Source organism: Salvelinus fontinalis, unplaced genomic scaffold (assembly GCF_029448725.1).
Source record: "Salvelinus fontinalis isolate EN_2023a unplaced genomic scaffold, ASM2944872v1 scaffold_0859, whole genome shotgun sequence".
In the NCBI taxonomy this organism is placed as follows: Eukaryota; Metazoa; Chordata; class Actinopteri; order Salmoniformes; family Salmonidae; genus Salvelinus; species Salvelinus fontinalis.
This window is the reverse complement of record NW_026601068.1, coordinates 7844-79400: the sequence shown is the minus strand read 5'-3', so window position 1 is coordinate 79400 and position 71557 is coordinate 7844. Positions and strand designations below refer to the sequence as shown.

Sequence of the window (71557 nt, the reverse complement as noted above, 5' to 3'; positions counted from 1 at the left end):
TATTTGATTTAACTAAGGCAAGTCAGTTAAAGAACAAATTCTTATTTACAATAACAGCCTAGGAACTGTCTTGTTCAGGGGCAGAATGACAGATATTTACCTTGTCAGCTCGGGGATTCGATCCAGCAACCTTTCGGTAACTGGCCCAACCCTCTAACCACTAAGCTACCTGCCACCCCTAACTCAAACAGACCTTGCAAAAAAAAAATGCCTTGCAAGAATGAAGTCTATTGACAAGTACAGATTGGTGAAGTAGCATTTGGTGCTCTTGGGATCTTGGATTTACAACCAGGATTCACATGTCTTAAAATGCTGTTGAAGGAGGATCTGGACTGTAGGTCAACAAGGGCTGACAATGCGCTCTAGAAGGACCCCTGCTGGTAGCACACAGTATCACCATTTCTGGATGGATAGCTCTTTGAGGATCACAAATGCAGAATAAGAGAAAGGTTGTATGTTAGCCTGGTTTTAACGTACATGGACCAGTGTTCAGGGTCTAAAATAAACATTTTGTTCTGATAGTGCCCTCTGCTGTCAAGTAGATATCTTTAAGAAAAGATTTTCTACCATACAGAGAGGGGGAACTCAGACATCTTTTGTACGATAGACGTTTCTTTCAACCATCCATGAGGGTTGCTGAACAACCAAGGACAAGTCACAACTAAAGGCGAGTCTTGATTCTTCTTTGTCCAATGACTGTTCAATTCCAATAATGAGCTTGTTGGACTCTAGAGTGTTGGATGAAATGACACGTCTGTTGCTGTGTGCTCTCTACATGGGCTGTACATGGGCTGTACATGGGCTCTACATGGGCTGTACATGCTCTCTACATGGGCTGCCTGTAAGGTGTGAACCTCCATCTCACTCTGGTTCTCAACTAGCAAAATGGAGGTGGAAAGAGTACTCCAATTATCATACTTGAGTAAAAGTAAAGGTACCTTGATTTGAAAATGACTCAAGTCAAGGTGTCACCCAGTAAAATACTACTTGAGTAAAAGTCTAAAGTATTTGGGTTTTAAATATAAATTAAAGCTATAATGTTACTTATATTAAGTATCAAAAGTAAATGTAATTGCTAAAATCTATTTAAAGCTACAATATGTAACTTTTTTGGGCGACCCACCAAATTCACATAGAAATGTGATTTCTAGATGTGTCATTCACAATTGAAAGGAAGTCTAAGAAGCGGTAGATCTGTTCTATGTGTGCTATTTCTATGCTTCCTGTTCTTACGTTACGTTTCTGTATATTTTACTTTCGGTTTTGTACTTCAAACAGTTGAAAATACAATATTAATATTTTTTGTTTATGGAATGTATATTTCAAAGCGGTTTTAGATTGTACATTGATTCTCTACACTATACTTGTTTGTTTTGTCACATAAACTGAAATTAGGCAAACTATTAGAATATTAGCAACCAGGAAATGGTGGTGTGATTTCTACATAGTACACCTTTAAGTATCAAAAGTAAAAGTATAAATCATTTAAAATTACTTATATTAAGCAATCCAGACAGCACAATTATTATATTTAAAAAAAAATGTGGATAGCCAGGGGCACACTCCACACTCGGACATAATTTACAAACAAATCATTTTTCTTTCGTGAGTCTGCCAGATCGAGGCAGAATGGATGATCAGGGATGTTCTCTTGATAAATGTGTGAATTTCAAAACATAATTCTGCCCTGCTAAGCATTTAAAATGTAATGACTACTTTTGGGTGTCAGGGGAAATGTATGGAGTAAAAAGTACAGTGCCTTCGGAAAGTATTCAGACCCCTTGACTTTTTCCACATTTCGTTACGTTACAGCCTCATTCTAAAAATGGATTACATCGTTTTTTCCCCTCAATCTACACACAATGCCCCATTATGACGTCACAATACCCCATAATGACGTCACAATACCCCTTAATGACGTCACAATACCCCATAATGACAAAGCAAAACAGGTTTAGATATTTTTGCTACTTTATCCCCCCAAAAAACTGAAATATCACATTTACATAAGTATTCAGACCCTTTACTCAGTACTTTGTTGAAGCACCTTTGGCAGCGATTACAGCCTTGAGTCTTCTTGGGTATGACGCGACAAGCTTGGCACACCTGTATTTGGGGAGTTTCTCCCATTCTTTTCTGCAGATCTTCTCAAGCTCTGTCAGGTTGGATGGGGAGTGTTGTTGCACAGCTATTTTCAGGTCTCTCCAGAGAACCTTGTTTCTCATGGTCTGGGAGTCTTTAGGTGCCTTTTGGCAAACTCCAAGTGGGCTGTCGTACCTTTTACTGAGGAGTGGCTTCCGTCTGGCCACTCTACCATAAGGGCCTGATTGGTGGAGTGCTGCAGAGACTGTTGTCCTTCTGGAAGGTTCTCCCATTTCCACAGAGGAACTATAGCTCTGTCAGAGTGACCATCGGGTTCTTGGCCACCTCCTTGACCAACGCCCTTCTCCCCCGATTTCTCAGTTTGGCTGGGTGGCCAGCTATAGGAAGAGTCTTGGTGGTTCCAAACTTCTTCCATTTAAGAATGATGGAGGCCACTGTGTTCTTGGGAACCTTCAATGCTGCAGACATTTTTTGGTACCCTTCCCCAGATCTGTGCTTTCGCCACAATCCTGCCTTCAACCTCATGGTTTTTGCTGTGACATACACTGTTAGTTGGGGGACCTTATATAGACAGGTGTGTACCTTTCCAAATCATGTCAATTGACCACAGGTGGACTCTAATCAAGTTGATGAAACATCTCATGGATGATCAATGGAAACAGGATGCCCCTGAGCTCAATTTCAAGTCTCATAGCAAAGTGTCTGAATACTTATGTAAATAAGGTATTTCAGTTTTTTGAATACATTATTATCTCTCTCTCTCTCTTTCTCTCTCGCTCGCTCGCTAGCTAGCTAACCGGCCACCAGGACACCTGTTCACACCCAGGCTCCTCTCTCTCTCCTGGATACAGGCCTAGCCGCGGTCTGCCAGCACCATAGAGACATGATTGAAAAGGCCTCTGTGTCAAAAGCCCATAATGTCCCTAGTCACAATGCCTGAGGGGGCACACATTCATGGAACGAGTGTCCCGCCAATGGCCTGTTGATTGATTCTGTTAAAGAGGCTTATAAATGTTTGATGTTGAGAGAGCGAGAGAGAGAGCGAGAGAGAGAGCGAGAGAGAGAGCGAGAGAGAGAGAATAGAAGAGGACAGGCCATACCACATACCACAGATATCCTATTAAATGATATATGTAATTCTATGGGACACACAATCTAACTTGCTACTTCCATTCAGGAAGTCACTGTCTGTCAAATGGGGCTTTCTGCAGGCACTCATTCCTGCTTGGATTGATTGTGCTCTAAAGACATTCTACTGTAAATGTGATCTCCTTTTGTTTATCATGTATTTAATAGGATTGATAATGGCAGAATAGCTATGTAGTTTAATGGAATCACAACGTATTGTGGATATGGCAATGGCACCCTTTTTATTTCTCTGTCCCGCTATTTATTTGTGTGGTGTAGATGTTGCCACGGTAACCAACCCAGGAAACGTACAGGAGTACCATGTTAGACGGTAGCAGGTAGCAGGCAGGAGTAGTGTTTACAGTAGTACCACGTTACAGAAGGTAGCAGGCAGGAGTAGTGTTTACAGTAGTACCACGTTACAGAAGGTAGCAGACAGGAGTAGTGTTTACAGTAGTACCACGTTACAGAAGGTAGCAGGCAGGAGTAGTGTTTACAGTAGTACCACGTTACAGAAGGTAGCAGGCAGGAGTAGTGTTTACAGTAGTACCACGTTACAGAAGGTAGCAGGCAGGAGTAGTGTTTACAGTAGTACCACGTTACAGAAGGTAGCAGGCAGGAGTAGTGTTTACAGTAGTACCACGTTACAGAAGGTAGCAGGCAGGAGTAGTGTTTACAGTAGTACCACGTTACAGAAGGTAGCAGGCAGGAGTAGTGTTTACAGTAGTACCACGTTACAGAAGGTAGCAGACAGGAGTAGTGTTTACAGTAGTACCACGTTACAGAAGGTAGCAGGCAGGAGTAGTGTTTACAGTAGTACCACGTTACAGAAGGTAGCAGGCAGGAGTAGTGTTTACAGTAGTACCACGTTACAGAAGGTAGCAGGCAGGAGTAGTGTTTACAGTAGTACCACGTTACAGAAGGTAGCAGGCAGGAGTAGTGTTTACAGTAGTACCACGTTACAGAAGGTAGCAGGCAGGAGTAGTGTTTACAGTAGTACCACGTTACAGAAGGTAGCAGGCAGGAGTAGTGTTTACAGTAGTACCACGTTACAGAAGGTAGCAGGCAGGAGTAGTGTTTACAGTAGTACCACGTTACAGAAGGTAGCAGGTGGCAGACAGGAGAGTTGTTGTAATTTAAAAGGTGTGAAGGAAATTAACAGAATATTGCTATATACAATGCAACCCACATCATTACAATTTCTTGGTTAAACCACAGCACATGAATTTTTAGTTTTGGAGTCATTTATTAGTGAAAAGGGAATCAAACAAAGCCATTGTATTAGCTGTGAATTACTAGAGATGTCCATCTACTACACTAGGCAAATTAAAATCTGCATCTCAAAGACATTTCCATTGTGATTTTCATTCTTCCCCCTCTAATCAAGGTCTGATTTAGTCCTGGGACATCGGGTCAGTGCGATGAATTATCAGGTGGAACAGAACACCAGCAGTACTCTGGACCTCCAGGCTGGGATTTGAATAGCCCCTTTGTACTACACCATGAAATAATATCGTTGTCAGCTAAAGATTTTCCCAGAGTTTTTTTTTGAACGTTTGTGAACACTGACTGGACAATATAGTAATCTTCTTCTTCTTGTTCTCCTAGATGCTACACAACAAGCATATGATGGTGCGTGTGGGAGGAGGCTGGGAGACCTTTGAGAGCTACCTGTTGAAACACGACCCATGTCGGATGCTCCAGATCTCCAGAGTGGAGGGGAAGACCTTTCCCATGTCCCCCAAGTCACCCAACACCAAGGACCTCACCCCAGACAGCTACTTGGTGGTGGCCGCACACTACCGCAGCAAGAAGTAAAGATGGCCGCCTACTAACACAACAAGAAGTAAAGATGGCCGCCTACTACCGCAGCAAGAAGTAAAGATGGCCGCCTACTACCACAACAAGAAGTAAAGATGGCCGCCAACTACCACAACAAGAAGTAAAGATGGCCGCACACTACCGCAGCACGAAGTAAAGATGGCCGCCTACTACCACAACAAGAAGTAAAGATGGCCGCCTACTACCGCAGCAAGAAGTAAAGATGGCCGCCTACTACCGCAGCAAGAAGTAAAGATGGCCGCCTACTACCACAACAAGAAGTAAAGATGGCCGCACACTACCACAGCACGAAGTAAAGAAGGCCGCCTACTACCACAACAAGAAGTAAAGATGGCCGCCTACTACCGCAGCAAGAAGTAAAGATGGTCGCCTACTACCACAACAAGAAGTAAAGATGGCTACCTACTACCGCAGCAAGAAGTCAACTGGCGCTTCAACCAAGGGGATCAGTTTGAGCAAGGCGAGGATGGTGATGGCCTACTACCACAACAAGAAGTAAAGATGGCCGCCTACTACCGCAACAAGAAGTAAAGATGGCCGCCTACTACCACAACAAGAAGTAAAGATGGCCACCTACTACCACAACAAGAAGTAAAGATGGCCGCCTACTACCACAACAAGAAGTAAAGATGGCCGCCTACTACCGCAACAAGAAGTAAAGACATTCATGAGGACCTGAGGAAATGACCTCTTGCCTTTCCCAACTAGCAAAACTGATTGAAATGACAGTGACACAGGGCAAAGCCAGTTGACACTGTCATTCCAACCAGATTCCAACCAGTTGCTTGTACAGTATGTCTTCTAGTTGATGTAAGCCACAGCCGGCCCACCTGAGCTACAGAATAGACAGTGGCCAGCAGGTATATATCTCCTGTCCTAGCGGTCACGGCAAACTAGCGTCACGGTGACGGTTTGATTTGGATTTCTAGCCTTTGAGAATAATCTATGCAATCATTTTGACAATCATTTTTAGTCGGGGATTGAGGCTGGTATATTTGGTTCTAAAAGCATGTTTTCTAATGTTACCTTGTGTGTATTTTGTTTGACTTTTGTCATTCATTCATTTAATAGTGTGAAAGTATAGTATGACTTCTGTAATAATTGATATATTCTGAATAGTGATTGGATACTGGTAAATCTGAATCTGGACATGTTCCACCAATCATGTTCCTCCTACGGTTCCACCAATCATGTTCTTCCTACGGTTCCACTAATCATGTTCCTCCTACGGTTCCACCAATCATGTTCCTCCTACGGTTCCACCAATCATGGCGTTTTTCCTTTCCTTGTTTTCTAAATATGCAGCTACACCACACAAGGGAAGATAATCATGGCTAAAACAATATATTTTTAAATGTATTCATGTAATCACACAATCAGTCACAGTACAGGCTTACTGGTTACCATGCCCAGGGACTTGTCTCTGGCTTGAGCTTTTGGCTTTAAAGACCAAAGGGTTCCACCATTCAATCTAATGGAAGTCAACATTTAAAATATGTTTGAAATAGTGCTACTTTATTATGTTAAAAGTCCTGACTAATATGAACAGCTGTAGGATGTGTTTATTATGGTGCTGATTATGGATTTCTCTGTAATGTCTGTTAAGAGTGATTCTCTTTTTTTTCACGAGCTAGTTCTGCTCTCCTGTTTTGAAGTTAAAAGCTTTTGATCATTTGTTAAGGAACGCTATTAACATCATTATTGTGAGAAGATTATTTCCGAGGATTAAAGAGACAATCAAATGTAGAATATTTCTTTTTGATTCTTGTGAATGGCAATAGGACTGATCCAGATAACATGTATTGTATGGTCTGTCTACGATAACGTAGATTTGTGTCCATTCAACCTCATCCCCTGGCAAATTGCAAGAGAGCTGGCTGGTGGACAAGACTCGTGTTGATTGCTACTTTACTGACACCTACTGGTATGTTACAGTACTGAAAATGGCCATCCACAACTACAACGTGATGGCTGGCACTGGCTTGTTCCAAGAAGCCTTGCGAAACCACACTAACAGACATGTTATAACATGACATTCAACCAACCGTCAGAGCAACCTCCAATCAAATCTAATCCTCTTTTATTCGCATTTACAAAATAACCTGTTTTACAACAGCATAGAAATTGGAGTCGTTATCCTTCATCAATGTTATTCAGTCACAGAACAAATCGTATATTTTACACACTCTAGCCTATAGTGCTGTGCACTACTTTTGACCAGGACCCATAGGGTTGTGTTCAAAAGTACACATGATGACAGGGAATAGGCTGTCATTTGGTAGAGCCTGGAGCACCGACAGATCACTGCTGGGTTACATTACAGATTAGAACTATGAACCAACCAGGAACTACTAGAATTCAATGACATCACTTTATTCACACAAACTACTAGAAAACATAAACAATCACAAAGACAACACATCCGTTTTATAATACAATTTATTGAATTTATTTTAAAAGAGGACGGAACATAAGATTAGAATCATTCAAACAGAATAGGGCCCGGTTTCCCAAAAGCATGTTAAGGATAAATGAATCGTTAGAACCTTCGTAGGAACATCGTACAATTTCCCGAGCGGTTTCACAAAACCATTGTTATTAACGTTGCACTGGAAAACGCTCGTAAATCTAATACACTACCTCAGACCACTCGGAGAACAGCTAAATGCGTCCGTACATGTTTAAAAAAATATTTTTAATAAACAATCTCCGGTAAAACATGAACCTAGAATCACGTGTTTTTCCGTCTGTGACCGCCGATAACATCTGAACAAAGTTGACTACAAATAATACAAAGTTGCCAATGCCTTTGCAATTTATACAAACAAGCGACGAATACAAATATGCTTCTAATGCAAAACGATGACTGTTTTAAAATATAAACAGTAGGCTCTAGGACCATTTTAATCATATTGAAATACATTTAATGTTCAATCAACTGAATTATATTTTGTTACTTGAAGGCTACTGTCTGAAACTAAACCAATTCACCTTGGTGGTGTGCAGACTGGTTTTATATTATTCTTAACGATTTCACACAAAGCAGAAAAAAATGCAACAATTTGTCTGTGAAACTATATATACACTGCTCAAAAAAATAAAGGGAACACTTAAACAACACAATGTAACTCCAAGTCAATCACACTTCTGTGAAATCAAACTGTCCACTTAGGAAGCAACACTGATTGACAATAAATTTTACATGCTGTTGTGCAAATGGGATAGACAAAAGGTGGAAATTATAGGCAATTAGTAAGACACCCCCAAAAAAGGAATGGTTCTGCAGGTGGTGACCACAGACCACTTCTCAGTTCCTATGCTTCCTGGCTGATGTTTTGGTCACTTTTGAATGCTGGCGGTGCTTTCACACTAGTGGTAGCATGAGACGGAGTCTACAACCCACACAAGTGGCTCAGGTAGTGCAGTTCATCCAGGACGGCACATCAATGCGAGCTGTGGCAAAAAGGTTTGTTGTGTCTGTCAGCGTAGTGTCCAGAGCATGGAGGCGCTACCAGGAGACAGGCCAGTACATCAGGAGACGTGGAGGCGGCCGTAGGAGGGCAACAACCCAGCAGCAGGACCGCTACCTCTGCCTTTGTGCAAGGAGGTGCACTGCCAGAGCCCTGCAAAATGACCTCCAGCATGCCACAAATGTGCATGTGTCAACATATGGTCTCACAAGGGGTCTGAGGATCTCATCTCGGTACCTAATGGCAGTCAGGCTACCTCTGGCGAGCACATGGAGGGCTGTGCAGCCCCACAAAGAAATGCCACCCCACACCATGACTGACCCACCGCCAAACCGGTCATGCTGGAGGATGTTGCAGGCAGCAGAACGTTCTCCACGGCGTCTCCAGACTCTGTCACGTCTGTCACGTGCTCATGTGCTCAGTGTGAACCTGCTTTCATCTGTGAAGAGCACAGGGCGCCAGTGGCGAATTTGCCAATCTTGGTGTTCTCTGGCAAATGCCAAACGTCCTGCACGGTGTTGGGCTGTAAGCACAACCACCACCTGTGGACGTCGGGCCCTCACACCACCCTCATGGAGTCTGTTTCTGAACGTTTGAGCAAACACATGCACATTTGTGGCCTGCTGGAGATGGTACTCTCCTCAGACAGTCTGCTACACCTGCAACGTGGTACTCTCCTCTGACAGTCTGCTACACCTGCAAAGTGGTACTCTCCTCTGAGACAGTCTGCTACACCTGCAAAGTGGTACTCTCCTCAGACAGTCTGCTACACCTGCAAAGTGGTACTCTCCTCAGACAGTCTGCTACACCTGCAAAGTGGTACTCTCCTCAGACAGTCTGTTATACCTGCAAAGTGGTACTCTCCTCAGACAGTCTGCTACACCTGCAAAGTGGTACTCTCCTCAGACAGTCTGTTATACCTGCAAAGTGGTACTCTCCTCAGACAGTCTGCTACACCTGCAAAGTGGTACTCTCCTCAGACAGTCTGTTATACCTGCAAAGTGGTACTCTCCTCAGACAGTCTGTTACACCTGCAAAGTGGTACTCTCCTCAGACAGTCTGTTACACCTGCAAAGTGGTACTCTCTGAGACAATCTGCTGCACCTGCAAAATGGTACTCTCCTCTGAGACAGTCTGCTACACCTGCAAAGTGGTACTCTCCTCTGAGACAGTCTGCTACACCTGCAAAGTGGTACTCTCCTCTCAGGCAGTCTGCTACACCTGCAAAGTGGTAATCCTCTGAGACAGTCTGCTACACCTGCAAAGTGGTACTCTCCTCTGAGACAGCCTGCTACACCTGCAAAGTGGTACTCTCCTCAGACAGTCTGCTACACCTGCAAAGTGGTAATCCTCTGAGACAGTCTGTTACACCTGCAAAGTGGTACTCTCCTCTGACAGTCTGCTACACCTGCAAAGTGGTACTCTCCTTTGAGACAGTCTGCTACACCTGCAAAGTGGTAATCCTCTGAGACAGTCTGTTACACCTGCAAAGTGGTACTCTCCTCAGACAGTCTGCTACACCTGCAAAGTGGTACTCTCCTTTGAGACAGTCTGCTACACCTGGCGGTTCCTGAATAACAGTCTTTATGAACCCATCATAACAGAACCAGTAGAAAGGGAGAATACAGCCTGGTCCAACAATGGGCTGGTTGTTCTCTGAACGTCCTTCTGTAAAAAAAATTGTGAAGAAATAGTTCTTCAAGAAAGATTTTTTTACATTCACAAGCACTTGTGGTAATCTTAGTACAGTAAAACAATGGTTGTCTTCATTGAGTAGCCAAGCTATCGGTCAATCCACAGACATCTTGGATATCTCAGTTACAATCACATGCTTCTGAAACTTCACAAGAGATAAAACTAAGGTGATGAAAATCAAGAGGATTTAGGCTGCTTCTCCATTCAATTAGAATTCTAAAAGTTATTAGTAAGACAAGAGAGATTCAATATCTCCCAGATAAAAGCACAGATTTGCAGGACACAGCCTGTCTGAAAGCATAATATCTCTTATCCACCTTTATGTTTGGATGTTCAGGGAATACAAGATAAATGATACTTAAAGGTTGATTTAAATTGGTAGATAAGTGATTTGGCATTGTTGGGCTCCCGAGCGGCACAGCGGTCTAAGGCACTGCATCTCAGTGCTAGAGGCGTCACTACAGACACCCTGGATTGATTCCAGTCTGTATCACAACCGGCCGTGATTGGGAGTCCCGTAGTGCGGTGCACAATTGGCTCAGTGTCGTCCGGGTTTGGCCCGGTCGGTAGGCTGTCGTTGTAAATAAGAATTTGTTCTTAACTGACTTGCCTAGTTAAATAAATGAGTTGAGAGGAGGAAACAAAAGAAGATGAGGAAGAGGAGAAAGTTGGAGGAAGAGGAGGAGGTGTGGTGAGCTTTAGTGTTAATACTGGAGAAAGGCCTGTCCCAGTCTCCGCTGTCTATGTACCACCAATGTCAATATAAATATCAAAACAGATACCAAACATTAAGAAACTATAAGGAAGAGAAGAGTAACTGCAGTGAAATAAGCCAGGGACCTGTGGAAAGAAGCCCCCTGATCTCCCCGTGTCCGCCAGCAGGGGAGGACACAACACCTCAGCTCGTGCTGTATGGGGTGGACCGAAGGCCGATTCCACCAAGCTCTGGCTCACCCTCAGGTGTCTGAAGGACAAACTGTGGTCCTCTGACAACTTGTTGGTAGGGAAACGGGTGGAGACCCCCCACCAGGTAGTGGCCTTGAGAGCCACGGAAGCCCTGAGGTGGTATGGACAAAATAGTCTCGACCCCAGACAAAGTATCACCCACAACATCTAAGGTCCCGGCCGCCACGGCCTGACAGTGCTGCGGCGCCTAGGGGAGGGATCTCTTCTGGGCCCTGAAGGATGGTGTTAAGGCTGCGAAGGTTCAACTGAGATAGGAACAATAGCACACCTGAACTTGGTTAAAATAATTGTTTAATTCAAAAGTTAATAAATGGCAAATGCAATTTCCGTATATACGGGGTCACTGTGTCATCACGCAGGACAAGACAGAGAACTGATTTGTTCCTGACAAAGATATTATAATATACTCATGACAGAGATAATTCCCGTTTCCGAGCCGGCCTGTCAGAGTAGAGACTGGGCGTGGTTTAGACTCACCCAGCCTATCGTTGGTGTTGGCGCTTAAGCTAGTCACAGCCCCTTAGCGCTCTCTGGTGTCCCGTCGCTGTTGCTGTGTAGATTACGCTCCCTCACCCCAGAGACTGAGGTCAGACAGCTCTGCAACATTGTCTGAGCTATTTGCACCTGTATACAAAGCCCACTGTTCTCGCTCAAGGCTAACCACAGCTTCCCAGCACACTTATCTGAGGCTAACTGTTACTTCCAGCACACACACACAGACACCCAGGCTCCCAGGCCAACAGTTGCTAATATTCAATCACATGTGTTATAGTATTGGGTTATAGTGCATAACTCAGAACCTCACAGATGTTCTTCGTGTGTATAGTTGATCTGTTATTGTCTATTGTACACCACAGTCAGCAGTCTCCTGATTCACCCCCCTCCCTCTACACCCCTCCTGTGCCTCTCTAAGATTAGCACAGTTTCGGACACACAGAACAGAGCCCTTCTTGCCACACACACACACACACACATTATTGTTCATATATTAGGCCTTGTACATTGTTGCATACACACATATTTCAGGCTGTGGCCTCATGGTTAGGCTATGAGAACTGTTACTCCTGAGAACAAAGACAAATGTCAGGCCTACATGAGTCTTTAGCTTAAACTTTAATTAATGCAAAATCCTTCTAGTTTATAGTTATTTTAGCACGCTAAGCTTAGCAAAACCCCACAATGGGGGCGGAGTTGATTCGGAAGAGCAGGAGGAGGCAAATTTGATAAGGACTCACCCCATTCCTCCACAAAGGAGAGAAGACCGCTTTTTTAATAATGGGATTTTTAAACCGTTTTACATGTCTTTAAAAAGGTATACAGTACTCTTGTTTGAATTATATGTGCACATTTGAAATGGCTTTTACAGATTGGATATTTTTAAAATTAATTATTTCTTAGGTTATTTTATTGTTTTAATAACAACATGTACTTTTAACATATTGTAGCGACCCGCACAGACAGCTGTGTGTTATGTGTTAGGCTAGTAGGTGGTTGTGTTGTACTGACCAGTACACAGTGTTCGCGGGTCCGACATGTCAATCAACCTGCTATCTGCCAATCACGGGAATGCCTGGAATGTTCTGATGCCGGGCATCGTGGTGATTGGCGGAGTGGCGTGGAGGGGGGTTGGGCAGGGGGGTGGAGCATCGGAAGTTAAGACCAGGTTCACCCTTTGTTCTCCCTCTTTCGTCTGGGCTTCACAAGAGAAGGTCACGGTTGGCTTGTGGGCTACGGCCAAACAGTAGCCTGTGTAAAGTTAGGTTAATAAACCGTCAATTCGTAAACTCAAACCTCTGTCTGGATAATTGTTCCTTTATGATCTAGTCAGGTCATTACATTGGTGTCAGAAGTAAAAACGTCGATAAAAGTTAGCCAGCTAGCTAGCTAGCTGACTTCTGTGACTAGCTACCGTAGGTGAGAACGGGGTTGAAAATGCTTCGAGGGAATCCGAAAGTGAAGGTGGAGGTAGGGGACGATTATGGCCAATGAGGTACGTGTGAATGGACGTCGCTGGGTCTGGCTGAGGAGATCGCCAGGGCGTCGGAGCCCAGAGGCCGCTTGAGGGAGGACATTAGAGTGATGGCGGCTGAAGCGGGCATGAGCGCTTTGTCGACTGCTTCGCGCCGATTCTGGTGGGCGGACCGAAGGTGTGACGTCGACGAGGAATCTGGGGCTCAGGATGTAAACAAACATGGCGGCGCCCAGTTCCCAGCTGCGTCCCTAGCTGTTAAGACCCCGAAGTATTCCGGTAAGGCGGATTGGGAAGCTTTTCATGCTCAGTTTGAACTGTTAGCTCATTTTAGTAGCTACTGGCAGGTGCCCCTCTCCCCAGAGGCCAGAGCCAAAACTGTGTTCTCCACTAACAGGGGACACTGGCAGTTCAAGGTCCTGTGTTTTGGCCTGTGCAACGCTCCAGCTACTTTTGAGCGTTTGATGGACAGGGTGCTGGATGGCATCCCCGACAGCAGTGTCTGGTATACCATATATAAAGGCCTCCTCACAATGGCCTTATCATACAAGGCTCTACAGACAGATTAAAAAATACATAGGCTATTTTTGCGTTGATGATGTATGTATTGCTATTTTTGCGTTGATGATGTATGTATTGAAGTCAAGTGGTTCAACATTCAAGTGTATTTTATTGACAACATAGAACTGCTTGTACAAGGCGACGGTCGGTGGAAGTCTGGCGCCACCAAGTGGACAATTTGTTTTGTTCCCTTGTGGCATCAACGCTTCCTGAGATATTTTATAAAAGATAAAATGTTATGTCAATATTATTATCTGCAAATTGTTTCTCCCACCCGTATTTGATAGATTATTCCAATTTAGCTGTAAATCTGGTTTTAACTCAATAAGGATTTGTCTAGTTTCCGATTGGAGGGCGGATGAACGCGTGACTTTGTATCCTACCAATGTGTTACATTGTATCAGTGAAAAGTGTCTTTTCCCGACGTTGATCAAATCCCGATCTATGCCACCATTTTTTAACAGCATCATAATCTTTGATATTTGATGTAAAGTTTACAGAGCTCATTTTGCTGTAAGCGTTTCCGGATTTGACGTGTCTGAGAACGGCACCTTCCTCCCGAAAGCATTGCGGTATCGCTTCTCGGCCTTTTGGCTAAGATCAAGTGTAGTATCTGTTCTTATCAGTTTAATATCTGATACGTCCCCTATCTGGGGACCATATATTAAATTGATTTTTGGAATAGGGAGATGGAATAGGGGCTTGCTCCGTCCACTCCACGCATCGACCTGGTATTGCAGTACCTCCAGGAACGGTGCACCCCCTGCCGTTGTAAAGAAAAAGCAGACGAAGCCAACCGGATGGTTCGTTTATTATAGTCATGATGGATATTGCTTTTAATTAAGCAAGTCTATGTCACTAGATAGTGTTCAGTCACCCATTTAATCAAAACATTCAAATAGTTTTTGATGCTTTAATGCCGTTTTTATGTGTATAATATGATGTACAAAAATATATATGAGCTGTTTTCAAAGAAAATGCAACAATAAAACTTTTCCATAAGAAAATATATGTTCCCTGGGAGACCAGCCAGGGACCTGTGGAAGAAAACAGGCCCTGATCTCATGTCCGCCAGCAGGGGAAGACCTAACGCTCCAGCTCGTGCTGTTATGGGGTGGGCCGAAGGCCTCCACAAAGCTCTGGCCCACCCTCACGTGTCTGAAGGACGCACTGTGGTCCTCCCGCAACCTGCTGGTAGAGAAACGAGTCCCTCATGGTGTACTCTTGTACTATTTCAATCAGGAAACAACTGTTTTTAACCTACTATTTTATTTGGAACAAGGTTGTCATGTTTCAAAACAGCGTCCATAAGACCTACAGAGCTGTTGCAAAACAGGAAATGGATTTTCAAAATGTAGTTGTCTTTTTAAAACATAAATACATTCATCAAAAGAACACGACTGCTTGCAACAACAAAAAAGATTAACGCGACTATACTTGTCTCTTGTGTCCAAGCGGACAAAACAGGAAGTTAGTTTTGTATTTTAAAAATCCCAGTAGATCTATACATTTTCTTTGCAGTCACTAAAATCATGATGATCAAAATTGGAAGTGCAACTATCCAAAGGTACAGAATTATGGGAAATGACTCATTTTAAGCATATTTCACCAACCAATATTACAAATCAAATTTGATACCTGATTTCAAAAAAATATTTCAAAAATGAGCAGATTGTGTGCCTGATTCATTCATCAGTACCATCCCAATCCAATTCCATGTATTCAATACATGGCTGGTTTGCTCTTTGTTTTGTCGACTTTCCATTGGCGTACAGAAACACAATCCACAACAGAGCTAAGGAAAGGTGGAGGAACACAAGTTCAAGTGCTTAATTTGAGCCGAATCCTGTCGGAACAAGATCCGGCACCTCTACGTTTTGGACTGTTTCGTTCCGGACCCTATTTGGCCGGATCTGGTACCTCTCGTGGCATGAAAAATAAGTGTCACTTTTTACAATGTAAAGTTCTAATAAACACGAACAAAGTTCATTCGAGTTGCCTCCTCCTTAATTTTTCTCCCCCCCCCCCCTGTATCTCTCACCAAACTAGAATGAGATTCCCTTTCTAAAATCTCTCTCTCTGCTCTGATAGACATGAGCCTGCAACTCTCATCTCTCCAGCGTCGCACTTCATCATTCCCCTTATAGAATCATACGAAGGGTTCTGGAGGAGCTGAAGCACGCATGAGAAATTGAAATAAATGTGCCAAAGTTATAGAGTTACTGCTGTCTGTTCAGAAATACATTTAATAATTCAGAATAGCCTACTACACCATGAGAACGCCTAAACGTTTGCCACAGAGGATAAATAGCCTATTGGAGTGTACAATACAAGGCATAGTCTACAGTCGGGGACGCGCGCATAGGCCATCACCAGTGAGTGAGCCGCACATCTTTGGGTGAATCAGTGAAACTGGAAAGCATTTTTAGGACTATAATTTCCTATAGTCTCCACACAACTAGGCGTTGGCTATTGATGGACTCAAGAAGAGGTGGTTTTCATTGATCTCAGATTCTCAGTTTGTCAGTGTCAAAGTAGCCTGTCATTTCGCTCATTTCTGAGCTATTATGGTGCTTTCGAGATGAATCGGGAAGTCGGAGCTCTAGAAAGAGGCCAGTAGAAATAGTAAAAATAAAGAAAAATCATTGAATGAGTAGGTGTTCTAAAACTTTTGACAAGTAGTGTACACACACTGTATATTCCGGACTATGACATTGCTCGTTCTGATATTTCTTAATATCTTTCTATTACTTTTTGGTTTATATGTGTATTACTGCACTGTTGGAGCAAGATAAAAGCATCTTTTTTATATATATATATATATATATATCTGTGTACGTGACCAATTAACTCTGATTTGATTTGTGTGTCCATCATAAAGGGTGGCAGGTAGCCTAGTGGTTAGTGTTGGGCCAGTAACCGAAAGGTTGACGGTTTGAATACCCGAGCCGACAAGGTGAATAATCTGTTAATGTGCCCTTGCGCAAGGCACTTATAACCCTAATTTGCTCCAGGGGTGCTGTACTATGGCTGACCCTGTAAACTGCACCTTTCCAGTGTATGTGACAAATTGTTTATTATTTTACATTATTTATAAACACATTGTTATGCTCAGCGGTCTAAGGCACTGCACCTCAGTGCTAGAGGCGTCACTACAGACCCTGGTTCGATCCTGGGCTGTATCACAACCGGCCGTGATCGGGAGTCCCATAAGGCGGTGCACAATTGCCCCAGGTCAAAAGGTCAAAAACAACAGTCATCTGACAACTTTATTTCAACAAAATGACATTGGCGTGACTTCATGCACCTCAAAATGGCAAGAGCCTTTGAAGCACTAGGTGGGTATAGGAAGAAGAAACCTCAAGTATAAAAAGCAAGGCAGGTATAAATGCAATACTTCCAAGTGCACAATAACACCTGCTGGTTCAGGCTCTCTTCCCATTTCCTTCTGAGATCTGCAGAGTTATCATCGTGGACAGGTACGCCCCAGTGGATGACAGATCTGCAGAGTTATCATCGTGGACAGGTACGCCCCAGTGGATGACAGATCTGCAGAGTTATCATCGTGGACAGGTACGCCCCAGTGGATGACAGATCTGCAGAGTTATCATCGTGGACAGGTACGCCCCAGTGGGTGACAGATCTGCAGAGTTATCATCGTGGACAGGTACGCCCCAGTGGATGACAGATCTGCAGAGTTATCATCGTGGACAGGTACGCCCCAGTGGATGACAGATCTGCAGAGTTATCATCGTGGACAGGTACGCCCCAGTGGATGACAGATCTGCAGAGTTATCATCGTGGACAGGTACGCCCCAGTGGATGACAGGGTTGGGGTCAATTCTATTTCAATTCAGAAAGTAAATCCAAAAAAAATGTTCCTCATTGAAAAGCATTGCAGATAATTGTAATTTCAGTGTACTTCCTGAACTGAAATGGACTGAAACCTGGTGAATAACGGTAGTCCTATTACCATCCTGACAACAGACTGCATACCCAAGAAAGAACATTGTGACACCGGTGTATGTTTGGATAAAATAATTCCTGGAACATTGTCATGACAACAATATTACTGAACAGGTTGAAATGAGAGGAAAAAAAGAAGAAATATTCATGCATAAAACACTTTCATCAGGCTTTCACGACTCAAACTTCTTACCTCATTTAAAATATAGCATTTTCTTCATACATTAAAAACCAATACAACGTGTAGCAAATAACTTATATTGCACAGACATATGAAAATCAAACACTAAAGTGAAGTCAACTGAATAGTGCTGGTGCGGGAACTCTAAAACATTCATCAGTAGCTATGGGAAACGTAGTTCTTTTCACACTGATCTACAATAGAAAAGTCAACTGAATAGTTCTGGTGCGGGAACTCTAAAACGTTCACATGTGGTTCATCAGTAGCTATGGGAAACGTAGTTCTTTTCACACTGATCTACAATAGAAAATGACATTTGAATCATCTAGGCCTATTTTGAACAGTAAAAAGGACTTTGTTGCATAAAATAATTTTAGAAGGAAAATATACTATACAGTAAATAGATCACAAGAATATTCCTCAAAGTTCAAAATGTCTGAAACAATTGCAAAAGAAGTAAGCGCCATGGTGTTAAAGCTGGCAAAGTGGAAATGGCTGAGAGAAAGAAAGGCGAGAGGACAAAGAGAACACAAAGAGAGAGAGTTCACTGCAAGACGCCTGGTACAGTTTATCGATGTAGTGTGAGAGCATATTTCCTCTGAGTGTTTATATTCTATTCATAGCTACGCCACCCTGTCTGTTCTAAAGCTCCATTGGCTGGCTTGCATATTCTCTTGTATATCTTGGCATTAAGGGAGGCATGTCCTGTGATTCACACGGCCAACATTGGGCAGCAGAATCTTTTATTTATTTATTTTACCAGCGTCGAAGCCCGGCAAACTATCCTACGAAGTTGAGAGATGCAGACACACAATCGCCTCTAAAAAAAGCTTGCATTTAAAAATAAAAAATCTAGTATAAGGGCTGATATTCAAAAAAAAAAAGCCTTTAAGTCAACTGGTACCATCTTCATGTTGTTAGCTGAACCTCAGTCTACATTGAGACTTCCAGGATCTCTCCATGTCTATCTTTAGCCTACCTGCCACTACAAAACAGAAGAAAACATGGTATTAAAGGATGGAATAGACACAGCTCACGCATCTCCTCAAAAAGGGGAAAAGCATCCTCGTAGACAAATAAATGACCTGTTGAGAGAAACAGGAAACATTCGAACAACAAGTGGGATGTGGCATAAATAAAGCAGATTCAGTCATTCATGTAGTCGGAGACATTAAAACGCCTTTATGTTTTGGGCTACATCCTTTAACTATTCTAGCTCAAAACAAATGACCTATATGATTCATTCATTATTTAAAAAGGAATATATATAAGCCAGCAAAGAATACAAGGTTAGGCCGTCTTGCCTTTCTCAAAGGTGTGCTGATTCGTTAAGAGACTTACCTCCTGAAGTTGCAGGCAGACTGTGACATGACATAATCTGTGTTGAAAATATGAGGACTAACCTTCATCCCTCCTCCTCCTCCAGGCGGAGACGGTCTCATCTCTTGTTTCTCCATCTCCTTATTCTTTTTATTTCTCTCAACTGCTTGGGGGTTTTTGACACCCCTGTAGGTTGTCTAAGAGGAGATGAGAGGTCAGAATGGCAGCTACAGACACATGGCTCTGTCCCCACTGGAACCCTATTCCCTATATAGTGCACTACTTTAGACCAGAGCCTTATAGAACCCTATTCCCTATATAGTGCACTACTTTAGACCAGAGCCCTATAGAACCCTATTCCATATATAGTGCACTACTTTAGACCAGGATCCTATAGAACCCTATATATAGTGCACTACTTTAGACCAGGGCCCTATAGAACCCTATATATAGTGCACTACTTTATACCAGGGCCCTATAGAACCCTATTCCCTATATAGTGCACTACTTTAGACCAGGGCCCTATAGAACCCTATATATAGTGCACTACTTTAGACCAGGGCCCTATAGAACTCTATTCCCTATATAGTGCACTACTTTAGACAAGGGCCCATAGTGTTGACTACACTGTTACAAGTCTAACGTCTCTTATCATGTGTTCAGTTGAAACGAGTTAATTCATCGTCTTCAGTTCACTTCATCGATCTTTTCAGAAATGGGTCTCGCATAATTGAGAGAATTTACAGACAAGAGTTTTACTAGAATACAGGCCTACATGTGCATGTCATGATCTGACTAGAAATATTATGTTGAACGTAATTCTATTTGTACGGTTAAACGCTAGGTTGCAAATCAAACTGAGCTTACTGAAAGAGGATAGTGCTCGCCATTGGGCAGGGCAGCCAGTTGTCAGACTTCCTGAAAGAGGATAGTGCTCGCCATTGAGCAGGGCAGCCAGTTGTCAGGCTTCCTGAAAGAGGATAGTGCTCGCCATTGAGCAGGGCAGCCAGTTGTCAGGCTTCCTGAAAGAGGATAGTGCTCGCCATTGGGCAGGGCAGCCAGTTGTCAGACTTCCTGAAAGAGGATAGTGCTCGCCATTGAGCAGGGCAGCCAGTTGTCAGACTTCCTGAGAGACATTCAGTACAGTTCATGCAGACATAGCCATTGCCAGGTTGTTACTAGTTACCACAGCCACAAAGTCATAAACACCACGTATTTCTACAATTTATCTAAAAATATTATTTTAAACCTAACCATAACCACACTGCTAACCTTATGCCTTACCTTAAATTAAGACAACAAAAATTAGATTTTTTTTCTCCCTTCAATTAATTTTACAATTTAGCCCATTTTGACTTTGTGGCTGTGCCATCTAGTGGGAACCCAGTTGCCAGCTGTTTGACACATGCTGGATTATATGCCCTCCAATGTGGCAAGAGGCCTGGTCCCAGATCTGTTAGAGGCATTAAGTTCCAGTATATAGTGTTGTTGTGTCGGGGAAAAGCATATAGCCTGGTTCCAGATCTGTAAGAGGCATTAAGTTCCAGTATATAGTGTTGTTGTGTCGGGGAAAAGCATATAGCCTGGTTCCAGATCTGTTAGAGGCATTAAGTTCCAGTATATAGTGTTGTTGTGTCGGGGAAAGCATATAGCCTGGTTCCAGATCTGTTTGTGCCGTCTTGCCAACTCCTGTGGTCAACGGAGTGACAATAACCATTGGACAGCACAAACAGATCTGGAACCAGGGTAAGGAACGTTTAAAATAAAGTTAAGACAGAATGACAAAGTGTGCAGCACCAGAAGTGAGAGGTGGGTGGTGTGGGTGGTGGGAGGAAATACCAGCCGAGTCAAAACATGGAGCTAAGAACACGGTCTTCATACTCACCTCGATGCTTTAGTAGGACCACATGTTTTATGGGTTGGATACAATTGGCTTTGACTGAAGAATTTCTGTATAACAGTAAAAAAATAAAAAATACCCAACAGTCTTATGAGGAGCTACTAAACATTATGATTGAAGAGACTTTAGTAGCCTTGCAACAAAGGGTACAAAACACCATAGATTGAATTTCTAGATTGGATTTCTTGGTTCAAGGCTCGTTATATTCGGCTAACCTTTTCACACTACAGAGCCGAAATCAAGCCGAGCTGCAGTGTGCTGACCTGGTTACACGGCACATCTACCGTACAGATGTAGGATCTAAATTTGAGCCAGTTTGCTACAGCCTGAACATTATCACGCAGCAACAGAAAAAGTGAATTATTATGTGTATTATAATTAAATTGATTTTTTTTTTTTGTAGGAGTTGATACATTTTTCGTAAGGGGAAAATCGAGTCTGAAATATCACAGTGGAAATTACAAACTTCAGAAGACTTTTTAAATCTCAAATATACAGCAAGTTCTGGGTGATCACATTAAGATCCTACATCTGTAGCTGCTGGAACCGTACTGGGAAGGGGTTGGAGCCAGCGCAGTAGGGGTTTTCGGTCAGTTAACACGATAGTGGTAAAAGGGAAAGGTAATGAGATGCCTTCTCTCTTCTCCCAGCAGACCCCACTCTGTCTCAGGAAGCTCTTCTATACGAATAACAAGACTGGGAGAGTGGCTGGCTGCTGAGATGAACTGGTAGAGTTGGGACAAATAAACCATACCGATCACTTATCACAGGCATTTTGGCAGATATCGTTCATTACGATAAGTAGCTCATAACTAGAGAAATGTGTTTTGAAATTAAATATGTTTTTTAATATGACTGATTGTTCATGGAACAATAGATGGCTACAACCATACAACTAGTAGTAGTAGTAGTTTAAAGGATTTTTTTTTTTTGTACAAATGGTGCACATTAAATGTTATCGCATAAATTCAGGCAATTTATCACAATATGGATTTCTGTCTGTATCGCCCAGCTCTACTGAGTGTTCAGTGGTTGTCTACAGTACGCCACTTAGAAGACACTCATCCCAGCTAAATGACTCATGGTACAGTGGTGTACAGGATCCCTGTGGGAACTGACCCCACAACCTCACCACACCCTAATCCAACTGAGCCACACAGGACCACCATGTGTGGGCTATATAGGGCTGGTTTCCTGGACACATTAATCCTAGTCCTGGACTGAAAAAAAAAAATGAATAATTTAACAGTGAATCTCCATGGAAAATGCTTTTCGATCCTGGACTAGGCTTAATCTGTGTCCGGGAAACCAGCCCTTGGCTGTACCAGTGTAAGCCTACCGTATATGGTTGTCATAACAACTTGTCCAAAACAGTCATACCTCTTTCTGTCTCTTCTCAGCGGCCTCTGCCAGCTCAAGTCTCCTTGTCTCCTGGGAAGGAAACAGAACATGTTGAGTGGGAGGAAAATTTAAATAAAAAAAAGTATAATGTTAAATGAAATTAATGAGGAAAAAAATATTCAAGTAATGAGAAATTAAGAGCAGAGACCTGAATGGGAACGTATAATTCTTATTGTTTATTGGTTATGCTGTTTTATGTTACATTGTTTCATTTTGTAATACAAATATATGTACAATTTGTTTACGATGTTGACCTGAAACATAGACAATTGTGTGTGTGTGTGTGTGTGTGTGTGTGTGTGTATATATACACAGCTGGCAATATATATAAAGTGTAGCTCGCTAGTTACCGGCAGCAACCAAGCTAATAATGAACCTAGCTACTGTAACAAGTTACTTACTCGATCTGGTGTGGTGAACAAGTCGTTTCCAGGTCCACCAAGGCACGGTAAATACATCCCCATACTTGAGCAAGGAAATCAACTTTTTAGTTTCAGTGTTGAATGTTTGTTGGCTACTTGACTAGATTGAGCTAGTTAACGTCAGTTCGCTAAATCTAGAAGAACCCACCAGGCATGGTTAGCAAAAGTGCCTAGTTAGTTACTATTGTGCACGTCGACAAAGTGGCTACCCACTCTGCTTTTGCTAAATCTACGAGCTAACTAACTATAACCATGGAGGAACAGACCTTAATCACCACGGAAGGGCCAACCTCCAACCACTCATCAGCAAGTTTTTCCAACTGTCCAACCAAAACCACTGCCTTGTCTACTTGTATATTCCCAACATTCATCTAGAACAATAGCAGTGGGATGCTCAATTTAACAGCCTTTCAGCCTAACCCAATAAAATAATGTTTTTTACGCCGTATATCCAAAGGCATCTCACCACTCGGACAGGCTGCACACAACACTGAGGTATACAGACCGGCTGCATAGTGTGTTCTGAATATATTTGTGAACCGCTTTGCGAGCTGAAACACAACCCTTTTGTAGTCGTCCATGTGCGCTCGAAGCTGCCGCCCTGTAACGAGGAGTCACCAGCTTGTCCTCAGCAACACAAAAAAATTAAAAGTACTTCCGTGTTGCGGAATTTAAGAAACTTTCAAAATAAAAGTCCCCCACGTAATATTATATAAAGTGAAAAACTTGTATTTATTCATGATATATGAACAACTATTGTCTAAACATTAACAATGATTCATATTTGTATATATTTAAGTTGCATTTGCATTACATTTGTAAAAATATATATATGTTCTAAGGTCAAATAAATGTTTCCAATGCAAATCAACGCAAATGGAATACCTATTTGCCTATAGAGCAACACATATTCTGGGTGCCACAATAAAAGTATTATAGGAAGGGCCTCCCGGGTGGCGCAGTGGTCTAGAGCACTGCATCGCAGTGCTATCTGCGCCACCAGAGTCTCTGGGTTCGCGCCCAGGCTCTGTCGCAGCCTGCCGCGACCGGGAGGTCCGTGGGGCGACGCTCAATTGGGCTACGACACGGCACGGGCGCGAACCAGGGACCTTCTGCACACATCAACAACGGTCGCCCACGAAGCATCGTTACCCATCGCTCCACAAAGGCCACGGCCCTTGCAGAGCAAGGGGAAACCCTACTTAAAGTCTCAGAGCAAGTGACGTAACTGATTGAAATGCTACCAGGCTCTGTCGCAGCCGGCCGCGCCCGGGAGGTCCGTGGGGCGACGCACAATTGGCCTAGCGTCGTCCGGGTTAGGGAGGGTTTGGCCGGTAGGGATATCCTTGTCTCATGTGGCGGGCCGGGCGCAGTGCGCGCCAACCAAGGGGGTCAGGTGCACGGTGTTTCCTCCGACACATTGGTGCGGCTGGCTTCCGGGTTGGAGGCGCGCTGTGTTAAAGAAGCAGTGCGGCTTGGTTGGGTTGTGCTTCGGAGGACGCATGGCTTTCGACCTTCGTCTCTCCCGAGCCCGTACGGGAGTTGTAGCGATGAGACAAGATGGTAATTACTAGCGATTGGATACCACGAAAATTGGGGAGAGAAGTGGATAAAAAAAAATAAAAAAAAAGTATTATAGGAAATACTCAGGGGTGTCTGTAGAATGTATATATGGAGTCATTCCATGGTGTTCTGAATAATACGGAGTGTTGCCAATATGTATTACATATACAGTGATTTGCATTGTGATCAATGGAATGGGTGGAGAAAGGCCAGCATCATTCTAGGTGTTATTCCGTATGAATCGTTTTTCCTGTAAAGTGCTATATTTGTACCGTATAGTTTACAGGCACCACATGTTAAGCTGTTTGACCACAGTAAAAGTCCAGCAACATTTCCTATGACCTAGCATTTTGTTTAAACCGATTTGTATTCTAGGGACTCTAGTGAGTAGACTGGACGAGGGACTCTAGTGAGTAGACTGGACGAGGGACTCTAGTGAGTAGACTGGACTAGGGACTCTAGTGAGTAGACTGGACTAGGGACTCTAGTGAGTAGACTGGACTAGGGACTCTAGTGAGTAGACTGGACTAGGGACTCTAGTGAGTAGGCTGGACTAGGGACTCTAGTGAGTAGGCTGGACTAGGGACTCTAGTGAGTAGACTGGACTAGGGACTCTAGTGAGTAGACTGGACTAGGGACTCTAGTGAGTAGACTGGACTAGGGACTCTAGTGAGTAGACTGGACTAGGGACTCTAGTGAGTAGACTGGACCCTGGTTTTATGGACACACAATCAATAATTTTTCCTGTACAGTGCAATTTGTTTGTGCAATAGAACAAAAATACAGTGACTTTTCTTAAACATTACATTTCAAAATTGCATCCCTTGAACAATAGCACCAGTAAATAAACCAGAATCTTACAATCAGAATAATATGTTTTGTTATTATTTAAATTTGTATGTATTTGTATATTTTGTTTTTTACCAGTAGGCTATTATTATGTTCTTGACAATAATTTACTTAAACTCCAACCTTTCCTCAATGTGCTAAACCTTATAATATTATCTATCTTATATAATGTAGTATTTGTCTTTCGTTTAGAATTTTAACACATGTAGTTATATTTTTTACATCATTTTAACATCATGCACCATTCAAAGCTGCAAAAAAAAATATTAGTTTACACATAGCATCATACCGCCGACTTTTATTTTGAAGGCAACATGCTGGGCGTCTATGCAGGTGTTGTGAGATCTGACAATCTGTGTCGAACTGCAAAAAGAAGACTTGGAACACCAGCGTTTTCGTGCAGTTGGGATGGTTGTCCAGTAAATGGAATATTATTGATTTCATTATCATAGCCAAAAAAAACGACTCCACTGTCCGTTTTTTTTTATATATAGGAAATGTAAACAAATAATGTCTAGTTTCCATAGTTTCTCTCATGGGATGTCATTCCTTTGCTGCATGATTTGGGGTTTAAGAGAGCATAGGAGGGGATTGTGACGTGTTCCTTCAAAATCAATAAAAAGGACACGTATAAATGAAAAAAATACACTCTTCTCTACTACTGTCGCCTACATGTTATTTACAAAAGTATATCCTGGACAAGATCACTTCAGATGGATAGACTTCACAGCTATGCATCTTTGTGTGTAATCCATTGACATGCAATCAAGAGATCTGTACAGACTTGTATATGTAAATATTCCAGTATATTAGATTATTTGAAATCTAGCCTATGATCATCTCTTTGTCATCTTGGATTAGCCCTGTTCAGTTAAATAGGCGAGCATTTTTTCCCCCCACAGATTTGATTTCACCACTCCACCAATCAATAATCAATAGGCGTTTTATTATGTAATGCTGTCAGACTCATAACCAATCGAATTTCAAAACCCCACCCATGAATACCGCTATGATGAACATGTCAAAGGACAGTGCGTCAGTGTCTATTGGAAGACCATGGTCCGACTCCGTTTCGGGGAACCATATTTAATTTAATGTGTATCAGTTAGCCTAATGACATAGTTTCTCCGAGGTTAGGCTACCGGAATCGCACCATGAATACTCAAATTCCGTTTCATTCGGAACTTCACCAACTTCACTTTTAAAGACTTTCTTTTTGGAATAATTATAAAGGGGTTATCTTCCGTTCATTGGCACGGGGATAGCCTTGTTTGTCTGACATACATTTTCCTAATAAAGCGAAGCGACTCTCGGTAGAGTCAACACGTTTCCATTTCTCATGAATTAGATTTCAACCGCTATAATTTCTATGATCATAAATTATTCCGGAGGCACAATGGAGCGCCATGCTATGAATTTGACATTTTACGCACTAGCCTAATAATATACAGTACCAGTCAAAAGTTTGGACACACCTACTCATTCATGGGTTTCTCTTGTTTTCTACATTGTAGAATATTAGTGAAGACATCAACACTATGAAATCCCACAAATGGAATTATGTCGTAACCCAAAAAAGTGTTAAACACATCAAAATATATTTTATATTTGAGATTCTTCTAAATAGCCACCCTTTGCCTTGATGACAGCTTTGCACACTCAGCATTCTCTTAACCAACTTCATGAGGGAGTCACCTGGAATGCATTCCAATTAACAGGTGTGCCTTCTTAAAAGTTAATTTGTGGAATTTCTTTCCTTCTTAATGTGTTTGAGCCAATCAGTTGTGTTGTGACAAGGTAGGGGTGGTGTACAGAAGCTAGCCCTTTTTGGTAAGAGACCAAGTCCATATTATGTCAAGAAAAGTTCAAATAAGCAAAGAGAAACGACAGTCCATCATTACTTTAAGACATGAAGGTCAGTCAATCTGGAAAATTTGTACAGTCGCAAAAACCATCAAGTGCTATGATGAAACTGTCTCTCATGAGGACCGCCACAGGAAAGGAAGACCCAGAGATAACTCTGCTGCAGAGAATAATTTCATTAAAGTTAACTGCACCTCTGAAATTGCAGCCCAAATAAATGCTTCACAGAGTTCAAGAAACAGAAACATCTCAACATCAACTGTTCAGAGGAGACTGCTTGAATCAGGCCTTCATGGTCAAATTGCTGCAAAGAAACCACTACTAAAGGACACCAATAAGAAGACTAGATTGAGCCAAGAAACACGAGTAATGGACATTAGAGCGGTGGAAATCTGTCCTTTGGTCTGATAAATCCAAATGTGAGATTTTTGGTTCCAAACAACATGTCTTTGTGAGACGCATAGAAGGTGTACGGATGATCTCTGCACGTGTAGCGATACGCCATCCCATATGGTTTACGCTTAGTGGGACTATCATTTGTTTTTCAACAGGACAATGACCCAACACACCTCCAGACTGTGTAAGTGTAACAGTTCAGTAACTACAGACGCTGGGAGATGGGATGCAAGTACAAGGTGCTGATTTAATAAATAATAGACATGAAACAAAGCAAGAACAGCATCTGGACAAGAGAAACAAAAACAACATCAATGCAGACATGGGAATGAAACTGAGGAAGTGACGGATATTTCACCAAGAAGGAGGGTGATGGAGTGCTGCATCAGATGACCTGGCCTCCACAGTCACCCAACCTCAACCCAATTGGGATGAGTTGGACCGCAGTGTGAAGGAAAAGCAGCCAACAAGTGCTCAGCATATGTGGGAAGTCCTTCAAGACTGTAGAAAAAGCATTACAGGTGAAGCTGGTTGAGAGAATGCCAAGAGTGCAAAATTGTCATCAAGGCAAAGAGTGGTTACTTTGATTTTTTTAACACTTTTCTGGTTACTTCCATATGTGTTATTTCATAGTGTTGATGTCTTCACTATTATTCTACAATGTAGAAATATAGTAAAAATAAAGAAAAACCCTGGAATGAGTAGGTGTGTCCAAATGTTTGACTGGTACTGTACATGCATGTCAATCTATTTCCAATAATAAAAAAATATATAATTTGCCCCTTATTTGACCATGCAAACAGTAATTGGGAAATTGTGTAGACTACATATTTAACCTGTATTTCTCCCCTTAAATATATTCATATGCACTACATTACACTACACAAAATGCAGGGTTGTTTGGATGACTGGTGGTGGCAGGTATTGGGTCAGTCAGTTGGGTTGCTTTCTTCACAAAGAGCATGGTTGGGTTGTTAACGCTAGGTTATTGATGCTGCGTTGATTCTCCCGCCAAATCCAGAAGGTCAAAGTGATGAGGTAAGCTTGTCAATGAGGATTGTTGCAGCTGTTTAGCAAGTCTAGCGTACCGTGCAGCCAGCGCTGAATGGAATTACTTTTTGCTGGACAAATGGGAAAGGCGTTGTGGCTGACCAAAAACGGTGAGTAAAAAGCTAGCTAGCTAACATGACTAATGATCCATTCAGGTTAAATAGACCTAGCTATCATAATTACATATTTTCTCAGTCATTGAGTCATTAAAACTCGTTTTTCAACCACTCCACAAATTTCTTGTTAACAAACTATAGTTTTGGCAAGTCGGTTAGGACATCTACTTTGTGCATGACACAAGTCATTTTTCCAACAACTGTTTACAGACAGATTATTTCATTTATAATTCACTGTATCGCAATTCCAGTGGGTCAGAAGTTCACATACACTAAATTGACTGTGGTTTTTTTAACAGCTTGGAAAATTTCAGAAAATTATGTCATGGCTTTAGAAGCTTCTGATAGGCTAATTGACATAATTTGAGTCAATTAGAGGTGTACCTGTGGATGTATTTCAAGGCCTACCTTCAAACTCGGTGCCTCTTTGCTTGACGTCATGGGAAAATCAAAAGGCATCAGCCAAGACCTCAGAAGAAAAAAATTGTAGACCTCCACAAGTCTGGTTCATCCTTGGGATCAATTTCCAAACGCCCGAAGGTACCACGTTCATCTGTACAACCAATAGTACGCAAGTATAAACACCATGGGACCACGCAGCCGTCATACCGCTCAGGAAGGAGAAGCATTCTGTCTCCAAGAGAGGAACGTACTTTGGTGCGAAAAGTGCAAATCAATCCCAGAACAACGGTAAAGGATCTTGTGAAGATGCTGGAGGAAACGGGTACAAAAGTATCTATATCCACAGTACAACGAGTCCTATATCGACATAACCTGAAAGGCCGCTCAACAAGGAAGAAGCCACTGCTCCAAAACCGCCATAAAAAAGCCAGACTACCGCTTGCAACTGCACATGGGGACAAAGATCATACTTTTGGAAAAATGTCCTCTGGTTTGATGATACAAAAATAGAACTGTTTGGCCATAATGACCATCATTATGTTTGGAGGAAGAAGGGGGAGGCTTACAAGCCAAAGAACACCATCCCAACCGTGAAGCACGGGGGTGGCCGCATCATGTTGTGGGTGTGCTTTGCTGCAGGAGGGACTGGTGCACTTCTCAAAATAGATGGCATCATGAGGATGGAAATTTATGTCAATATATTGAAGCAACATCTCAAGACATCAGTCAGGAAGTTAAAGCTTGGTCACAAAATGTAGTTTTATTGATTTTTTTTTTTTTCATTGATATCAGTGTTCCCATTCCTCTGTCAAAGATAGTCAACACATTTATTTTACCTTTATTTAACTACGCAAGTCAGTTAAGAACAAATTCTTATTTTAAATGACGGCCTAGGAACAGGGGGTTAACTGCCTTGTTCAGGGGCAGAATGACAGATTTTCACCTTGTCAGCTCAGGGATTTGATCTTTCAACCTTTTGGTTACTAGTCCAATGCTCTAACCACTAGGCTACCTGCTGCAAATTGGTCTTCCAAATGGACAATGACCCCAAGCATACTTCCAAAGTTGTGGCAAAATGGCTTAAGGAAAACAAAGTCAAGGTATTGGAGTGGCCATCACAAAGCCCTGACCTCAATCCCATAGAAAATTTGTGGGCAGAACTGAAAAAGCGTGTGCGAGCAAGGAGGCCTACAAACCTGACTCAGTTACACCTGCTCTGAATGGGAATGGGCCAAAATTCACCCAACTTATTGTGGGAAGCTTGTGGAAGGCTACCCAAAACGTTTGACCCAAGTTAAACAATTCAAAGGCAATGCTACCAAATACTACATGTTATTTACAGATTGATTACCAGGAATTTATTAAGTTTACCAGGAATTTATGAGAATTACCAGGAATTTATGAGAATTACCAGGAATTTATGAGGATTACCAGGAATTTAGGAGGATTACCAGGAATTTAGGAGGATTACCAGGAATTTAGGAGGATTACCAGGAATTTAGGAGGATTACCAGGAATGTATGAGGATTACCAGGAATTTATGAGAATTACCAGGAATTTATGAGGATTACCAGGAATTTATGAGAATTACCAGGAATTTATGAGGATTACCAGGAATGTATCAGGATTACCAGGAATGTATCAGGATTACCAGGAATTTAGGAGGATTACCAGGAATGTATCAGGATTACCAGGAATGTATCAGGATTACCAGGAATGTATCAGGATTACCAGGAATGTATCAGGATTACCAGGAATTTAGGAGGATTACCAGGAATTTAGGAGGATTACCAGGAATTTAGGAGGATTACCAGGAATTTAGGAGGTTTACCAGGAATTTAGGAGGATTACCAGGAATTTAGGAGGATTACCAGGAATTTAGGAGGATTAACATGCATTTTGTGGAGGGTTGTTGGATTGACCTCCGGACTAATCTAATGATGTTTGTTTGTGCATGTGTGCGTCTCAGGTGAAGCATATCTTTGAGGACCCTCCCTGCAAGTGTCCCAATAAGTTCTGTGTGGAGAGACAGGCTCAGGGCCGCTATCGCGTCGGAGAGAAGATGCTCTTCATCCGGGTGTGTGTGCCACCTCCTCGTCTTCTTTTTAACGCACTTTCTCTGACACAAAAAAAACACCTTGTTTTTGTAACATGATTTTTCTAGTTGCACACGGCTCAGCCACGTAGTTAACAGCAGCTGGACTTTAAATTGGGCTTGGACTGTGCCTGCCAAAATATCTTTGACCGAATGTTTTGGGTTCGGTGGGGTCAAATCTGAAGTGTTGAAATCTGGTGTAAATAATTTTGCACATGGCTGGCTTGTACTGTAAGTGATTTACACTGGGGTTGTGGTGTTTCATATTGCTGTGAATATTATATTGATACGGCAGATATGAATACGGATTGTATGCCCGGCTACAGAAATACTTACTTAGGTCCATTGCTCCTCAGTGTCCTCAGGGACCCATAGACCATTGATGACTACAGATGGCTGTTTAATGACAGCCAATTCTGTCCTCATAGCAAACCCACTCTTTCCTTCTTGTTCTGAGATTTGATGAGTCTGAATTTTATGAGTCTGGATTTGATGAGTCTGAATTTTATGAGTCTGGATTTTGGCTGACCCACTTTTACCAGGAATTTGTTGTTTATTGACCTTTCACTTTTGGCAGGATTTAAAAAAAAAAAATCCAGGTTGGAGTTATATGAGGTTTTCAGTTTAACAACAATAATGTTTCTCATCTCAATGTGAACTGAGTCGCACACACACACACACACACACACACACACACACACACACACACACACACACACACACACACACACACACACACACACACACACACACACACACACACACACACACACACACACACACACACACACACACACACACACACACTCACACACACACACACACAGTCACACACAGACACACACACAGTCACACACACACACACAGACACACACACACACACACACACACAGTCACACACACACACAGTCACACACACACACAGTCACACACACACAGTCACACACACACACACACACAGTCACACACACAGTCACACACACACACACACAGTGCACATTGCAGTGTGTTGATATTTGGACTGCCTGACTGTGTGGATGACAGACGTCCATTGTCTCTGCTGGTAGCAGCTCCTCTGCTGCTGTGAGCCTTCATTTACTGGTGATGCTATTCCAACTATGTCTGTGTCCTGGCCCATAGAGATAGAAAGAGAACTCCTCTTTGTATTATCCATGCTTAAAAAGAAAAATGGTTTATATCCATCTAGACTCCTCTTTCTACCTCTATGGGCCAGCCAGGGTTGATGGGGTTCGGGGGAAAAGAGAGCCCTCAGGATCAACAGGCTTGATAAATAATACATAGGATTGGAATAGCCCTTTTCTAAAACACAAAGATACTTTACGATAATACATATGCAGTTATTGTTGCCAATGAGCTATTGCCCTAATTTGTATTTATTATTAATTGTTTCCTCGTTTACATAAAATATAAATGTTCTTATGTCAAAATATCTTACTGTATACTGTAACGTTCTATTTATTTATTTGATTTAACTAAGGCAAGTCAGTTAAAGAACAAATTCTTATTTACAATAACAGCCTAGGAACTGTCTTGTTCAGGGGCAGAATGACAGATATTTACCTTGTCAGCTCGGGGATTCGATCCAGCAACCTTTCGGTAACTGGCCCAACCCTCTAACCACTAAGCTACCTGCCACCCCTAACTCAAACAGACCTTGCAAAAAAAAAATGCCTTGCAAGAATGAAGTCTATTGACAAGTACAGATTGGTGAAGTAGCATTTGGTGCTCTTGGGATCTTGGATTTACAACCAGGATTCACATGTCTTAAAATGCTGTTGAAGGAGGATCTGGACTGTAGGTCAACAAGGGCTGACAATGCGCTCTAGAAGGACCCCTGCTGGTAGCACACAGTATCACCATTTCTGGATGGATAGCTCTTTGAGGATCACAAATGCAGAATAAGAGAAAGGTTGTATGTTAGCCTGGTTTTAACGTACATGGACCAGTGTTCAGGGTCTAAAATAAACATTTTGTTCTGATAGTGCCCTCTGCTGTCAAGTAGATATCTTTAAGAAAAGATTTTCTACCATACAGAGAGGGGGAACTCAGACATCTTTTGTACGATAGACGTTTCTTTCAACCATCCATGAGGGTTGCTGAACAACCAAGGACAAGTCACAACTAAAGGCGAGTCTTGATTCTTCTTTGTCCAATGACTGTTCAATTCCAATAATGAGCTTGTTGGACTCTAGAGTGTTGGATGAAATGACACGTCTGTTGCTGTGTGCTCTCTACATGGGCTGTACATGGGCTGTACATGGGCTCTACATGGGCTGTACATGCTCTCTACATGGGCTGCCTGTAAGGTGTGAACCTCCATCTCACTCTGGTTCTCAACTAGCAAAATGGAGGTGGAAAGAGTACTCCAATTATCATACTTGAGTAAAAGTAAAGGTACCTTGATTTGAAAATGACTCAAGTCAAGGTGTCACCCAGTAAAATACTACTTGAGTAAAAGTCTAAAGTATTTGGGTTTTAAATATAAATTAAAGCTATAATGTTACTTATATTAAGTATCAAAAGTAAATGTAATTGCTAAAATCTATTTAAAGCTACAATATGTAACTTTTTTGGGCGACCCACCAAATTCACATAGAAATGTGATTTCTAGATGTGTCATTCACAATTGAAAGGAAGTCTAAGAAGCGGTAGATCTGTTCTATGTGTGCTATTTCTATGCTTCCTGTTCTTACGTTACGTTTCTGTATATTTTACTTTCGGTTTTGTACTTCAAACAGTTGAAAATACAATATTAATATTTTTTGTTTATGGAATGTATATTTCAAAGCGGTTTTAGATTGTACATTGATTCTCTACACTATACTTGTTTGTTTTGTCACATAAACTGAAATTAGGCAAACTATTAGAATATTAGCAACCAGGAAATGGTGGTGTGATTTCTACATAGTACACCTTTAAGTATCAAAAGTAAAAGTATAAATCATTTAAAATTACTTATATTAAGCAATCCAGACAGCACAATTATTATATTTAAAAAAAAATGTGGATAGCCAGGGGCACACTCCACACTCGGACATAATTTACAAACAAATCATTTTTCTTTCGTGAGTCTGCCAGATCGAGGCAGAATGGATGATCAGGGATGTTCTCTTGATAAATGTGTGAATTTCAAAACATAATTCTGCCCTGCTAAGCATTTAAAATGTAATGACTACTTTTGGGTGTCAGGGGAAATGTATGGAGTAAAAAGTACAGTGCCTTCGGAAAGTATTCAGACCCCTTGACTTTTTCCACATTTCGTTACGTTACAGCCTCATTCTAAAAATGGATTACATCGTTTTTTCCCCTCAATCTACACACAATGCCCCATTATGACGTCACAATACCCCATAATGACGTCACAATACCCCTTAATGACGTCACAATACCCCATAATGACAAAGCAAAACAGGTTTAGATATTTTTGCTACTTTATCCCCCCAAAAAACTGAAATATCACATTTACATAAGTATTCAGACCCTTTACTCAGTACTTTGTTGAAGCACCTTTGGCAGCGATTACAGCCTTGAGTCTTCTTGGGTATGACGCGACAAGCTTGGCACACCTGTATTTGGGGAGTTTCTCCCATTCTTTTCTGCAGATCTTCTCAAGCTCTGTCAGGTTGGATGGGGAGTGTTGTTGCACAGCTATTTTCAGGTCTCTCCAGAGAACCTTGTTTCTCATGGTCTGGGAGTCTTTAGGTGCCTTTTGGCAAACTCCAAGTGGGCTGTCGTACCTTTTACTGAGGAGTGGCTTCCGTCTGGCCACTCTACCATAAGGGCCTGATTGGTGGAGTGCTGCAGAGACTGTTGTCCTTCTGGAAGGTTCTCCCATTTCCACAGAGGAACTATAGCTCTGTCAGAGTGACCATCGGGTTCTTGGCCACCTCCTTGACCAACGCCCTTCTCCCCCGATTTCTCAGTTTGGCTGGGTGGCCAGCTATAGGAAGAGTCTTGGTGGTTCCAAACTTCTTCCATTTAAGAATGATGGAGGCCACTGTGTTCTTGGGAACCTTCAATGCTGCAGACATTTTTTGGTACCCTTCCCCAGATCTGTGCTTTCGCCACAATCCTGCCTTCAACCTCATGGTTTTTGCTGTGACATACACTGTTAGTTGGGGGACCTTATATAGACAGGTGTGTACCTTTCCAAATCATGTCAATTGACCACAGGTGGACTCTAATCAAGTTGATGAAACATCTCATGGATGATCAATGGAAACAGGATGCCCCTGAGCTCAATTTCAAGTCTCATAGCAAAGTGTCTGAATACTTATGTAAATAAGGTATTTCAGTTTTTTGAATACATTATTATCTCTCTCTCTCTCTTTCTCTCTCGCTCGCTCGCTAGCTAGCTAACCGGCCACCAGGACACCTGTTCACACCCAGGCTCCTCTCTCTCTCCTGGATACAGGCCTAGCCGCGGTCTGCCAGCACCATAGAGACATGATTGAAAAGGCCTCTGTGTCAAAAGCCCATAATGTCCCTAGTCACAATGCCTGAGGGGGCACACATTCATGGAACGAGTGTCCCGCCAATGGCCTGTTGATTGATTCTGTTAAAGAGGCTTATAAATGTTTGATGTTGAGAGAGCGAGAGAGAGAGCGAGAGAGAGAGCGAGAGAGAGAGAATAGAAGAGGACAGGCCATACCACATACCACAGATATCCTATTAAATGATATATGTAATTCTATGGGACACACAATCTAACTTGCTACTTCCATTCAGGAAGTCACTGTCTGTCAAATGGGGCTTTCTGCAGGCACTCATTCCTGCTTGGATTGATTGTGCTCTAAAGACATTCTACTGTAAATGTGATCTCCTTTTGTTTATCATGTATTTAATAGGATTGATAATGGCAGAATAGCTATGTAGTTTAATGGAATCACAACGTATTGTGGATATGGCAATGGCACCCTTTTTATTTCTCTGTCCCGCTATTTATTTGTGTGGTGTAGATGTTGCCACGGTAACCAACCCAGGAAACGTACAGGAGTACCATGTTAGACGGTAGCAGGTAGCAGGCAGGAGTAGTGTTTACAGTAGTACCACGTTACAGAAGGTAGCAGGCAGGAGTAGTGTTTACAGTAGTACCACGTTACAGAAGGTAGCAGACAGGAGTAGTGTTTACAGTAGTACCACGTTACAGAAGGTAGCAGGCAGGAGTAGTGTTTACAGTAGTACCACGTTACAGAAGGTAGCAGGCAGGAGTAGTGTTTACAGTAGTACCACGTTACAGAAGGTAGCAGGCAGGAGTAGTGTTTACAGTAGTACCACGTTACAGAAGGTAGCAGGCAGGAGTAGTGTTTACAGTAGTACCACGTTACAGAAGGTAGCAGGCAGGAGTAGTGTTTACAGTAGTACCACGTTACAGAAGGTAGCAGGCAGGAGTAGTGTTTACAGTAGTACCACGTTACAGAAGGTAGCAGACAGGAGTAGTGTTTACAGTAGTACCACGTTACAGAAGGTAGCAGGCAGGAGTAGTGTTTACAGTAGTACCACGTTACAGAAGGTAGCAGGCAGGAGTAGTGTTTACAGTAGTACCACGTTACAGAAGGTAGCAGGCAGGAGTAGTGTTTACAGTAGTACCACGTTACAGAAGGTAGCAGGCAGGAGTAGTGTTTACAGTAGTACCACGTTACAGAAGGTAGCAGGCAGGAGTAGTGTTTACAGTAGTACCACGTTACAGAAGGTAGCAGGCAGGAGTAGTGTTTACAGTAGTACCACGTTACAGAAGGTAGCAGGCAGGAGTAGTGTTTACAGTAGTACCACGTTACAGAAGGTAGCAGGTGGCAGACAGGAGAGTTGTTGTAATTTAAAAGGTGTGAAGGAAATTAACAGAATATTGCTATATACAATGCAACCCACATCATTACAATTTCTTGGTTAAACCACAGCACATGAATTTTTAGTTTTGGAGTCATTTATTAGTGAAAAGGGAATCAAACAAAGCCATTGTATTAGCTGTGAATTACTAGAGATGTCCATCTACTACACTAGGCAAATTAAAATCTGCATCTCAAAGACATTTCCATTGTGATTTTCATTCTTCCCCCTCTAATCAAGGTCTGATTTAGTCCTGGGACATCGGGTCAGTGCGATGAATTATCAGGTGGAACAGAACACCAGCAGTACTCTGGACCTCCAGGCTGGGATTTGAATAGCCCCTTTGTACTACACCATGAAATAATATCGTTGTCAGCTAAAGATTTTCCCAGAGTTTTTTTTTGAACGTTTGTGAACACTGACTGGACAATATAGTAATCTTCTTCTTCTTGTTCTCCTAGATGCTACACAACAAGCATGTGATGGTGCGTGTGGGAGGAGGCTGGGAGACCTTTGAGAGCTACCTGTTGAAACACGACCCATGTCGGATGCTCCAGATCTCCAGAGTGGAGGGGAAGACCTTTCCCATGTCCCCCAAGTCACCCAACACCAAGGACCTCACCCCAGACAGCTACTTGGTGGTGGCCGCACACTACCGCAGCAAGAAGTAAAGATGGCCGCCTACTAACACAACAAGAAGTAAAGATGGCCGCCTACTACCGCAGCAAGAAGTAAAGATGGCCGCCTACTACCACAACAAGAAGTAAAGATGGCCGCCAACTACCACAACAAGAAGTAAAGATGGCCGCACACTACCGCAGCACGAAGTAAAGATGGCCGCCTACTACCACAACAAGAAGTAAAGATGGCCGCCTACTACCGCAGCAAGAAGTAAAGATGGCCGCCTACTACCGCAGCAAGAAGTAAAGATGGCCGCCTACTACCACAACAAGAAGTAAAGATGGCCGCACACTACCACAGCACGAAGTAAAGAAGGCCGCCTACTACCACAACAAGAAGTAAAGATGGCCGCCTACTACCGCAACAAGAAGTAAAGATGGCCGCCTACTACCACAACAAGAAGTAAAGATGGCCACCTACTACCACAACAAGAAGTAAAGATGGCCGCCTACTACCACAACAAGAAGTAAAGATGGCCGCCTACTACCGCAACAAGAAGTAAAGACATTCATGAGGACCTGAGGAAATGACCTCTTGCCTTTCCCAACTAGCAAAACTGATTGAAATGACAGTGACACAGGGCAAAGCCAGTTGACACTGTCATTCCAACCAGATTCCAACCAGTTGCTTGTACAGTATGTCTTCTAGTTGATGTAAGCCACAGCCGGCCCACCTGAGCTACAGAATAGACAGTGGCCAGCAGGTATATATCTCCTGTCCTAGCGGTCACGGCAAACTAGCGTCACGGTGACGGTTTGATTTGGATTTCTAGCCTTTGAGAATAATCTATGCAATCATTTTGACAATCATTTTTAGTCGGGGATTGAGGCTGGTATATTTGGTTCTAAAAGCATGTTTTCTAATGTTACCTTGTGTGTATTTTGTTTGACTTTTGTCATTCATTCATTTAATAGTGTGAAAGTATAGTATGACTTCTGTAATAATTGATATATTCTGAATAGTGATTGGATACTGGTAAATCTGAATCTGGACATGTTCCACCAATCATGTTCCTCCTACGGTTCCACCAATCATGTTCCTCCTACGGTTCCACCAATCATGTTCTTCCTACGGTTCCACTAATCATGTTCCTCCTACGGTTCCACCAATCATGTTCCTCCTACGGTTCCACCAATCATGGCGTTTTTCCTTTCCTTGTTTTCTAAATATGCAGCTACACCACACAAGGGAAGATAATCATGGCTAAAACAATATATTTTTAAATGTATTCATGTAATCACACAATCAGTCACAGTACAGGCTTACTGGTTACCATGCCCAGGGACTTGTCTCTGGCTTGAACTTTTGGCTTTAAAGACCAAAGGGTTCCACCATTCAATCTAATGGAAGTCAACATTTAAAATATGTTTGAAATAGTGCTACTTTATTATGTTAAAAGTCCTGACTAATATGAACAGCTGTAGGATGTGTTTATTATGGTGCTGATTATGGATTTCTCTGTAATGTCTGTTAAGAGTGATTCTCTTTTTTTTCACGAGCTAGTTCTGCTCTCCTGTTTTGAAGTTAAAAGCTTTTGATCATTTGTTAAGGAACGCTATTAACATCATTATTGTGAGAAGATTATTTCCGAGGATTAAAGAGACAATCAAATGTAGAATATTTCTTTTTGATTCTTGTGAATGGCAATAGGACTGATCCAGATAACATGTATTGTATGGTCTGTCTACGATAACGAAGATTTGTGTCCATTCAACCTCATCCCCTGGCAAATTGCAAGAGAGCTGGCTGGTGGACAAGACTCGTGTTGATTGCTACTTTACTGACACCTACTGGTATGTTACAGTACTGAAAATGGCCATCCACAACTACAACGTGATGGCTGGCACTGGCTTGTTCCAAGAAGCCTTGCGAAACCACACTAACAGACATGTTATAACATGACATTCAACCAACCGTCAGAGCAACCTCCAATCAAATCTAATCCTCTTTTATTCGCATTTACAAAATAACCTGTTTTACAACAGCATAGAAATTGGAGTCGTTATCCTTCATCAATGTTATTCAGTCACAGAACAAATCGTATATTTTACACACTCTAGCCTATAGTGCTGTGCACTACTTTTGACCAGGACCCCATAGGGTTGTGTTCAAAAGGACACATGATGACAGGGAATAGGCTGTCATTTGGTAGAGCCTGGAGCACCGACAGATCACTGCTGGGTTACATTACAGATTAGAACTATGAACCAACCAGGAACTACTAGAATTCAATGACATCACTTTATTCACACAAACTACTAGAATACATAAACAATCACCAAGACAACACATCCGTTGTATAATACAATTTATTGAATTTATTTTAAGAGGACGGAACATTAGATTAGAATCATTCAAACAGAATAGGGCCCGGTTTCCCAAAAGCATGTTACGGATAAATGACTCGTTAGAACCTTCGTAGGAACATCGTACAATTTCCCGAGCGGTTTCACAAAAACATTTTTATTAACGTTGCACTGGAAAACGCTCGTAAATCTAATAAACTACCTCAGACCACTCGGAGAACAGCTAAATGCGTCCGTACATGTTTAAAAAAATATTTTAAATAAACAGATCTCCGGTAAAACATGAACCTAGAATCACATGTGTTTTTCCGTCTGTGACCGCCGATAACATCTGAACAAAGTTGACTACAAATACAAAGTTGCCAATGCCTTTGCAATTTATACAAACAAGCGACGAATACAAATATGCTTCTGATGCAAAACGATGACTGTTTTAAAATATAAACAGTAGGCTCTAGGACCATTTTAATCATATTGAAATACATTTAATGTTCAATCAACTGAATTATATTTTGTTACTTGAAGGCTACTGTCTGAAACTAAACCAATTCACCTTGGTGGTGTGCAGACTGGTTTTATATTATTCTTAACGATTTCACACAAAGCAGAAAAAAATGCAACAATTTGTCTGTGAAACTATATATATACTGCTCAAAAAAATAAAGGGAACACTTAAACAACACAATGTAACTCCAAGTCAATCACACTTCTGTGAAATCAAACTGTCCACTTAGGAAGCAACACTGATTGACAATAAATTTTACATGCTGTTGTGCAAATGGGATAGACAAAAGGTGGAAATTATAGGCAATTAGTAAGACACCCCCAAAAAAGGAATGGTTCTGCAGGTGGTGACCACAGACCACTTCTCAGTTCCTATGCTTCCTGGCTGATGTTTTGGTCACTTTTGAATGCTGGCGGTGCTTTCACACTAGTGGTAGCATGAGACGGAGTCTACAACCCACACAAGTGGCTCAGGTAGTGCAGTTCATCCAGGACGGCACATCAATGCGAGCTGTGGCAAAAAGGTTTGTTGTGTCTGTCAGCGTAGTGTCCAGAGCATGGAGGCGCTACCAGGAGACAGGCCAGTACATCAGGAGACGTGGAGGCGGCCGTAGGAGGGCAACAACCCAGCAGCAGGACCGCTACCTCTGCCTTTGTGCAAGGAGGTGCACTGCCAGAGCCCTGCAAAATGACCTCCAGCATGCCACAAATGTGCATGTGTCAACATATGGTCTCACAAGGGGTCTGAGGATCTCATCTCGGTACCTAATGGCAGTCAGGCTACCTCTGGCGAGCACATGGAGGGCTGTGCAGCCCCACAAAGAAATGCCACCCCACACCATGACTGACCCACCGCCAAACCGGTCATGCTGGAGGATGTTGCAGGCAGCAGAACGTTCTCCACGGCGTCTCCAGACTCTGTCACGTCTGTCACGTGCTCATGTGCTCAGTGTGAACCTGCTTTCATCTGTGAAGAGCACAGGGCGCCAGTGGCGAATTTGCCAATCTTGGTGTTCTCTGGCAAATGCCAAACGTCCTGCACGGTGTTGGGCTGTAAGCACAACCACCACCTGTGGACGTCGGGCCCTCACACCACCCTCATGGAGTCTGTTTCTGAACGTTTGAGCAAACACATGCACATTTGTGGCCTGCTGGAGATGGTACTCTCCTCAGACAGTCTGCTACACCTGCAACGTGGTACTCTCCTCTGACAGTCTGCTACACCTGCAAAGTGGTACTCTCCTCTGAGACAGTCTGCTACACCTGCAAAGTGGTACTCTCCTCTGAGACAGTCTGCTACACCTGCAAAGTGGTACTCTCCTCTGAGACAGTCTGCTACACCTGCAAAGTGGTACTCTCCTCAGACAGTCTGCTACACCTGCAAAGTGGTACTCTCCTCAGACAGTCTATTACACCTACAAAGTGGTACTCTCCTCAGACAGTCTGCTACACCTGCAAAGTGGTACTCTCCTCAGACAGTCTGCTACACCTGCAAAGTGGTACTCTCCTCAGACAGTCTGTTATACCTGCAAAGTGGTACTCTCCTCAGACAGTCTGCTACACCTGCAAAGTGGTACTCTCCTCAGACAGTCTGTTATACCTGCAAAGTGGTACTCTCCTCAGACAGTCTGTTACACCTGCAAAGTGGTACTCTCCTCAGACAGTCTGTTACACCTGCAAAGTGGTACTCTCTGAGACAATCTGCTGCACCTGCAAAATGGTACTCTCCTCTGAGACAGTCTGCTACACCTGCAAAGTGGTACTCTCCTCTGAGACAGTCTGCTACACCTGCAAAGTGGTACTCTCCTCTCAGGCAGTCTGCTACACCTGCAAAGTGGTAATCCTCTGAGACAGTCTGCTACACCTGCAAAGTGGTACTCTCCTCTGAGACAGCCTGCTACACCTGCAAAGTGGTACTCTCCTCAGACAGTCTGCTACACCTGCAAAGTGGTACTCTCCTCTGAGACAGTCTGCTACACCTGCAAAGTGGTACTCTCCTCAGACAGTCTGCTACACCTGCAAAGTGGTAATCCTCTGAGACAGTCTGTTACACCTGCAAAGTGGTACTCTCCTCTGACAGTCTGCTACACCTGCAAAGTGGTACTCTCCTTTGAGACAGTCTGCTACACCTGCAAAGTGGTAATCCTCTGAGACAGTCTGTTACACCTGCAAAGTGGTACTCTCCTCAGACAGTCTGCTACACCTGCAAAGTGGTACTCTCCTTTGAGACAGTCTGCTACACCTGGCGGTTCCTGAATAACAGTCTTTATGAACCCATCATAACAGAACCAGTAGAAAGGGAGAATACAGCCTGGTCCAACAATGGGCTGGTTGTTCTCTGAACGTCCTTCTGTAAAAAAAATTGTGAAGAAATAGTTCTTCAAGAAAGATTTTTTTACATTCACAAGCACTTGTGGTAATCTTAGTACAGTAAAACAATGGTTGTCTTCATTGAGTAGCCAAGCTATCGGTCAATCCACAGACATCTTGGATATCTCAGTTACAATCACATGCTTCTGAAACTTCACAAGAGATAAAACTAAGGTGATGAAAATCAAGAGGATTTAGGCTGCTTCTCCATTCAATTAGAATTCTAAAAGTTATTAGTAAGACAAGAGAGATTCAATATCTCCCAGATAAAAGCACAGATTTGCAGGACACAGCCTGTCTGAAAGCATAATATCTCTTATCCACCTTTATGTTTGGATGTTCAGGGAATCGAAGATAAATGATACTTAAAGGTTGATTTAAATTGGTAGATAAGTGATTTGGCATTGTTGGGCTCCCGAGCGGCACAGCGGTCTAAGGCACTGCATCTCAGTGCTAGAGGCGTCACTACAGACACCCTGGATTGATTCCAGTCTGTATCACAACCGGCCGTGATTGGGAGTCCCGTAGTGCGGTGCACAATTGGCTCAGTGTCGTCCGGGTTTGGCCCGGTCGGTAGGCTGTCGTTGTAAATAAGAATTTGTTCTTAACTGACTTGCCTAGTTAAATAAATGAGTTGAGAGGAGGAAACAAAAGAAGATGAGGAAGAGGAGAAAGTTGGAGGAAGAGGAGGAGGTGTGGTGAGCTTTAGTGTTAATACTGGAGAAAGGCCTGTCCCAGTCTCCGCTGTCTATGTACCACCAATGTCAATATAAATATCAAAACAGATACCAAACATTAAGAAACTATAAGGAAGAGAAGAGTAACTGCAGTGAAATAAGCCAGGGACCTGTGGAAAGAAGCCCCCTGATCTCCCCGTGTCCGCCAGCAGGGGAGGACACAACACCTCAGCTCGTGCTGTATGGGGTGGACCGAAGGCCGATTCCACCAAGCTCTGGCTCACCCTCAGGTGTCTGAAGGACACACTGTGGTCCTCTGACAACTTGTTGGTAGGGAAACGGGTGGAGACCCCCCACCAGGTAGTGGCCTTGAGAGCCACGGAAGCCCTGAGGTGGTATGGACAAAATAGTCTCGACCCCAGACAAAGTATCACCCACAACATCTAAGGTCCCGGCCGCCATGGCCTGACAGTGCTGCGGCGCCTAGGGGAGGGATCTCTTCTGGGCCCTGAAGGATGGTGTTAAGGCTGCGAAGGTTCAACTGAGATAGGAACAATAGCACACCTGAACTTGGTTAAAATAATTGTTTAATTCAAAAGTTAATAAATGGCAAATTCAATTTCCGTATATACGGGGTCACTGTGTCATCACGCAGGACAAGACAGAGAACTGATTTGTTCCTGACAAAGATATTATAATATACTCATGACAGAGATAATTCCCGTTTCCGAGCCGGCCTGTCAGAGTAGAGACTGGGCGTGGTTTAGACTCACCCAGCCTATCGTTGGTGTTGGCGCTTAAGCTAGTCACAGCCCCTTAGCGCTCTCTGGTGTCCCGTCGCTGTTGCTGTGTAGATTACGCTCCCTCACCCCAGAGACTGAGGTCAGACAGCTCTGCAACATTGTCTGAGCTATTTGCACCTGTATACAAAGCCCACTGTTCTCGCTCAAGGCTAACCACAGCTTCCCAGCACACTTATCTGAGGCTAACTGTTACTTCCAGCACACACACACAGACACCCAGGCTCCCAGGCCAACAGTTGCTAATATTCAATCACATGTGTTATAGTATTGGGTTATAGTGCATAACTCAGAACCTCACAGATGTTCTTCGTGTGTATAGTTGATCTGTTATTGTCTATTGTACACCACAGTCAGCAGTCTCCTGATTCACCCCCCTCCCTCTACACCCCTCCTGTGCCTCTCTAAGATTAGCACAGTTTCGGACACACAGAACAGAGCCCTTCTTGCCACACACACACACACACACACATTATTGTTCATATATTAGGCCTTGTACATTGTTGCATACACACATATTTCAGGCTGTGGCCTCATGGTTAGGCTATGAGAACTGTTACTCCTGAGAACAAAGACAAATGTCAGGCCTACATGAGTCTTTAGCTTAAACTTTAATTAATGCAAATGTAACAGTATAACTTTAAACCGTCCCCTCGCCCCGAAACGGGCGCGAACCAGGGACCCTCTGCACACATCAACGACGGTCGCCCACGAAGCATCGTTACCCATCGCTCCACAAAGGCCACGGCTCTTGCAAAGCAAGGGGCAACACTACTTAAGTCTCAGAGCAAGTGACGTAACTGATTGAAATGCTACTAGCGCGTACCCGCTAACTAGCTAGCCATTTCACATCCGTTACACTCACCCCCCTTTCAACCTCCTCTTTTTCCGCAGCAACCAGTGATCCGGGTCAACAGCATCAATGTAACAGTATAACTTTAAACCGTCCCCTCGCCCCGAAACGGGCGCGAACCAGGGACCCTCTGCACACATCAACGACGGTCGCCCACGAAGCATCGTTACCCATCGCTCCACAAAGGCCACGGCTCTTGCAAAGCAAGGGGCAACACTACTTAAGTCTCAGAGCAAGTGACGTAACTGATTGAAATGCTACTAGCGCGTACCCGCTAACTAGCTAGCCATTTCACATCCGTTACACAAAATCCTTCTAGTTTATAGTTATTTTAGCACGCTAAGCTTAGCAAAACCCCACAATGGGGGCGGAGTTGATTCGGAAGAGCAGGAGGAGGCAAATTTGATAAGGACTCACCCCATTCCTCCACAAAGGAGAGAAGACCGCTTTTTTAATAATGGGATTTTTAAACCGTTTTACATGTCTTTAAAAAGGTATACAGTACTCTTGTTTGAATTATATGTGCACATTTGAAATGGCTTTTACAGATTGGATATTTTTAAAATTAATTATTTCTTAGGTTATTTTATTGTTTTAATAACAACATGTACTTTTAACATATTGTAGCGACCCGCACAGACAGCTGTGTGTTATGTGTTAGGCTAGTAGGTGGTTGTGTTGTACTGACCAGTACACAGTGTTCGCGGGTCCGACATGTCAATCAACCTGCTATCTGCCAATCACGGGAATGCCTGGAATGTTCTGATGCCGGGCATCGTGGTGATTGGCGGAGTGGCGTGGAGGGGGGTTGGGCAGGGGGGTGGAGCATCGGAAGTTAAGACCAGGTTCACCCTTTGTTCTCCCTCTTTCGTCTGGGCTTCACAAGAGAAGGTCACGGTTGGCTTGTGGGCTACGGCCAAACAGTAGCCTGTGTAAAGTTAGGTTAATAAACCGTCAATTCGTAAACTCAAACCTCTGTCTGGATAATTGTTCCTTTATGATCTAGTCAGGTCATTACATTGGTGTCAGAAGTAAAAACGTCGATAAAAGTTAGCCAGCTAGCTAGCTGACTTCTGTGGCTAGCTACCGTAGGTGAGAACGAGGTTGAAAATGCTTCGAGGGAATCCGAAAGTGAAGGTGGAGGTAGGGGACGATTATGGCCAATGAGGTACGTGTGAATGGACGTCGCTGGGTCTGGCTGAGGAGATCGCCAGGGCGTCGGAGCCCAGAGGCCGCTTGAGGGAGGACATTAGAGTGATGGCGGCTGAAGCGGGCATGAGCGCTTTGTCGACTGCTTCGCGCCGATTCTGGTGGGCGGACCGAAGGTGTGACGTCGACGAGGAATCTGGGGCTCAGGATGTAAACAAACATGGCGGCGCCCAGTTCCCAGCTGCGTCCCTAGCTGTTAAGACCCCGAAGTATTCCGGTAAGGCGGATTGGGAAGCTTTTCATGCTCAGTTTGAACTGTTAGCTCATTTTAGTAGCTACTGCCAGGTGCCCCTCTCCCCAGAGGCCAGAGCCAAAACTGTGTTCTCCACTAACAGGGGACACTGGCAGTTCAAGGTCCTGTGTTTTGGCCTGTGCAACGCTCCAGCTACTTTTGAGCGTTTGATGGACAGGGTGCTGGATGGCATCCCCGACAGCAGTGTCTGGTATACCATATATAAAGGCCTCCTCACAATGGCCTTATCATACAAGGCTCTACAGACAGATTAAAAAATACATAGGCTATTTTTGCGTTGATGATGTATGTATTGCTATTTTTGCGTTGATGTATGTATTGAAGTCAAGTGGTTCAACATTCAAGTGTATTTTATTGACAACATAGAACTGCTTGTACAAGGCGACGGTCGGTGGAAGTCTGGCGCCACCAAGTGGACAATTTGTTTTGTTCCCTTGTGGCATCAACGCTTCCTGAGATATTTTATAAAAGATAAAATGTTATGTCAATATTATTGTCTGCAAATTGTTTCTCCCACCCGTATTTGATAGATTATTCCAATTTAGCTGTAAATCTGGTTTTAACTCAATAAGGATTTGTCTAGTTTCCGATTGGAGGGCGGATGAACGCGTGACTTTGTATCCTACCAATGTGTTACATTGTATCAGTGAAAAGTGTCTTTTCCCGACGTTGATCAAATCCCGATCTATGCCACCATTTTTTAACAGCATCATCATCTTTGATATTTGATGTAACGTTTACAGAGCTCATTTTGCTGTAAGCGTTTCCGGATTTGACGTGTCTGAGAACGGCACCTTCCTCCCGAAAGCATTGCGGTATCGCTTCTCGGCCTTTTGGCTAAGATCAAGTGTAGTATCTGTTCTTATCAGTTTAATATCTGATACGTCCCCTATCTGGGGACCATATATTAAATTGATTTTTGGAATAGGGAGATGGAATAGGGGCTTGCTCCGTCCACTCCACGCATCGACCTGGTATTGCAGTACCTCCAGGAACGGTGCACCCCCTGCCGTTGTAAAGAAAAAGCAGACGAAGCCAACCGGATGGCTCGTTTATTATAGTCATGATGGATATTGCGTTTAATTAAGCAAGTCTATGTCACTAGATAGTGTTCAGTCACCCATTTAATCAAAACAAATTCAAATAGTTTTTGATGCTTTAATGCCGTTTTTATGTGTATAATATGATGTACAAAAATATATATGAGCTGTTTTCAAAGAAAATGCAACAATAAAATTTTTCCATAAGAAAATATATGTTCTCTGGGAGACCCGCCAAGGACCTGTGGAAGAAAACAGGCCCTGATCTCATGTCCGCCAGCAGGGGAAGACCTAACGCCCCAGCTCGTGCTGTTATGGGGTGGGCCGAAGGCCTCCACAAAGCTCTGGCCCACCCTCACGTGTCTGAAGGACGCACTGTGGTCCTCCTGCAACCTGCTGGTAGAGAAACGAGTCCCTCATGGTGTACTCTTGTACTATTTCAATCAGGAAACAACTGTCTTTACCTACTAGTTTTTTTGGAACAAGGTTGTCGAGTTTCAAAACAGGAAATGGATTTTCAAAATGTAGTTGTCTTTTTAAAACATAAATACATTCATCAAAAGAACACGACTGCTTGCAACAACAAAAAAGATTAACGCGACTATACTTGTCTCTTGTGTCCAAGCGGACAAAACAGGAAGTTAGTTTTGTATTTTAAAAATCCCAGTAGATCTATACATTTTCTTTGCAGTCACTAAAATCATGATGATCAAAATTGGAAGTGCAACTATCCAAAGGTACAGAATTATGGGAAATGACTCATTTTAAGCATATTTCACCAACCAATATTACAAATCAAATTTGATACCTGATTTCAAAAAAATATTTCAAAAATGAGCAGATTGTGTGCCTGATTCATTCATCAGTACCATCCCAATCCAATTCCATGTATTCAATACATGGCTGGTTTGCTCTTTGTTTTGTCGACTTTCCATTGGCGTACAGAAACACAATCCACAACAGAGCTAAGGAAAGGTGGAGGAACACAAGTTCAAGTGCTTAATTTGAGCCGAATCCTGTCGGAACAAGATCCGGCACCTCTACGTTTTGGACTGTTTCGTTCCGGACCCTATTTGGCCGGATCTGGTACCTCTCGTGGCATGAAAAATAAGTGTCACTTTTTACAATGTAAAGTTCTAATAAACACGAACAAAGTTCATTCGAGTTGCCTCCTCCTTAATTTTTCTCCCCCCCCCCCCCCCCCCCTGTATCTCTCACCAAACTAGAATGAGATTCCCTTTCTAAAATCTCTCTCTGCTCTGATAGACATGAGCCTGCAACTCTCATCTCTCCAGCGTCGCACTTCATCATTCCCCTTATAGAATCATACGAAGGGTTCTGGAGGAGCTGAAGCACGCATGAGAAATTGAAATAAATGTGCCAAAGTTATAGAGTTACTGCTGTCTGTTCAGAAATACATTTAATAATTCAGAATAGCCTACTACACCATGAGAACGCCTAAACGTTTGCCACAGAGGATAAATAGCCTATTGGAGTGTACAATACAAGGCATAGTCTACAGTCGGGGACGCGCGCATAGGCCATCACCAGTGAGTGAGCCGCACATCTTTGGGTGAATCAGTGAAACTGGAAAGCATTTTTAGGACTATAATTTCCTATAGTCTCCACACAACTAGGCGTTGGCTATTGATGGACTCAAGAAGAGGTGGTTTTCATTCATCTCAGTTTGTCAGTGTCAAAGTAGCCTGTCATTTCGCTCATTTCTGAGCTATTATGGTGCTTTCGAGATGAATCGGGAAGTCGGAGCTCTAGAAAGAGGCCAGTAGAAATAGTAGAAATAAAGAAAAACCATTGAATGAGTAGGTGTTCTAAAACTTTTGACAAGTAGTGTACACACACTGTATATTCCGGACTATGACATTGCTCGTTCTGATATTTCTTAATATCTTTCTATTACTTTTTGGTTTATATGTGTATTACTGCACTGTTGGAGCAAGATAAAAGCATCTTTTTTTATATATATATATCTGTGTACGTGACCAATTAACTCTGATTTGATTTGTGTGTCCATCATAAAGGGTGGCAGGTAGCCTAGTGGTTAGTGTTGGGCCAGTAACCGAAAGGTTCACGGTTTGAATACCCGAGCCGACAAGGTGAATAATCTGTTAATGTGCCCTTGCGCAAGGCACTTATAACCCTAATTTGCTCCAGGAGTGCTGTACTATGGCTGACCCTGTAAACTGCACCTTTCCAGTGTATGTGACAAATTGTTTATTATTTTACATTATTTATAAACACATTGTTATGCTCAGCGGTCTAAGGCACTGCACCTCAGTGCTAGAGGCATCACTACAGACCCTGGTTCGATCCTGGGCTGTATCACAACCGACCGTGATCGGGAGTCCCATAAGGCGGTGCACAATTGCCCCAGGTCAAAAACAACAGTCATCTGACAACGTTATTTCAACAAAATGACATTGGCGTGACTTCATGCACCTCAAAGTGGCAAGAGCCTTTGAAGCACTAGGTGGGTATAGGAAGAAGAAACCTCAAGTATAAAAAGCAAGGCAGGTATAAATGCAATACTTCCAAGTGCACAATAACACCTGCTGGTTCAGGCTCTCTTCCCATTTCCTTCTGAGATCTGCAGAGTTATCGTGGACAGGTACGCCCCAGTGGATGACAGATCTGCAGAGTTATCATCGTGGACAGGTACGCCCCAGTGGATGACAGATCTGCAGAGTTATCATCGTGGACAGGTACGCCCCAGTGGATGACAGATCTGCAGAGTTATCACCGTGGACAGGTACGCCCCAGTGGATGACAGATCTGCAGTTATCATCGTGGACAGGTACGCCCCAGTGGATGACAGGGTTGGGGTCAATTCTATTTCAATTCAGAAAGTAAATCCAAAAAAAATGTTCCTCATTGAAAAGCATTGCAGATCATTGTAATTTCAGTGTACTTCCTGAACTGAAATGGACTGAAACCTGGTGAATAACGGTAGTCCTATTACCATCCTGACAACAGACTGCATACCCAAGAAAGAACATTGTGACACCGGTGTATGTTTGGATAAAATAATTCCTGGAATATTGTCATGACAACAATATTACTGAACAGGTTGAAATGAGAGGGAAAAAAGAAGAAATATTCATGCATAAAAAACACTTTCATCAGGCTTTCACGACTCAAACTTCTTACCTCATTTAAAATATAGCATTTTCTTCATACATTACAAACCAATACAACGTGTAGCAAATAACTTATATTGCACAGACATATGAAAATCAAACACTAAAGTGAAGTCAACTGAATAGTGCTGGTGCGTGAACTCTAAAACATTCATCAGTAGCTATGGGAAACGTAGTTCTTTTCACACTGATCTACAATAGAAAAGTCAACTGAATAGTGCTGGTGCGGGAACTCTAAAACGTTCACGTGGTTCATCAGTAGCTATGGGAAACGTAGTTTTTTTCACACTGATCTACAATAGAAAATGTCATTTGAATCATCTAGGCCTATTTTGAACAGTAAAAAGGACTTTGTTGCATAAAATAATTTTAGAAGGAAAATATACTATACAGTAAATAGATCACAAGAATATTCCTCAAAGTTCAAAATGTCTGAAACAATTGCAAAAGAAGTAAGCGCCATGGTGTTAAAGCTGGCAAAGTTGAAATGGCTGAGAGAAAGAAAGGCGAGAGGACAAAGAGAACACAAAGAGAGAGAGTTCACTGCAAGACGCCTGGTACAGTTTATCGATGTAGTGTGAGAGCATATTTCCTCTGAGTGTTTATATTCTATTCATAGCTACGCCACCCTGTCTGTTCTAAAGCTCCATTGGCTGGCTTGCATATTCTCTTGTATATCTTGGCATTAAGGGAGGCATGTCCTGTGATTCACACGGCCAACATTGGCCAACAGAATCTTTATTTTTTATTTTTTTAACCAGCGTCAAAGCCCGGCAAACTATCCTACGAAGTTGAGAGATGCAGACACACAATCGCCTCAAAAAAAAAAAAAAAAAAAACCTTGCATTTAAAAATAAAAAATCTAGTAGAAGGGCTGACATTTAAAAAAAAAAAAGCCTTTAAGTCAACTGGTACCAACACTCTTCATGTTGTTAGCTGAACCTCAGTCTACATTGAGACTTCCAGGATCTCTCCATGTCTATCTTTAGCCTACCTGCCACTACAAAACAGAAGAAAACATGGTATTAAAGGATGGAATAGACACAGCTCACGCATCTCCTCAAAAAGGGGAAAAGCATACTCGTAGACAAATAAATGACCTGTTGAGAGAAACAGGAAACATTCGAACAACAAGTGGGATGTGGCATAAATAAAGCAGATTCAGTCATTCATGTAGTCGGAGACATTAAAACGCCTTTATGTTTTGGCCTACATCCTTTAACTATTCTAGCTCAAAACAAATGACCTATATGATTCATTCATTATTTAAAAAGGAATATATATAAGCCAGCAAAGAATACAAGGTTAGGCCGTCTTGCCTTTCTCAAAGGTGTGCTGATTCGTTAAGAGACTTACCTCCTGAAGTTGCAGGCAGACTGTGACATGACATAATCTGTGTTGAAAATATGAGGACTAACCTTCAGCCCTCCTCCTCCTCCTTCTCCTCCAGGCGGAGACGGTCTCATCTCTTGTTTCTCCATCTCCTTATTCTTTTTATTTCTCTCAACTGCTTGGGGGTTTTTGACACCCCTGTAGGTTGTCTAAGAGGAGATGGAGAGGTCAGAATGGCAGCTACAGACACACGGCTCTGTCCCCACTGGAACCCTATTCCCTATGTAGTGCACTACTTTAGACCAGGACCCTATAGAACCCTATTCCCTATATCGTGCACTACTTTAGACCAGAGCCCTATAGAACCCTATTCCCTATATAGTGCACTACTTTAGACCAGGGCCCTATAGAACCCTATTCCCTATATAGTGCACTACTTTAGACCAGAGCCCTATAGAACCCTATTCCCTATATAGTGCACTACTTTAGACCAGGGCCCTATAGAACCCTATTCCCTATATAGTGCACTACTTTAGACCAGGGCCCTATAGAACCCTATATATAGTGCACTACTTTAGACCAGGGCCCTATAGAACCATATTCCCTATATAGTGCACTACTTTAGACCAGGGCCCTATAGAACCCTATTCCCTATATAGTGCACTACTTTAGACCAGAGCCCTATAGAACCCTATTCCCTATATAGTGCACTACTTTAGACCAGGGCCCTATAGAACCCTATTCCCTATATAGTGCACTACTTTAGACCAGGGCCCTATAGAACCCTATATATAGTGCACTACTTTAGACCAGGGCCCTATAGAACCATATTCCCTATATAGTGCACTACTTTAGACCAGGGCCCTATAGAACCCTATTCCCTATATAGTGCACTACTTTAGACCAGGGCCCTATAGAACCCTATTCCCTATATAGTGCACTACTTTAGACAAGGGCCCATAGTGTTGACTACACTGTTACAAGTCTAACGTCTCTTATCATGTGTTCAGTTGAAACGAGTTAATTCATCGTCTTCAGTTCACTTCATCGATCTTTTCAGAAATGGGTCTCGCATAATTGAGAGAATTTACAGACAAGAGTTTTACTAGAATACAGGCCTAGATGTGCATGTCATGATCTGACTAGAAATATTATGTTGAACGTAATTCTATTTGTACGGTTAAACGCTAGATACAGAAGGGTTGCAAATCAAACAGCTTCCAGAGAGAGGATAGTGCTCGCCATTGAGCAGAGCAGCCAGTTATCAGACTTCCTGAAAGAGGATAGTGCTCGCCATTGGGCAGGGAAGCCAGTTGTCAGACTTCCAGAGAGAGGATAGTGCTCGCCATTGGGCAGGGAAGCCAGTTGTCAGACTTCCAGAGAGAGGATAGTGCTCGCCATTGAGCAGGGAAGCCAGTTATCAGACTTCCTGAGAGACATTCAGTACAGTTCATGCAGACAGATAGCCGTTACCACAGCCACAAAGTCAAACACCACATATTTCTACAATTGATCTTGTTAAAATATTATTTTAAACCTAACCATAACCACACTGCTAGCCTTATGCCTTAAATTAAGACAACAACAAAAAAAAATCATGAATTTTACAATATAGCCAATTTTGACTTTGTGGCTGTCCTATCTAGTGGGAACCCAGTTGCCAGCTGTTTGACACAGGCTGGATTATATGACCTCCAATGTGGCAAGAGGCCTGTTCCCAGATCTGTTAGAGGCATTAAGTTCCAGTATATAGTGTTGTTGTGTCGGGGAAAGCATATAGCCTGGTTCCAGATCTGTTTGTGCCGTCTTGCCAACTCCTGTGGTCAACGGAGTGACAATAACCATTGGACAGCACAAACAGATCTGGAACCAGGGTAAGGAACGTTTAAAATAAAGTTAAGACAGAATGACAAAGTGTGCAGCACCAGAAGTGAGAGGTGGGTCGTGTGGGTGGTGGGAGGAAATACCAGCCGAGTCAAAACATGGAGCTAAGAACACGGTCTTCATACTCACCTCGATGCTTTAGTAGGACCACATGTTTTATGGGTTGGATACAATTGGCTTTGACTGAAGAATTTCTGTATAACAGTAAAAAAAAATACCCACCAGTCTTATGAGGAGCTACTAAACATTATGATTGAAGAGACTTTAGTAGCCTTGCAACAAAGGGTACAAAACACCATAGATTGAATTTCTAGATTGGATTTCTTGGTTCAAGGCTCGTTATAGTCGGCTAACCTTTTCACACTACGGAGCGGAAATCAAGCCGAGCTGCAGTGTGCTGACCTGGTTACACGGCACATCTACCGTACAGATGTAGGATCTTCATTTGAGCCAGTTTGCTACAGCCTGAACATTATCACGCAGCAACAGGATAAGTGAATTATTATGTGTATTATAATTAAATTGATTTTTTTTTTTGTAGGAGTTGATACATTTTTCGTAAGGGAAAAATCGAGTTTGAAATATCACAGTGGAAATTACAAACTTCAGAAGACTTTTTAAATCTCAAATATACTGCAAGTTCTCCTGCAACAGGGTGATCACATTAAGATCCTACATCTGTAGCTGCTGGAACCGTACTGGGAAGGGATTGGAGCCAGCGCAGTAGGGGTTTTCGGTCAGTTAACACGATAGTGGTAAAAGGGATAGGTAATGAGATGCCTTCTCTCTTCTCCCAGCAGACTCCACTCTGTCTCAGGAAGCTCTTCTATACGAATAACAAGACTGGGAGAGTGGTTGGCTGCTGAGATGAACTGGTAGAGTTGGGACAAATAAACCATACCGATCACTTATCACAGGCATTTTGGCAGATATCGTTCATTACGATAAGTAGCCTATAACTAGAGAAATGTGTTTTGAAATTAAATGTTTTCTAATATGACTGATTGTTCATGGAACAATAGATGGCTACAACCATACAACTAGTAGTAGTTTAAAGGATAACATTTTTTTTGTACAAATGGTGGACATTAAATGTTATAAACTTTATCGCATAAATTCAGGCAATTTATCACAATATGGATTTGTGTCCGTATCGCCCAGCTCTACTGACTGTTCAGTGGTTGTCTACAGTACGCCACTTAGAAGACCCTCATCCCAGCTAAATGACTCATGGTACAGTGGTGTACAGGATCCCTGCGGGAACTGACCCCACAACCTCACCACACCCTAATCCAACTGAGCCACACAGGACCACCATGTGTGGGCTATATAGGGCTGGTTTCCTGGACACAAATTAATCCTAGTCCTGGACTGAAAAAAAAAAAGAATAATTTAACAGTGAATCTCCATGGAAAATGCTTTTCAATCCTGGACTAGGCTTAATCTGTGTCCGGGAAACCAGCCCTTTGCTGTACCAGTGTAAACCTACCGTATATGGTTGTCATAACAACTTGTCCAAAACAGTCATACCTCTTTCTGTCTCTTCTCAGCGGCCTCTGCCAGCTCACGTCTCCTTGTCTCCTGGGAAGGAAGCAGAACATGTTGAGTGGGAGGAAAATTTAAATTAAAAAAGTATAATGTTAAATGAAATTAATGAGGAGAAAAAATATTAAAGTAATGAGAAATGAAGAGCAGAAATCTGAATGGGAACGTATAATTCTTATTGTTTTGGTGTTTATTGGTTACGCTGTTTTATGTTACATTGTTTCATTTTGGAATCCAAATATATGTACAATTTGTTTACGATGTTGACCTGAAACAGACAATTGTGTGTGTGTGTGTATACATACACAGCTGGCAATATATATAAAGTGTAGCTCGCTAGTTACCGGCATCAACCAAGCTAATAATGAACCTAGCTACTGTAACAAGTTACTTACTCGATCTGGTGTGGTGGACAAGTCGTTTCCAGGTCCACCAAGGCACGGTAAGCACATCCCCATACTTGAGCAAGGAAATCAACTTTTTAGTTTGTGTTGAATATTTGTTGGCTACTTGACTAGATTGAGCTAGTTAACGTTAGTTCGTTATATCTAGAAGAACCCACCAGGCAAGGTTAGCAAAAGTGCCTAGTTAGTTACTCTTGTGCACGTCGACAAAGTGGCTACCCACTCTGCTTTTGCTAAATCTACGAGCTAACTAACTATAACCATGGAGGAACAGACCTTAATCACCACGGAAGGGCCAACCTCCAACCGCTCTCATCAAGTTTTTCCAACTGTCCAACCAAAACCACTGCCTTGTCTACTTGTATATTCCCAACAGTCATCTAGAACAGTAGCAGTGGGTTGCTCAACTTTACAGCCTTTCAGCCTAACCCAATAAATTAATGTTGTTTTTTACGCCGTATATCCAAAGGCATCTCACCACTCGGACAGGCTGCACACAACACTGAGGTATACAGACCGGCTGCATAGTGTGTTCTGAATATATTTGTGAACCGCTTTGCGAGCTGAAACACAACCCTTTTGTAGTCTGCCATGTGCGCTCGAAGCTGCCGCCCTGTAACTAGGAGTCACCAGCTTGTCAGCAACACAAAAAAAATAAAAGTACTTCCGTGTTGCGGAATTTAAGAAACTTTCAAAATAAAAGTCCCCCACGTAATATTATATAAAGTGTGAAAAACTTGTATTTATTCATGATATATGAACAACTATTGTCTAAACATTAACAATGATTCATATTTGTTCATATTTAAGTTGCATTTGCATTACATTTGTAAAAAAATATATATATATGTTCTAAGGTCAAATAAATGTTCCCAATGCAAATCAACGCAAATGGAATACCTATTTGCCTATAGAGCAACACATATTCTGGGTGCCACAGTAAAAGTATTATAGGAAATACTCAGGGGTGTCTGTAGAATGTATATATGGAGTCATTCCATGGTGTTCTGAATAATACGGAGTGTTGCCAATATGTATTACATATACAGTGATTTGCATTGTGATCAATTGAGTGGGTGGAGAAAGGCCAGCATCACTCTTGTGTTATTCCGTATGAATCGTTTTTCCTGTAAAGTGCTATATTTGTACCGTATAGTTTCCAGGCACCCCATTTTAAGCTGTTTGACCACAGTAAAAGTCCAGCAACATTTCCTATGACCTAGCATTTTGTTTAAACTGATTTGTATTCTAGGGACTCTAGTGAGTAGACTGGACTAGGGACTCTAGTGAGTAGACTGGACGAGGGACTCTAGTGAGTAGACTGGACGAGGGACTCTAGTGAGTAGACTCGACTAGGGACTCTAGTGAGTAGACTGGACTAGGGACTCTAGTGAGTAGACTGGACTAGGGACTCTAGTGAGTAGGCTGGACTAGGGACTCTAGTGAGTAGGCTGGACTAGGGATTCTAGGGAGTAGACTGGACTAGGGACTCTAGTGAGTAGGCTGGACTAGGGACTCTAGTGAGTAGGCTGGACTAGGGATTCTAGGGAGTAGACTGGACTAGGGACTCTAGTGAGTAGACTGGACTAGGGACTAGTGAGTAGACTGGACGAGGGACTAGTGAGTAGACTGGACTAGGGACTAGTGAGTAGACTGGACTAGGGACTAGTGAGTAGACTGGACGAGGGACTCTAGTGAGTAGACTGGACTAGGGACTCTAGTGAGTAGGCTGGACTAGGGACTCTAGGGAGTAGACTGGACTAGGGACTCTAGTGAGTAGACTGGACTAGGGACTCTAGTGAGTAGACTGGACTAGGGACTCTAGTGAATAGACTGGACTAGGGACTCTAGTGAGTAGACTGGACTAGGGACTCTAGTGAGTAGGCTGGACTAGGGACTCTAGTGAGTAGGCTGGACTAGGGATTCTAGGGAGTAGACTGGACTAGGGACTCTAGTGAGTAGACTGGACTAGGGACTCTAGTGAGTAGACTGGACTAGGGACTAGTGAGTAGACTGGACTAGGGACTAGTGAGTAGACTGGACTAGGGACTAGTGAGTAGACTGGACGAGGGACTCTAGTGAGTAGACTGGACTAGGGACTCTAGTGAGTAGGCTGGACTAGTGAGTAGGCTGGACTAGGGACTCTAGGGAGTAGACTGGACTAGGGTCTCTAGTGAGTAGACTGGACGAGGGACTCTAGTGAGTAGACTGGACGAGGGACTCTAGTGAGTAGATTGGACTAGGGACTCTAGTGAGTAGACTGGACTAGGGACTCTAGTGAGTAGACTGGACGAGGGACTCTAGTGAGTAGACTGGACGAGGGACTCTAGTGAGTAGGCTGGACTAGGGACTCTAGTGAGTAGACTGGACTAGGGACTCTAGTGAGTAGGCTGGACTAGGGACTCTAGTGAGTAGGCTGGACTAGGGACTCTAGTGAGTAGACTGGACTAGGGACTCTAGTGAGTAGACTGGACTAGGGACTCTAGTGAGTAGACTGAACCCTGGTTTTATGGACACACAATCAATAATTTTTCCTGTACAGTGCAATTTGTTTGTGCAGTAGAACAAAAATAGTGACTTTTCTTAAACATTACATTTCAAAATTGCATCCCTTGAACAATAGCACCAGTAAATAAACCAGAATCTTACAATCAGAATAAAATCTTTTTTTATTATTTAAATTTGTATGTATTTGTATATATTTTTTTTACCAGTAGGCTATTATTATGTTCTTGACATTAATTTACTTAAACTCCAACCTTTCCCCAATGTGCTAAACCACATAATATTATCTATCTTATATAATGTAGTCTGTGTCTTTCGTTTAGAATTTTCACACATGTAGTTATATTTTTTACATCATTTTAACATCATGCACCATTCAAAGCTGCAAAAAAAATATTAGTTTACACATAGCGTCATACCGCCGACTTTTATTTTGAAGGCAAAATGCTGGGCGTCTATGCAGGTGTTGTGAGATCTGACAATCTGTGCCGAACTGCAAAAAAGAAGACTTGGAACACCAGCGTTTTCATGCAGTTGGGACTGTTGTCCAGTAAATGGAATATTATTGATTTCATTATCATAGCCAAAAAAAACGATTCCACTGTCCGTTTTTTTTTTCATAGGAAATGGAAACAAATAATGTCTAGTTTCCATAGTTTCTCTCATGGGATGTCATTCCTTTGCTGCATGATTTGGGGTTTAAGAGAGCATAGGAGGGGAATGTGACGTGTTCCTTCAAAATCAATAAAAAGGACATGTATAAATGAAAAAAATACACTCTTCTCTACTACTGTCGCCTACATGTTATTTACAAAAGTATATCCTGGACAAGATCACTTCAGATGGATAGACTTCACAGCTATGCATCTTTAGGTGTGTAATCCATTGACATGCAATCAAGAGATCTGTACAGACTTGTGTATGTAAATATTCCAGTATATTAGATTATTTGAAATCTAGCCTATGATCATCTCTTTGTCATCTTGGATTAGCCCTGTTCAGTTAAATAGGCGAGCATTTTTTTCCACAGATTTGATTTCACCACTCCACCAATCAATAATCAATAGGCGTTTTATTATGTAATGCTGTCAGACTCATAACCAATCGAATTTCAAAACCCCACCCATGAATACCGTTAATGATGAACATGTCAAAGGACAGTGCGTCAGTGTCTATTGGAATACCATGTTCCGACTCCGTTTCGGGGAACCATATTTAATTTAATGTGTATCAGTTAGCCTAATGACATAGTTTCTTCGAGGTTAGGCTACCGGAATCGCACCATGAATACTCAAATTCCGTTTCATTCGGTGGATCCCGGACTCGAACTCTCCTCAACGCAGACAGGTAGGGCTACCACCAACTTCACTTTTAAAGACTTTCTTTTTGGAATAATTATAAAGGGGTTATCTTCCGTTCATTGCAGGGGCGAAAATCTGATATCAACCTTGGAGGGGACAATTACATGAAATTTTCTCAGGAGCAATTCCTGAGGGGGACACCAAAAGTAGTGCTGTAACACATAGACTATGTTGTAATATGTTAAATGTATATTGAGGGACCATAATCACTACTACTGGATAATTGTTAGGTACAGTAGTTAACTGAAGGGTTGTCCCAACTTGTTTAAATCATTATAATACTACTAATAATAATAGTTATAGCAATGTTCCTTATCAGTGCAGTGTTCCTCTCTCTTGAAACGTTTGCAAGAGTTTGCGGTTCTATAAATTGTGGGTGTGGCTGATATGGTTTTGTGTCATCACTGAGGTAACTGGACGATGCTGTGCCACTGTCCCCTATACTGGTGCTGCTGGCAACAAGGGTGACACCTGGTCCTGCCGTGGCTGTGACACTGTCCTCAAGTCTCTCTCCTTGGCTCTTTCCCTTTCACCACCCTCACTGACTCACAGTCTGTCTCCTAGAAAAGAAATAAGGTGTTTGCTGTACTCCTAACTACCGGTACCCAAAACTACACAATTAATCACAACAGCAATACCATTGCCTTAAACAAATCTTGGTTCAGTCACCAGTTTAAATTGAGAGTGGGGGTATTCATGGCATTTTCCAATTATGTCCCTATTTTACAAATCAAAAAAATTGAGAACCTTTCATAATGTTGCCAAACAAAGACTCAACAAACTTACCTGAGACTCCCTGTCTCTGCCAGTCTGTCCCTGCATATCTGTCCCCAGCTCTGCTGTCTGTGTGCCATCTGTTGCCTGCTCTGCCTAATGACATCATTGTGAAATATTTCCATTAGCATTTCACTTCTTTCTTATGAACATTTTATCAACTGGTCTTTGAGATATTAGGCTACTAGAGTTCTTACTTTGCGTTTTGGTGTACTGAAAAATACTCTGATGTCCGTCTTTTTACTTTTTTCTGACATTTTTCTACCTGGCTGGCTGGCTGACCGGTCTAGCTGCACACACACATTTACACAACACATGCTGCAACGTTTTGAAATTTTAACATAGTTTGTTTCATATTGGCAGGCTTCCAACAATAGCTGAATTTGCAAAGCTAGCGAGCACCAATTCCGTTTCTGTGGTGTTTGCTATAATCTTTGCTACCTGGTTAAAGGTGAAAAAAATAAAAAATTCACTAGCGACAATTTAGCTTTTGCAACGAGACCATTAAATATATTTAAGACAATGGTATAAGAGAGTGTAGTTTTGTTCAGTTTGGACTTCAGTTTATCGCTAACCTTATCACACGGACTTTGAAGCACTACAGCTGCATGCTAATCTTGGAATAAACTGACGATAGCAAATATTCCATCTTTGACGACGCCACATAAATGGAATAGGTACTAGCTAGCTTGATAGTTAATGTTTGCTTTAGTTTGCGCGCTAGCTCTGCAAATTCAGCTAGTGTGTGAACCCTGCAACATGAAAAAAATATATACATTGCTAAAGCGCGATTGACTGGATTACCTCACGTCAGTTACGTACATTGAGTGCCTTTCGGACAGTAGATACGAGCCCTCTATTACCTTGCCAGCTAAAGAACTGGCAGTGGATCAAACCATTGTGAGGCAAAGGGCGGGGGGGTCGCAATCTTGTGAAATTTAAAAACGCGCTATTAAGTGTCTATAATCAGTACAAGTGCTTTCATTGCGTATTATTAATATTATTGAAATTACATAGTTATGTTTACAGTGATATATTGGGGGGAACAAATCATATTTTCCCCAGGATGGGGGGGTCGTGTCCCCCCCATCCCCCCTGGGATTTCCGCCTATGGTTCATTGGCACGGGGATAGCCTTGTTTGTCTGACATACATTTTCCTAATAAAGCGAAGCGACTCTCGGTAGAGTCAACACGTTTCCATTTCTCATGAATTAGATTACAACCGCTATAATTTCTATGATCATAAATTATTCCGGAGGCACAATGGAGCGCCATGCTATGAATTTGACATTTTACGCACTAGCCTAATAATATACAGTACCAGTCAAAAGTTTGGACACACCTACTCATTCATGTGTTTCTCTTGTTTTCTACATTGTAGAATATTAGTGAAGACATCAACACTATGAAATCCCACAAATGGAATTATGTCGTAACCAAAAAAAGTGTTAAACACATCAAAATATATTTTAGATTTGAGATTCTTCTAAATAGCCACCCTTTGCCTTGATGACAGCTTTGCACACTCAGCATTCTCTTAACCAACTTCATGAGGGAGTCACCTGGAATGCATTCCAATTAACAGGTGTGCCTTCTTAAAAGTTAATTTGTGGAATTTCTTTCCTTCTTAATGTGTTTGAGCCAATCAGTTGTGTTGTGACAAGGTAGGGGTGGTGTACAGAAGCTAGCCCTTTTTGGTAAGAGACCAAGTCCATATTATGTCAAGAAAAGTTCAAATAAGCAAAGAGAAACGACAGTCCATCATTACTTTAAGACATGAAGGTCAGTCAATCTGGAAAATTTGTACAGTCGCAAAAACCATCAAGTGCTATGATGAAACTGTCTCTCATGAGGACCGCCACAGGAAAGGAAGACCCAGAGATAACTCTGCTGCAGAGAATAATTTCATTAAAGTTAACTGCACCTCTGAAATTGCAGCCCAAATAAATGCTTCACAGAATTCAAGTAACAGACACATCTCAACATCAACTGTTCAGAGGAGACTGCATGAATCAGGCCTTCATGGTCAAATTGCTGCAAAGAAACCACTACTAAAGGACACCAATAAGAAGACTAGATTGAGCCAAGAAACACGAGTAATGGACATTAGAGCGGTGGAAATCTGTCCTTTGGTCTGATAAATCCAAATGTGAGATTTTTGGTTCCAAACAACATGTCTTTGTGAGACGCATAGAGGGTGTACGGATGATCTCTGCACGTGTAGCGATACGCCATCCCATATGGTTTACGCTTAGTGGGACTATCATTTGTTTTTCAACAGGACAATGACCCAACACACCTCCAGACTGTGTAAGTGTAACAGTTCAGTAACTACAGACGCTGGGAGATGGGATGCAAGTACAAGGTGCTGATTTAGTAAATAATAGACACGTTCTTCCAAGACGGCGTAGCAGTGTAGACGTCTTTGTCCTGTCGTGTCCCGTGTCCCTTGTATATATCTTTTTACATATTTTTCTTCGCATATCTTTTAAAAATACTTTCTTAAACCTCAACTTCTAAATACTCTCCTGCAACCCGCCTCACCCAATGTGGCGTGGATCTGCTTTTTTCTAAAGTATTTCTATTTACTTCTGATCTGGAATCCATCTACTGAAGATAGCCAGCTAACTGCCTACCAGCTATCAGTTAGCAAACCATTTCTAGCGGTCATCAGCTAACCTTTAGCTCGGAAAGCTCTCGCTAGTTCGAACAACGTGACTAAAACCAGAGCATAACGGACCTATTTCTCTCCATATCCCCGGATTCCTACCGCAAACTCTGAACATTTTCATCTGGATCTTCGCAACTAGCTAACCACAATCCCGGGTGACCACTCCTGGCTAGCGTTTCCATCCCGGAGCAGGCACCGGAGCAGGCACCAATTAGCCTGAAGCTAATCGGCTAGGGCTCCTGTGCTACCACTGAAGCCCACTCCTGGGCTACAAGACCCGGACCCATTTACTGCCGGTACGGAGCACGGAACCCCGCCTATCCTCTATGACTGGAATACCGACATAATCTGCCCGGGGACTCCAACAGGCCCCTCAGGCGTGACGCCCGCTGAAGGCCCATTCTGCTAACCTACTAGGCCTGTTAGCTACCTAGCGCTACCTGGAACCCTGCTAATTCCACGACTGGTCTATCGACGTCACCGCACGAAGAGGCAAAAACAGACTTCCCCCCCATCGCGACGTCCCCCAAAGGCTAACTTGCCTGCCCCGGTCTGCTAACTGCTAGCTTATCTTGCAGCTAGCGCAGCCAGGAAGCTAGCACCAGTTAGCAAACACAATTCTACAATTCACAACCTCTCTTTCGCCATCGCTATCCGGCTTGGATTCTCTGTCGACACGACCACGTCTGGTTTGCAGACGTGCCCTCAACCGGTGCCCTCAACCGGCCTCCGTCTGAGCAGACCCCCTCCGTCTGAGCAGACCACCCCCCCGGGCTACTAACTTTAAACGCGTGCTAGCTTAGTGGAGGCCTCACTACTCCATCTACGGCTGCCCCCTGGACACTATGATCACTTGGCTACATAGCTGATGCCTGCTTGACTGTCCATTAATTCACGGTACTCCATTCTGTTTATTTGTGTTTTATCTGTCGGCTCTGTGCCTTAACTCAGGATCTGTGTGTAGTTAATCCGACCCTCTCTGCCCAGTCGTCGCCATTTTTACCTTCTGTTGCTGTGTTAGCTGACTAGCTGCTGTTATCTCACCTGCTGTTTTAGCTAGCTCTCCCAATCATGACCTGCAATCACTTTATGCCTTATTGTATGTCTCTCTCAAATATCAATATGCCTTGCATACTGTTGTTCAGGCTAGTTATCATTGTTTTGGTTTGCAATGGACCCCGTAGTTCCACTCTCCGTACCTCTGATACCTCCTTTGTCCCACCCCCCACACATGCGGTGACCTCACCCATTGAGACCAGCATGTCCAGAGATACAACCTCTCTTATCATCACCCAGTGCCTGGGCTTGCCTCCGCTGTACCCGTGCCCCACCATACCCTGGTCTGCACATTATGCCCAGAATCTATTCTACCACGCCCATAAATCTGCTCCTTTTATTCCTTGTCCCCAACGCTCTAGGCGACCAGTTTTGATAGCCTTTAGCCGCACCCTCATCCTACTACTACTCTGTTCCTCGGGTGATGTGGAGGTAAACCCAGGCCCTGCATGTCCCCAGTCACCCTCATTTGTTGACTTCTGTGATCGAAAAAGCCTTGGCCTCATGCATGTCAACATCAGAAGCCTCCTCCCTAAGTTTGCCTTACTCACCGCTTTAGCACACTCTGCCAACCCTGATGTCCTTGCCGTGTCTGAATCCTGGCTTAGGAAGGCCACCAAAAACTCTGAGATTTCCATACCCAACTATAACACTTTCCGTCAAGATAGAACTGCCAAAGGGGGAGGAGTTGCAATCTACTGCAGAGATAGCCTGCAAAGTTCTGTCATACTTTCCAAGTCTATGCCCAAACAGTTCGAACTTCTAATTTTAAAAATTAATCTCTCCAGAAATAAGTCTCTCACTGTTGCCGCCTGCTACCGACCCCCCTCAGCTCCCAGCTGTGCCCTGGACACCATCTGTGAATTGATCGCTCCCCATCTAGCTTCAGAGTTTGTTCTGTTAGGTGACCTAAACTGGGATATGCTTAACACCCCGGCAGTCCTACAATCTAAGCTTGATGCCCTCAATCTCACACAAATCATCAAGGAACCCACCAGGTACAACCCTAAATCCGTAAACATGGGCACCCTAATAGACATTATCCTGACCAACTTGCCCTCCAAATACACCTCTGCTGTCTTCAATCAAGATCTCAGCGATCACTGCCTCATTGCCTGTATCCGCCACGGGTCCACGGTCAAACGACCACCCCTCATCACTGTCAAACGCTCCCTGAAACACTTCTGCGAGCAGGCCTTTCTAATCGACCTGGCCCGGGTACCCTGGAAGGATATTGACCTCATCCCGTCAGTTGAGGATGCCTGGTCATTCTTTAAAAGTTACTTCCTCACCATATTAGACAAGCATGCTCCGTTCAAAAAATGCAGAACCAAGAACAGATATAGCCCTTGGTTCACTCCAGACCTGACTGCCCTCGACCAGCACAAAAACATCCTGTGGCGAACTGCAATAGCATCGAAGAGCCCCCGTGATATGCAACTGTTCAGGGAAGTCAGGAACCAATACACGCAGTCAGTCAGGAAAGCAAAGGCCAGCTTTTTCAAGCAGAAATTTGCATCCTGTAGCTCTAACTCCAAAAAGTTCTGGGATACTGTAAAGTCCATGGAAAACAAGAGCACCTCCTCCCAGCTGCCCACTGCACTGAGGCTAGATAACACGGTCACCACTGATAAGTCCGTGATAATCGAAAACTTCAACAAACATTTCTCAATGGCTGGCCAAGCCTTCCACCTGGCGACTCCAACCTTGGCCAACAGCCCCGCCCCCCCCGCTGCTACTCGCCCAAGCCTCCCCAGCTTCTCCTTTACCCATATCCAGATAGCAGATGTTCTGAAAGAGCTGGAAAACCTGGACCCATACAAATCAGCTGGGCTTGACAATCTGGACCCCCTATTTCTGAAACTGTCCGCCGCCATTGTCGCACCCCCTATTACCAGCCTGTTCAACCTCCCCTTCGTATCATCTGAGATCCCCAAGGATTGGAAAGCTGCCGCTGTCATCCCCCTCTTCAAAGGGGGAGACACCCTGGACCCAAACTGTTACAGACCTATATCCATCCTGCCCTGCCTAGCTAAGGTCTTCGAAAGCCAAGTCAACAAACAGATCACTGACCATCTCGAATCCCACCGTACCTTCTCCGCTGTGCAATCCGGTTTCCGAGCCGGTCACGGGTGCACCTCAGCCACGCTCAAGGTACTAAACGATATCATAACCGCCATCGATAAAAGACATTACTGTGCAGCCGTCTTCATCGACCTGGCCAAGGCTTTCGACTCTGTCAATCACCATATTCTTATCGGCAGACTCAATAGCCTCGGTTTTTCTAATGACTGCCTTGCCTGGTTCACCAACTACTTTGCAGACAGAGTTCAGTGTGTCAAATCGGAGGGCATGTTGTCCGGTCCTCTGGCAGTCTCTATGGGGGTACCACAGGGTTCAATTCTCGGGCCGACTCTTTTCTCTGTATACATCAATGATGTTGCTCTTGCTGCGGGCGATTCCCTGATCCACCTCTACGCAGACGACACCATTCTGTATACTTCCGGCCCTTCCCTGGACACTGTGCTATCTAACCTCCAAACGAGCTTCAATGCCATACAACACTCCTTCCGTGGCCTCCAACTGCTCTTAAACGCTAGTAAAACCAAATGCATGCTTTTCAACCGCTCGCTGCCTGCACCCGCACGCCCAACTAGCATCACCACCCTGGACGGTTCCGACCTAGAATATGTGGACATCTATAAGTACCTAGGTGTGTGGCTAGACTGCAAACTCTCCTTCCAGACTCATATCAAACATCTCCAATCCAAAATCAAATCTAGAGTCGGCTTTCTATTCCGGAACAAAGCCTCCTTCACTCACGCCGCCAAACTTACCCTAGTAAAACTGACTATCCTACCGATCCTCGACTTCGGCGATGTCATCTACAAAATAGCTTCCAATACTCTACTCAGCAAACTGGATGCAGTTTATCACAGTGCCATCCGTTTTGTTACTAAAGCACCTTATACGACCCACCACTGCGACCTGTATGCCCTAGTCGGCTGGCCCTCGCTACATGTTCGTCGTCAGACCCACTGGCTCCAGGTCATCTACAAGGCTATGCTAGGTAAAGTGCCGCCTTATCTCAGTTCACTGGTCACGATGGCTACACCCACCCGTAGCACGCGCTCCAGCAGGTGTATCTCACTGATCATCCCTAAAGCCAAAACCTCATTTGGACGCCTTTCCTTCCAGTTCTCTGCTGCCTGCGACTGGAACGAATTGCAAAAATCTCTGAAGTTGGAGACTTTTATCTCCCTCAACAACTTTAAAAATCTGCTATCCGAGCAGCTAACCGATCGCTGCAGCTGTACATAGTCCATCTGTAAACTACCCACCCAATTTACCTACCTCACCCCCATACTGCTTTTATTTATTTACTTTTCTGCTCTTTTGCACACCAGTATCTCTTCTTGCACATGATCATCTGATGATTTATCACTCCAGTGTTAATCTGCTAAATTGTAATTATTCGATTTATTGCCTACCTCATGCCTTTTGCACACATTGTATATAGATTCTCTTTTTTCTACCATGTTATTGACTTGTCTATTGTTTACTCCATGTGTAACTCTGTGTTGTTGTCTGTTCACACTGCTATGCTTTATCTTGGCCAGGTCGCAGTTGCAAATGAGAACTTGTTCTCAACTAGCCTACCTGGTTAAATAAAGGTGAAATAAAATAAAAATAAAATAAAAAACAAAGCAAGAACAGCATCTGGACAAGAGAAACAAAAACAACATCAATGCAGACATGGGAATGAAACTGAGGAAGTGACGGATATTTGACCAAGAAGGAGGGTGATGGAGTGCTGCATCAGATGACCTGGCCTCCACAGTCACCCAACCTCAACCTAATTGGGATGAGTTGGACCGCAGGGTGAAGGAAAAGCAGCCAACAAGTGCTCAGCATATGTGGGAACTCCTTCAAGATTGTAGAAAAAGCATTACAGGTGAAGCTGGTTGAGAGAATGCCAAGAGTGCAAAATTGTCATCAAGGCAAAGAGTGGTTACTTTGATTTGTTTAACACTTTTCTGGTTACTACATGATTCCATATGTGTTATTTCATAGTGTTGATGTCTTCACTATTATTCTACAATGTAGAAATATAGTAAAAATAAAGAAAAACCCTGGAATGAGTAGGTGTGTCCAAATGTTTGACTGGAACTGTACATGCATGTCAATCTATTTCCAATAATAAAAAAATATATAATTTGCCCCTTATTTGACCATGCAAACAGTAATTGGGAAATTGTGTAGACTACATATTTAACCTGTATTTCTCCCCTTAAATATATTCATATGCACTACATTACACTACACAAAATGCAGGGTTGTTTGGATGACTGGTGGTGGCAGGTATTGGGTCAGTCAGTTGGGTTGCTTTCTTCACAAAGAGCATGGTTGGGTTGTTAACGCTAGGTTATTGATGCTGCGTTAATTCTCCCGCCAAATCCAGAAGGTCAAAGTGATGAGGTAAGCTTGTCAATGAGGATTGTTGCAGCTGTTTAGCAAGTCTAGCGTACCGTGCAGCCAGCGCTGAATGGAATTACTTTTTGCTGGACAAATGGGAAAGGCGTTGTGGCTGACCAAAAACGGTGAGTAAAAAGCTAGCTAGCTAACATGACTAATGATCCATTCAGGTTAAATAGACCTAGCTATCATAATTACATATTTTCTCAGTCATTGAGTCATTAAAACTCGTTTTTCAACCACTCCACAAATTTCTTGTTAACAAACTATAGTTTTGGCAAGTCGGTTAGGACATCTACTTTGTGCAAGACACAGGTCATTTTTGTTTACAGACAGATTATTTCATTTATAATTCACTGTATCGCAATTCCAGTGGGTCAGAAGTTCACATACACTAAATTGACTGTGGTTTTTTTAACAGCTTGGAAAATTCCAGAAAATTATGTCATGGCTTTAGAAGCTTCTGATAGGCTAATTGACATCATTTGAGTCAATTAGAGGTGTACCTGTGGATGTATTTCAAGGCCTACCTTCAAACTCGGTGCCTCTTTGCTTGACGTCATGGGAAAATCAAAAGGCGTCAGCCAAGACCTCAGAAAAAAAAATTGTAGACCTCCACAAGTCTGGTTCATCCTTGGGATCAATTTCCAAACGCCCAAAGGTACCACGTTCATCTGTACAAACAATAGTACGCAAGTATAAACACCATGGGACCACGCAGCCGTCATACCGCTCAGGAAGGAGACGCATTCTGTCTCCAAGAGAGGAACGTACTTTGGTGCGAAAAGTGCAAATCAATCCCAGAACAACGGTAAAGGATCTTGTGAAGATGCTGGAGGAAACGGGTACAAAAGTATCTATATCCACAGTAAAACGAGTCCTATATCGACATAACCTGAAAGGCCGCTCAACAAGGAAGAAGCCACTGCTCCAAAACCGCCATAAAAAAGACAGACTACCGCTTGCAACTGCACATGGGGACAAAGATCATACTTTTTGGAAAAATGTCCTCTGGTTTGATGATACAAAAATAGAACTGTTTGGCCATAATGACCATCATTATGTTTGGAGGAAGAAGGGGGAGGCTTGCAAGCCGAAGAACACCATCCCAACCATGAAGCACGGGGGTGGCAGCATCATGTTGTGGGTGTGCTTTGCTGCAGGAGGGACTGGTGCACTTCTCAAAATAGATGGCATCATGAGGATGGAAATTTATGTCAATATATTGAAGCAACATCTCAAGACATCAGTCAGGAAGTTAAAGCTTGGTCACAAATTTTAGTTTTATTGATTTTTTTTTTTTTTCATTGATATCAGTGTTCCCATTCCTCTGTCAAAGATAGTCAACACATTTTTATTTTACCTATATTTAACTACGCAAGTCAGTTAAGAACAAATTCTTATTTTAAATGACGGCCTAGGAACAGGGGGTTAACTGCCTTGTTCAGGGGCAGAATGACAGATTTTCACCTTGTCAGCTCAGGGATTTGATCTTTCAACCTTTTGGTTACTAGTTCAATGCTCTAACCACTAGGCTACCTGCTGCAAATTGGTCTTCCAAATGGACAATGACTCCAAGCATACTTCCAAAGTTGTGGCAAAATGGCTTAAGGAAAATAAAGTCAAGGTATTGGAGTGGCCATCACAAAGCCCTGACCTCAATCCCATAGAAAATTTGTGGGCAGAACTGAAAAAGCGTGTGCGAGCAAGGAGGCCTACAAACCTGACTCAGTTACACCTGCTCTGAATGGGAATGGGCCAAAATTCACCCAACTTATTGTGGGAAGCTTGTGGAAGGCTACCCAAAACGTTTGACCCAAGTTAAACAATTTAAAGGCAATGCTACCAAATACTACATGTTATTTACAGATTGATTACCAGGAATTTATGAGGATTACCAGAAATGTATCAGGATTACCAGGAATTTAGGAGGATTACCAGGAATTTAGGAGGATTACCAGGAATTTATGAGGATTGCCAGGAATTTATGAGGATTACCAGGAATTTAGGAGGATTACCAGGAATTTAGGAGGATTACCAGGAATTTAGGAGGATTACCAGGAATTTAGGAGGATTACCAAGAATTTGAGGATTACCAGGAATTTGAGGATTACCAGGAATGTATGAGGATTACCAGGAATTTATGAGGATTACCAGGAATTTGAGGATTGCCAGGAATTTAATAGGATTGCCAGGAATTTAAGAGGATTACCAGGAATTTAGGAGGATTACCAGGAATTTAGGAGGATTACCAGGAATTTAGGAGGATTACCAGGAATTTAGGAGGATTACCAGGAATTTATTAGGATTACCAGGAATTTATGAGGTTTACCAGGAATGTATGAGGATTACCAGGAATGTATCAGGATTACCAGGAATTTAGGAGGATTACCAGGAATTTAGGAGGATTACCAGGAATTTAGGAGGATTACCAGGAATTTAGGAGGTTTACCAGGAATGTATGAGGATTACCAGGAATTTAGGAGGATTACCAGGAATTTATGAGGATTGCCAGGAATTTATGAGGATTACCAGGAATTTATGAGGATTACCAGGAATTTATGAGGATTACCAGGAATTTAGGAGGATTACCAG

At 42.8% G+C, this 71557-nt stretch overlaps 5 protein-coding genes and 2 non-coding genes across 14 annotated transcripts in view; 5 read left to right on the top strand and 2 right to left on the bottom strand.

The window, feature by feature from the left end:
- LOC129847472 (growth arrest-specific protein 2-like) overlaps positions 1-6822 on the top strand; it is an 8759-nt gene extending 1937 nt beyond the window's left edge. The window contains exon 2 of the mRNA XM_055915277.1: positions 4840-6822. Within this exon, the coding sequence (XP_055771252.1) occupies positions 4840-5049 (210 nt within the window). The 3' untranslated portion in view covers positions 5050-6822. The remainder of the gene's footprint in view (positions 1-4839) is intronic.
- Positions 6823-14308: 7486 nt separating this feature from the next.
- On the top strand, positions 14309-14499 carry LOC129847474 (U2 spliceosomal RNA). The gene has a single exon (XR_008758432.1). It is a non-coding gene; the product is annotated as a U2 spliceosomal RNA (small nuclear RNA).
- Positions 14500-14633: 134 nt separating this feature from the next.
- On the bottom strand, positions 14634-23589 carry LOC129847469 (small VCP/p97-interacting protein-like). 4 transcript variants are annotated; one of them, XM_055915267.1, is made up of 4 exons: positions 22904-23588; positions 22482-22532; positions 19223-19398; positions 14634-18866 (listed from the first exon to the last, which is right to left on the bottom strand). In XM_055915267.1, the coding sequence occupies exons 1-4, from the start codon at positions 22964-22966 to the stop codon at positions 18857-18859; spliced, it is 300 nt and encodes a 99-aa protein (XP_055771242.1). In that variant the 5' UTR covers positions 22967-23588; the 3' UTR covers positions 14634-18856. The 4 variants fall into 4 exon arrangements, 3 of the variants coding, with proteins under 3 accessions (XP_055771242.1, XP_055771245.1, XP_055771243.1); XM_055915270.1 differs by having other exon boundaries at positions 19285-19398; positions 22904-23584; XM_055915268.1 differs by lacking the exon at positions 14634-18866 and adding an exon at positions 21087-21151 and having other exon boundaries at positions 19310-19398; positions 22904-23589.
- Positions 23590-31038: 7449 nt separating this feature from the next.
- LOC129847468 (growth arrest-specific protein 2-like) lies at positions 31039-39404 on the top strand. Its single transcript, XM_055915266.1, has 2 exons — positions 31039-31240; positions 37567-39404. Exons 1-2 carry the CDS (start codon positions 31118-31120, stop codon positions 37774-37776), a joined length of 333 nt encoding a protein of 110 aa, XP_055771241.1. The 5' UTR covers positions 31039-31117; the 3' UTR covers positions 37777-39404.
- An 8171-nt stretch (positions 39405-47575) lies between these two features.
- LOC129847473 (U2 spliceosomal RNA) lies at positions 47576-47766 on the top strand. Its single transcript, XR_008758431.1, has one exon. It is a non-coding gene; the product is annotated as a U2 spliceosomal RNA (small nuclear RNA).
- Positions 47767-48998: 1232 nt separating this feature from the next.
- On the bottom strand, positions 48999-56896 carry LOC129847471 (small VCP/p97-interacting protein-like). 5 transcript variants are annotated; one of them, XM_055915273.1, is made up of 5 exons: positions 56395-56896; positions 56110-56173; positions 55700-55750; positions 52310-52494; positions 48999-51953 (listed from the first exon to the last, which is right to left on the bottom strand). In XM_055915273.1, the coding sequence occupies exons 2-5, from the start codon at positions 56170-56172 to the stop codon at positions 51944-51946; spliced, it is 309 nt and encodes a 102-aa protein (XP_055771248.1). In that variant the 5' UTR covers position 56173; positions 56395-56896; the 3' UTR covers positions 48999-51943. The 5 variants fall into 5 exon arrangements, 4 of the variants coding, with proteins under 4 accessions (XP_055771248.1, XP_055771249.1, XP_055771251.1 ...); XM_055915274.1 differs by having other exon boundaries at positions 56597-56896; XM_055915276.1 differs by having other exon boundaries at positions 52372-52494; positions 56110-56891.
- Positions 56897-59870: 2974 nt separating this feature from the next.
- The window catches only part of LOC129847470 (growth arrest-specific protein 2-like), an 18836-nt gene continuing 7149 nt past the window's right edge, over positions 59871-71557 (top strand). The window contains exon 1 of the mRNA XM_055915272.1: positions 59871-59970. The gene's annotated coding sequence lies outside the window, so the exon portion shown is untranslated. The remainder of the gene's footprint in view (positions 59971-71557) is intronic.

What these genes read in the sequence shown, in the direction of transcription:
- LOC129847468 (XM_055915266.1), top strand. Translation starts at nt 31,118, where the DNA reads ATGTGTGCGTCTCAGGTGAAGCATATCTTTGAGGACCCTCCCTGCAAG. An exon ending in AGAAGATGCTCTTCATCCGG is followed by an intron (nt 31,241 to 37,566) that starts GTGTGTGTGCCA and finishes TTGTTCTCCTAG; the next exon opens with ATGCTACACAACAAGCATGT.
- LOC129847469 (XM_055915267.1), bottom strand. Translation starts at nt 22,966, where the DNA reads ATGGGGATGTATTTACCGTGCCTTGGTGGACCTGGAAACGACTTGTTC. An exon ending in TGTTCACCACACCAGATCGA is followed by an intron (nt 22,533 to 22,903) that starts GTAAGTAACTTG and finishes TTTCCTTCCCAG; the next exon opens with GAGACAAGGAGACTTGAGCT. An exon ending in CTGAGAAGAGACAGAAAGAG is followed by an intron (nt 19,399 to 22,481) that starts GTATGACTGTTT and finishes ATCTCCTCTTAG; the next exon opens with ACAACCTACAGGGGTGTCAA.
- LOC129847471 (XM_055915273.1), bottom strand. Translation starts at nt 56,172, where the DNA reads ATGGGGATGTGCTTACCGTGCCTTGGTGGACCTGGAAACGACTTGTCC. An exon ending in TGTCCACCACACCAGATCGA is followed by an intron (nt 55,751 to 56,109) that starts GTAAGTAACTTG and finishes CTTCCTTCCCAG; the next exon opens with GAGACAAGGAGACGTGAGCT. An exon ending in CTGAGAAGAGACAGAAAGAG is followed by an intron (nt 52,495 to 55,699) that starts GTATGACTGTTT and finishes ATCTCCTCTTAG; the next exon opens with ACAACCTACAGGGGTGTCAA.